Here is a 71,687-nt window from a genome sequence, read left to right on the forward strand (position 1 = left end):
GAGTTGATTTAGCCTTCTGGAGATCAAGGACAGTTCATCTTCTTCTTCAGATTCTGATTCTTCAGGATCTTCTTCTCTAGCCTGAAAAGCGTTAGTGCATTTCTTGATATTGGATTTTAATGCAATAGACTTACCTTTCTTTTGAGGCTCATTTGCGTCCAGCTCTATTTCATGACTTCTCAAGGCACTGATAAGCTCTTCCAGAGAAACTTCATTCAGATTCTTTGCAATCTTGAATGCAGTCACCATAGGACCCCATCTTCTGGGTAAGCTTCTGATGATCTTCTTTACGTGATCAGCCTTGGTGTATCCCTTGTCAAGAACTCTCAATCCAGCAGTAAGAGTTTGAAATCTTGAAAACATCTTTTCAATGTCTTCATCATCCTCCATCTTGAAGGCTTCATATTTCTGGATTAAAGCGAGAGCTTTGGTCTCCTTGACTTGAGCATTTCCTTCATGAGTCATTTTCAAAGACTCATATATGTCATAGGCCGTTTCCCTGTTAGATATCTTCTCATACTCAGCATGAGAGATAGCATTCAGCAAAACAGTTCTGCATTTATGATGATTCCTGAAAAGCTTCTTCTGATCATCGTTCATTTCTTGCCTTGTCAGCTTTACGCCACTGGCATTTACTGGATGTTTGTAACCATCCATCAGAAGATCCCATAGATCACCATCTAGACCAAGAAAGTAACTTTCCAGTTTATCTTTCCAGTATTCAAAGTTTTCACCATCAAATACCGGCGGTCTAGTATAACCATTGTTACTGTTGTGTTGCTCAGCAGAGCCAGATGTAGATGCAGGTGTAGACTTTGCAGTTTCATCAACCATCTTTTACTGAAGCGTTTTTCTCTTCCTGAATCTTTTCTAAACACGGTTAAGTGCTTGCACCTTAGAACCGGCGCTCTGATGCCAATTGAAGGATAGAAAAACACTTAGAAAGGGGGGGGTTTGAATAAGTGTAGCTTTAAAAACTTGACAGATAAAAATAAATTGCACAGTTATTTTTATCCTGGTTCGTTGTTAACTAAACTACTCCAGTCCACCCCCGCAGAGATGATTTACCTCAACTGAGGATTTAATCCACTAATCGCACGGATTACAATGGTTCTCCACTTAGTCAGCAACTAAGTCTTCCAGAGTCTTCTGATCACACACTGATCACTCCAGGAACAACTGCTTAGATACCCTCTAAGACTTTTCTAGAGTATTCTGATCCACACGATCACTCTAGTTACAACCTGCTTAGATAACCTCTAAGACTTCCTAGAGTATTCTGATCCACACGATCACTCTAGTTCCTTACAACTTAATGTAATCAATTCTAAGAGTATTACAATTGCTTCTTAAAAGCTATAATCACAAACTGTGATATTTCTCTTAACGTTTAAGCTTAATCTCACTAATATATTACAACAGCAATGTAGTGAGCTTTGATGAAGATGAAGATTCTGAGCTTTGAGTAGAACAGAGTTTCAGCAAGTTAATGTAAGTTGTTTTTGTGCAGAATCGTTAACCTTGCTTCTCATCAGAACTTCATATTTATAGGCGTTGGAGAAGATGACCGTTGAGTGCATTTAATGCTTTGCGTGTTCCGTACAGCATCGCATTTAATGTTATACGCTTTTGTCAACTACCTCGAGCCTTGTTCACGCTGTGTCTACTGACGTAGCCTATAGTAGCTTTTAACGTTCCTTTTGTCAGTCAGCGTAGCTTGCCACTTGTACTTCCTTCTGATCTGATGTTTGTGAATACAACGTTTGAGTATCATCAGAGTCAAACAGCTTGGTGCAAAGCATCTTCTGATCTTCTGACCTTGAAGTGCTTCTGAGCGTGATACCATCAGAACTTCAGTGCTTCTGATCTCATGTTCTTCTGATGCTTCCATAGACCCATGTTCTGATTCTGCTTCGACCATCTTCTGATGTCTTGCCAGACCATGTTCTGATGTTGCATGCTGAACCCTTTGAGACAAAGCTTCTGAGCGCTGAATTATGCGTACTCTTTATATATTTCCTGAAAAGGAAATTGCATTGGATTAGAGTACCATATTATCTTAAGCAAAATTCATATTATTGTTATCATCAAAACTAAGATAATTGATCAGAACAAATCTTGTTCTAACACTATTATCCTTTGCAAATTGACTGACAAAGATAAGATTCTTAGTAATATTAGGAACTAGCAATAGATTCTTCAATGTGAGTGTAATGTGTGGTTTGTGTGGCGAGTAAAAGGATGTGTTGCCAATGGATGTGATGGACAAACCTTGACCATTGCCAAGGATCACTTGGTCTGAAGCTGAAGTAGAGATATTGTCCAGAAAACTCTCTGCAGAGTGTGTGACATGGTGAGTAGCACCTGAGTCTGGATGCCAAGGAGAAGAGACAGATGGACTTGTACCTGCATTTGAGCCAGTAACATAGGCTTGAGCTTGTTTATCTGGCCTAACAGCAGTAGCAGGTGCACACCATTGAACAAACTGGGGTGGATACCACTAGTTAGGAGCTTGTTGTGAAGGAGCACCTTGATACCAAGGAGAAGCCATAGGCACTATAGGTGAACGCCACTGATTACCAGTAGAAGGATGAACAGTGAGTCTGTAGTAGCAGACTTTAGCATCATGACCTATTTTAGCACTAATTTGGCACTGCACATGATTTCTACCACCATTGCGACCTCCTCCCCTAGACTAAGAGAAACGGCCACCATGACCACCACTGATTCTGACCGGTTTCATTGGGTCAATTCCCTCCTAATGTATGTGATTTCGCACCAAATTGGGTTACCAATTATTGTGTTATTTATTTTTTGATTTTATTGTGTCAGTTACGCATTATATTTTTCATACACATTGTTACAACAATTGTGTTTGACATCTTGTCATCCGAAGAACATAATTTCACATATTCTAATCTATTATAAGTTACTTGATGAATATCATCAACCATTTTTTTACAGCCTGACTCGAAAATGACATTTGCGAAATCCATTATCATAGTCCACTGTAGCATAATATACAAAATTCTAAGCTTCACACTCTACTACTTGAAGATTCATGTGACACCAATATGTTTTAGCCATAACAAAACAACCAATATCATCTCGCACACGGATTCCAATACACGAGCAAGCTTGTTGTTGAAATGTGGCACCATTTACATTACATTTGAAAGAACCGGAGGGGGAGGTTTCTAATTAATACTTGATGGAGTACTTAACCCGGTTTGAGTCATTTGATTTTTTTTAGCATGTCTCCATAAGCTAAGCATATTTGTTACCCAAATAATGACACATTTAACAGAATCATATTTGTCATCTCAAATCTTTAGATTCCTTTTTTTTTACAAATACTCCATGTTATCATAGAAAACATGGAAATTTTATCATCATTAAAATGACTTAAAAACTGCACACAAAAAAACATCTTAAAAGTCATCGGCTAAGAGCATTAGGTTATGTAAAGGAAACCAAAGAGAAACTTTCTTCCAACATCATACACTATCAGGGTAAACAATGAAAATATGCTATGAGTTCTTAGTATCTCGGCCACAATACACGCAAGTTGGAGTACAAACTATGCCTTTTGTTAGAAGATTCTCCTATTGTGGGAGGCATTTCCTTCCTAGTCTCCACAATTTTTTTTTTTACTTTTGGTAAGGTAAATAGTTTCCACAATCGTTCTCAATTACTCGTGGACTTTTAAATCATCTTTATTGACTAAACACTTTGCGCGCACTCTATATCCATTTCTGAAACTACAATCATATGTGCTATCAAATCTCCATATAATTTCATCTGGCTTATTTAATCTCAAAAAGGAGATCTTTAAAATTTTATTCACATATCTATGGATAGGGAGAGTTATAATAATTGGTTCTTTCCAATTACCTATAATGATATCTATAGGTTGATTTACTACTATATAATGAAAACAGGTAGGACGGGGTGTGTGAACCTGATAACTACCCTCACCATGAAACCAAGCATCTAACTAATTGTTAATAGAATAGTTGTCCCAAATCTTCCAATGATGTCCTTCCTTAAACATTATCTGGGAAATCCTTATAGTATGCTAAATATATCTTGGATTATGACTAAAAATCAAACCTAAGAATTACTATCCTTGAGGAAAATATTTTGCTTTAAAGACTCGAGAAACCATAGAATATGGGTTGATAAGAGTTTCCAATCTAGATTACCAAAGGAAAATTTACTGTATATCCTCTCTTTTCATCCTTCATTTTCCTTCAACTAAAACAAGTGTAATAGAATAAATAAATTAATAAAATATAATAAAAGTAAGAGGAGAGAAAATGTAAGAAAGAGATAGAGATAAAATTATGAATGAGATAGTTTGAGAGAAGAAATTGAAGAAGAGAATCCAAGTCTAAAATATATCTTTTTTAACATATAAATTCGTAAACTATAAGACATAAGTTATAAATTTAAAATATGACATTGTTAATCAGAGCTTATATATGGTGTGCACGGGAATGGATTCCCTCGAGTGTGAATTTCAATGGGGGTGGTGTAGTGAACATTTACATCTTTGAAATTGGATTGGTTTATCCCTTAATGTGGCTATTGATAACACTTAGACTTTCCACAATGCTTTCAAGTTTTGATACAAGATTGAATGCTCATTTGTAAACTTTGTCCATGGTAACAATCATTTGTGTTTTTACACAAATTGGATGGATAGGAACGATTTCATTTTTATAGTGCTCAAATAACTCTCCATGTTGCCAAGATAAAGATAAGTATTGCCCTTTCCATGAGTGTCAGTCTAGTAGATGGTTACACGACCCATTCTACACATGATCATCCGATTTTACATAGATTTCAAGTCAAGTCTCACCTTTGACTTTCTAATACATGAATATTCGTCTTTCAAATTTATTTATTGACTAGTAATTTGTCTAAAAATGATTATTAAATAGTTTTGAGTAAATTGAATATCTTTTATGCACAGTAAGAGAGATTAATCTCTTAAGTCATATAGAACCATAATGATTTGCAAAGTTCTCCTTGAATAGTGTAATGGTGTTGAATGTTTTTTATATTTGCGATGTTTAGATCTATTCTTTGTACACCTTGTGATAAGTAGAAATCTACCATTTATATAGGATAAATTATTTTATGTCTAATAAATATTTAGCAAAGATTAATCACTCTTAGAATATAGTAGATACTTTGTAATTATATTTATAACATTGTTACATACACAGGACAAATAATTTTTGCTTTATAAAAACATCAAAGTTTAAAGTAAAGATGAGTATCATCACTTTATGTTAACTCACTCTAAAGTGAGAGATTCACATGTATCTCATCCATTAAAAAAGTAAGTGTTAGAACAAGTGATAACAAAATTAATCCGACAATCCTCTAGAATAAATAGTTGTTGCAATTTTGTATGTGTTTTAAGCGTTAAGAATAACAAATTTGATTTATACTCATAAAAATTATTGTCGCCGCATAAAATATTACATATGTTAACTAAATTATTTATAATTCTAAAAAAATATTAATAAATGAATCACATTTATTTAGTTTGAGATATACAAAGACTAAAGTCTGCATGAATGACATGGGCACATGACACCCAAATATACCATATACATTGAATAAAATCATGTAAATACATTATTATCATACATAAATAACAATGAAAAATGCAGATAAAATCATATACATTCAATAAAAATTAAATGCATTCAATAAAATTTAAGACATTTTTAAAAAATATATCCGGCATAAATCTAGGGGTTTGATTGTGAGTATATCTTATATGAGATTATGGCAACCTAAACCTGAATCACTATATTTTCACCTATCATCAATTTTGAGATGAAAAAAGTGAGGCGAGCATCGCAAAACCAAGAATATTTTAGTAAAGTTTCAACAAAAATTAGTGTTGAATATTAATTAGCTTTTATTTGTTTGAAACTAAAATTAAACTTTTTAATTCTCTTCTCCTCTTTGCAAATTGCAACAAACAACCATCACCACCTTCACAAACCCCAAGCATTGTCACCTTCACAAACCCCAACCATTGTCACCTAACTCCAGTTCTCATTTCTTTGGTTCGGTTTCGTTAACCTTGTCATTTGATTATCTGATTTATTTTTCTGTATAGCAATAAAATTTCATCACCTTATCATAATTTTTTCTTCAGAATAACAAAGAAGAAGATGGGAGAGGGAGAAAAATTTCAGTTGGGGACTATCGGTGCGTTGAGTCTATCGGTGGTTTCATCTGTGTCCATTGTCATTTGTAACAAGGCGTTGATGAGTTCACTACATTTTATTTTCGGTAAGTTTGTTAAGGTTTTGATTGTTTCAAAATGTTGATAAAATACCAAATGATTTTTTGTGGATTCTCATGCTACAGCTACAACTTTGACAAGTTGGCATCTTCTTGTTACATTTTGTTCTCTTCATGTGGCACTAAAAATGAGACTTTTTGAGCACAAGCCGTTTGATCAAAAAGCTGTGATGGGATTTGGAATTCTCAATGGAACTTCAATTGGACTTTTGAATTTGAGCTTGGGTTTCAATTCTGTTGGCTTCTATCAGGTGATTTTTTTTAAGTCTTTATTGTGTTCAAGAATTTTTTTCAAGGTTTTATGAATAAACTTTATTTCATATGCATTTAGATGACAAAGCTAGCAATAATTCCATGTACCATTCTTCTGGAGATCCTTTTCCTTGGCAAGAAATTCAGGTCTTATTTATCCTTGATTCATTTCTATATTGGTTCATCACATTCGTCATTTGTTAATGTTTCAAGGCATCTAATAGTTCTTTATGTTTCTATATCTGCAGTAGAAGAATACAATTTTCCCTTGCAATTCTTCTTTTCGGTGTTGGAATTGCAACCGTTACGGATTTGCAGCTTAATGCACTAGGATCTTTCTTATCTTTTCTAGCAGTGATAACAACTTGTGTTGCTCAAATTGTATCCTTTTAAGTTCATTAGAAAAAATGATTATTTTTAGAATTTTTCATTTGTGTGTTTATTATAATATCTTGTTAAGATCTTAACAAGCACATTTCAGATGACAAATACGATCCAGAAAAAGTTTAAAGTTTCTTCTACTCAACTTTTATATCAAACATGTCCTTATCAAGCAGCAACCTTGTTGATAATCGGGCCATATTTGGATAAAGTTCTCACTGACCTAAATGTTTTTTATTTCAAGTACACTACACAAGTCACGGTGAGATTAAAATAACTCCTCATGTGTTATTTATTGTTGAAATCAAAATCCTCCAATTTACTAATGAATTTTTTGCTTTTTTATTTTATGTATTGCAGTTTGTCATTGTTCTCTCATGCCTTATTTCTATCTCAGTAAACTTTAGTACATTTCTTGTAATTGGAAAGACATCTCCAGTCACTTATCAGGTTCTTGGACATCTTAAGACATGTCTTGTATTAGCTTTTGGCTACATTATTGTTCGTGACCCTTTTAGTTGGAGGAACATATTGGGAATTTTGGTGGCCATGGTTGGGATGCTTTTATATTCGTACTCTAGCATTCTTGAGAATCAACAAAAAGCAGCTGAAACTGCATTACAAGCATCACAGGTTTGTTCGTATTCACTTGCTTTTTTTTATTGGTTATTCAATATGAGAAACTAGTTTCTGATTTCTTTTTATATGAAATTTGTAGGCAAGAGAAGATGAATTGGATCCTCTCATTAATGTGGAAAATGGAAGTGCAATATTAAACAAAAGGCCCCTTGTTTGGAACAAAGAAAAAGACTAGTTGTGTATGAATATTTACAATGGCCTGTGAGAATAGTATATCAAATTATAAAGAAATTTTATCCTTAGTTAGAAAGTTTGTAAAACTCAAATGTTAAGTGGGTGAATTGATTCAATCCGTACTATTAATTTAGCATTATGTGCATTGGTAGCCAACCAATAACATACTAGTAGGGGAAAGAAATCTTAGATATTGTCTAAGTTTGAGCCAACAAAATTGGATATTTTTCACATTATATTACATATATAAAAACATTTCAAAATTTTATTTATTGAATTATTGAATAATCATGTATTGAGATTGTAGCATGAGCATTTCAAAATTACACTCTCTTTATTTTGATATTAGCATGAGTTCACAAACCATTAGACAACTTTTCTATGTATTATATGTAAAAATTAACAATTAGAGTTTGAAGTACTTGTACTTCTTTGAAATTAGTAAATGCATCTCTTTATTTGAAAAGTATAAAATTTCTAGAAATGCCACTTATTAAAGACTTTGAATATAGTGTGCATGTCTTGAGATAATATTTTTCTCATAGTAAGTTCAAGGTGTTTACGAACATGGAACTTATATGAGGAGATTAGTTTTAAATTTTCTATAACTAATTTTTGTTAGGGAGCTTCATTTTCCTTTCAAAATCATATCAAGATAAAGACTATACATCTTCACACGCACTAAGGAAAAAAGTCTTAATTAGTAAGGTGAATAAGAATAATATATATTTTTCGTTACTATTAATATACACATATTTAATTTCCCAACATTTACTTTCCTTTACTGAATATTTATTGTTTTTTCTTATGCATTTTCCGTTATGTTTAAAACACAAAGACCTATACGTTATTCAAACGTTAACAAAAACTAAAACAAGTAGTCATATCAATTAAGAATTTAATATGGTCTAACTTATATCCTAGATTGATCTTTCAAATTCATTTGTTGAAAGTTAAATATTTTTATAATCAACAAATTGCTACGCCCTAAGGGATATAGTTTGAGATAGTTTGTGTCAGTTTTTTGACTAAAAAAATTTATAATGCCCCATTCAAGAAGAAAAAAATGTAAATCAGATTGATATTTAAAATAGTGAATAAGAATAATATATTTCCATAAGTTTTAGGCTAATAATTTTTGTAAACAAGTTTAGCCCAAAATAATTATTAAACATAATTTTCTTATTAATTTGGTAATTTGGTCAAATATTTGTTGGCAATTTGTATATTTTTCTAATGATGTAATAATCTAACTAAAAGCCAAGAAGGTAAAGACCAAGTCCAATGAAGTTAATGATGTGAACATAGTAAAAATAGGGAAATTATGAACTAGAACAAGCAAACTGAAGGCTTGAGATGAAGTCAAGCCTAATCCAGTAAAGGGCATGATAGTAGTGGACGCACAACTATCTAGTATGATGCTCTGCGTTTTTACGAGTCAGGACGCAGTGTGTTTACACTAAACATAATGCTTTTTTTATGCATCTTGAATTACAATTCCAGTCCAAATTACATCTATAGTTGCCCAAAGCAGAACCTCTGGCACTATTATTTGAGCAAAGACCAAAAGTAAAATCAAATTATACATTTTTAAAGAGAATCGATATAAGAGCAGAGAGAAGAGCATTATTGAAATAAAAGAGGAAATGTATTATTTGACTCTGCAGATAAAAAAATCTTATTGTTGGGGATAATGAACTAATTTTGGGAATACACAAAAATTACACTTATGCATTGTTGCAAGTACAAAAATAAGTTTTATAATTATTGTATCCACAGAGACTGGTAGTGTTTAAAGAGAGAAATACTTGCATGGATATGAATATAAATCCATATTTTTAGGAACAATCAATGAGAAGAGAGAGAACTTAAATTTATTTAAATTTTAATTTCTTTTTTAATTAGCATCATGGGGTGGTTGAGACAATAGAGGAGAGAGACAATTTTATTTTTATTTTTTAATTAATAAAAAAATTATGATTGGTCGTGTGTAGATACAGGTGTTATGGTTGTGTCTATGTAAGTATTTTCCGTTTAAAGATTGTTCAATAGTTTTAAGATTTTAAGTAGATAATGGTTAACAACTTTAATGTGTGAAAGTAAATGATAGGAAGTAAAATGGAGATTTCGGTGTTAACAGTAAGAAAACTTGTCAGGGGTAAAATTTGTCATTACATATTTACCATGCATAACCATAGGTAAGTAATAAGCTCTTCTACTTAGCTATTAATATTATCACTTGTTGCTCTCATTCCTGTAACACCATTCTAAAACCCCACGATTTTCACAAATATTTTTAATAAATAAATAAACGTAAAACAACAGTAAGGATGTCACATCTTCGTAAAACGTCATACAACAATTAATCCTGCTCCATAGCACGGGTTACAAAAAAAAAACTTGAAAACATAAATAGCATCTTTGGCATTTCCAACCAAACTATTTCAAACTTTACAGCGAAATAATTGAGTCTCAAAGCTTCTTTATAAAATATTTCAAATATCATGAAAGGTAGTTTGAACTTCAACAAAATCATCATACTTCATGTTATAACTTCATGATTCAAAAATAAGATAAGAGTCGTGAAAGTAATATAAAATCTCGTAATAACAAAGGAACACAAGGTTCATAATCAATCGATCTCAATCTGATGTTACGTATCAGAGTAAGACTCTCTTTATTCTACGAAAAGCAAATAAAAACACGCTGGGCTATCTTCTAAGGTTCCTGCACTAATCTTGATCACCTGCAAGTTACCCATGTTTTGAGGCAATATTTCCAAGCAAAAAGGGTGAGTAAATCATAATCATTATAAAAGAAATAAGGAATAGATATAGTAGTGATATCAAGGAAACAACAACAACATAACATCCTTTACTGCATTCTTTAACATAATAGTAATCACTAACTCTTCACGTCAGAATATCATAATCCAAGCATCAATCAAATACATCATTTAATCCAAGTATTGTGCAATGCCACAAATACTGAAATGCAACTTCATAAGACTCATGCATGTGGTACCAAAACTTCACTGATTACTCAAACATCGTTCTCCAAAGATCCCCACCAATATGATCGGTTCCCGTTTGGAACCAGAGCACTTCACGGTATTGCACCCAATCCACACTATGTGATTGATGCCATCATTGGACCAATCGTTCTGCAAACATCACTGGACACATTGTCCCACAAACATCACTGGACCAACGTCCGATTATACATGCCATGAATGCATGATTGTACCAACAAAAAATAAGTGTGACCACAGCTAGTCAAAATGCACCACCATTCATATGACCATCATAGTAATCATAACTAACTTCACAAGGCATGTATGCACATTCAAAACATTCTGAACATCAACTTCATCTAACACATCACATATTCACCATTACATAATCATCATCATAGAATCATCATCATAGAATCGTCCTTATATAATCATCACCAAACACTTCATAATAAATGCATCATAATCATAATGACATCAATTCATCATAGAAAGCATACATACGATTATTTCGATATATAAACTCATCATGACACAATCACTATAAAACTACATGTTATGATTCATTTTATTCTACTAGGGTATAGATAATTCTGTTAGCTTTCCAACGCTTCAAACGGTGCTCAAAACAATGTTACAGTTCAAAAGTTACGAGTATTTCAAAATTCTATTTTGCTGCTGAACTGTCACGACGAATGCCATTTAGAGACGACGACCGTGGTGCAGACAGAACTGCTGCAGTGCAATTTTTCACCGTTGGAGGCCTTTCGTACCTCCGAATTTGATTCCGTAAAAATTCCCAAGTTCAAAATTTGAAATCCTATGATTATATAACATCTATAACAACCTATAACACTTATTTAGAGGTCCTAACATCATACGTTCTTCAAAGATTCATCCATTCATATAGTCAAACAATGATTCGCACCAATTTCATCAATCAAACAAAACCCCAAATAAAACCTACAATTATCTAAACCTTAAATCAATTATAATAACAATGATAAAACTCCCCTTACCTTAAAATCTTAGTAGCTTTGATCTTAGTGTTCTTCTTCAACCTCCAACCCTAGCCTCTTTGCCCTCTTTTTCACGTTCTCTCCAACTTTCACGTATCAGCAACAAAACCCTTAACCCTCATAATTTTCTCTTTAAAATAGACCCTTTCTATGATATACCCACCTTGCCCCCAACTTATCCTCGCGCAAATACTAATTTGCCCCCAATATCAACACACTTTATATTATTTGATTTATTATTATTATTATTATTATTATTAAATCTAAAAATTGATTCTTATTCTAATCATATTAAATCATATAATTTTCTAATAAATCAAATAAATAATTACAACTAATTATATTGATTTAATTGATTCTACAACTTCTAATCAAAGGCACTACACTCTATTCAAATGATACATACCCTCCAATACCACAATCATCATATAACATCAAAGCAAATTTACCCAATAAATCAATAAAAACATCAAAATAACACTAAATCATTAAATATGAAAATCGGGGTGTTACAATTCCTATCTAGGCATGGCAACGGGGCGGGTCGGGGACAAATTTTACCTCCCCCAAACCCAAACTCGAATCCCCAAAAAATCCTCATTCTCCGCCCCAAACCCAAACGAAGATGAAGAATTAAAACCCAAACCCGTCCCAAACGGGTTCGGGTTGGATTCGGATATCCCCGTCCCGCCACCATCCATTTATGTTATTATTTTTTCAATTTATAAAAAATATATTTTTAATATTTAAAAATATATTTTAAAAAATACTTTTAAATAAAATATCATTTTTAAAAAATAAAACAAACGGATTTAAAACCTCACAAATTTATTTAAGTTACGTAAACTTAGGGTCTGTTTGGTAAAAATAGCGGATGATTGATAAGCTAGCTGATATCTTATAACTTATGACTGATGGCTGATGACTGATGACTTATAACTTGTAGCGGATGATTGAGACAAATAGCTTATAAGGTCATTGAAGTGTTTGTTAAAATTAGCGGTTCAATTAACTTATAAATATAAAATGACATAAAAGATATTTAATATAGAATTATTTTATTTTAAATTAAAATAAATTCTAAGAGTTTAAAATGGATTTTAATTAAAATAATAAGAATAAAAAAGGAAGAAAATATAATAAGCTATAAGACATAAGCTAAAATCCTATTTGAAATATCGTCTGGAAAATAAGTTATAAGCTGGTAAAATAAACTATAAGTTTGTGATGAAAAAACCGTTACTAAACGAGTCTAAATTATCATATGAACTTATAAGACATAAAACGCTCGAAAACATATATTACCCATCAGAACCTTAATATCATAAATCTATTTAACTTACATAAGTCTAATAAGACAATGAAGATAATTTAGTAGTTTAACAAAAGTTAATTTATTAGTACATAGAGTATGAAAAGTTAAAATGGCAAAAAGCATTTGAACATGGGCTGGACCCGTGTCGACGGCTGATGTAACGGAAGTCATTAATTTTGCCGGATTACCAAATTCTTTTTCCATCTCACGTAAACAACTACTACTACGACTATTTATTTATACAAATTATACTCTATTTAATTTTAGAATGTATCAAGGTGAACTCTGGTACCCTTGAATTTGTTTGGGTACTAGTACCTTCTTCAAAGAAAAATAAAACTAAAAATATTCAATGGTACATTATTTTTTAAAAAATTAAAATTTTAAATCAATTAATACTAAGGGTAATGATATTCAACTCAAATTAAAAAGTATCAAAAATTTACTAAATTCATCAATTAAAGAGAATTTCTTATTCTACTCCTGAGCCTTTTTAAATATTATGTGCACTTTCAAAAATATTTTTCTATTTTTGAGATATATTTTTGGAAATACCTTTTTTACTTACCGAAAACAGAAATATAGACGAAATTACTCTAAGTGTCTAAAATTACAAAGGAATACATTAAGATATTCTCTTAATTAATAACATATTTATAATTTTAATATATTCAAATAATGGATCTTGCTAACTAGTACTTTTAGGACACTCTTTAAGTATACTGAATAAATAAAATATTTTTTATAAAAGTTAACTTTTTATTTTCAATATATTTTTAATGCATTAAGTACACATATTTTAATAAAAACTTACTACTTTAATCACTTAAAGAATGTTCCAAGGACACTGACATTTCCCTTAGATAAATATCATAAAATAAAAATTTATCTTTTTAATAACCAAAATAATATAATTTCGTACATCACCGATTTGATGTACAAAGCGCGTATACTGAAAAAAATAAAAACTGCAGTGTTGTGTGAAGTGTTGTAGTAGTTGTGTAGTACTAATTCACAAATCTCTTCTCTTCTTTTTCTCTCTTCTTTCTTCAATGCATCACAAACTCACAGCAACATTCCAAAACCCAAATCATTATAATAAATCACCACTTGCTTACTTTACAGCTCTTGATTCGATCTAAATCTCTCCCAAATCACAAAACCCCTTTTCACTCATTTTCGGTAAAATCTCATTTCATTTTCAGGGTTTTATTTTTCGCTCTAATTTATATCTTGTTTGATTCTTTTTCTGTTTCTTTGTTGAATTTTTATTGTTGCAGTTGGTTAGGTTTTTGAGCAGAGACGAAGATGGGTGAGGGTGAGCGTTTTCAGCTGGGGACTGTTGGCGCTTTGACTCTTTCTGTGGTTTCTTCTGTCTCCATTGTTATTTGCAATAAGGCGCTCATGAGTTCACTGCATTTTATTTTTGGTAATTTTTTTCAATTTTGTGTTTCTGCTGATTTTATGTTTATGCTGGTTTGTTTGGGTTCTAATAGCATCAATTGAGCTTTGTTTTGTGTGATTTGTTGTTAGAATTCGGTTTTTGTTTGAATTTCATACTCTAGATTTTGCAATTTTTGTTGTTTGAATTATTCAGTGATGATGCTACTTGCATCTTAGGGTGTGTGTTTGTGGAAATTTTGGGATGAAAGTTACGTTATACTTGTTTGGATTAGTAGAAATATGAGAAGATGGAAATTGAGATGTACTTCATTTTTGGTTTTGTTCGGCAATCGTTTTCCACCAACTCAAGCTTTTATGCATGTAGTAAGAGTAGAACTTTTGCCCGGGTTTTTCGAATTTTAGAATCTATCATTTGTCTTTATGTTTGGAATTGGAATGTAGTAAAACTAGAACTTCAAATCGGGTTTGTCAAATTTTAGAATTTATCATTTGGCTTTATGTTTGGAAATGGAATGTAGTTTTTCTTGATACGCTTCGTGGGAATGTGGCTCTATTAATCAAGTTGTTGGTATCCTTTCTTTTTCCAAATTAAATATTGGCTCTTTGGAAGTATAGATTATTTGTTGTATTTGTTAACCGTTACGGAATCTAGGATTATGTCATACTTCCTGAAGTTGACACTGCAACTGAGTAATTGGAATAATGTAAAAGTTGCCTCATAAAGAATATCACTATTTGAAAATTTGAGTTTTCACTTTTATATTTTGTGAATTGTCTGAATTCAAGTTGAAATTGTCTTTTTATTGCAGCTACAACTTTGACAAGCTGGCATCTACTTGTCACATTTTGTTCTCTTCACTTGGCACTCAAAATGAGATTCTTTGAGCATAAAGCTTTTGAGCAAAAAGCCGTTGTTGGATTTGGGATTTTAAATGGAATCTCAATTGGACTTTTGAATTTGAGCTTGGGGTTCAATTCTGTCGGCTTCTATCAAGTATGGTTTTTGTTTTGATTCTGTTTGTCTCACACGTTGATTCGTTTGTTGTTGATTTTGAATGTCTTTGATATTTGTATTCAGATGACTAAGCTTGCAATCATTCCTTGTACTGTACTCTTGGAGACCCTATTTCTCGGGAAGAAATTCAGGTTCTATTTAACTTCCTGTCCATACGATGATTTTTGTACGTCTGTTTGTCGTTATATACCTAAATATCTTATCCTTGTTGTCGCTACATACTTAAATATCTTGGCGGTTAAGTATGTACCAGTCAATAATTGTTTATTAACCTACCTATTTTGTCTGTTATCTTTTCTTGTTCTCAAATTTTCCACGCCCTCTCTGGCTCATTCTTTTTACCTGAAATATTATGGTATCCAGTAGTCATGCCCTCATGCCCATTTTTAATGCCCAAGCGTTGCTGTTTTTAATAGTTTTTCCATTAATTTTTAAATTGTAAACTAGCTTTAATTGTTCTCTTTTCATTGTCATTGCAGTAAAAGAATTCAATTTTCCCTATCTATCCTCCTTATGGGTGTTGGGGTTGCAACAGTCACTGATTTGCAATTGAATGCTCTGGGATCTTTCTTATCTCTTCTGGCAGTGATTACAACATGTGTTGCTCAGATTGTATCCTTGAAAATAATTAGTTTCACTTATATTTTGTATCAATATTATGAGATCATTTTGTTATAATTTGAATTGAAATATATATCATGGGACTCAAGTTTCAAACATGTTTCTAAATGCCCCATTTCTTCGCCAATTAGATGGTTTTTGATGATATGGTCTGCTAACTAGGGTTCAAGGTTTAGGGAAAGAAACATCATGCATTTGCCTTTGAGCACTTGAGAGATGATAATTTGTTCTAAGGTACATGAAATGCACAAAGGGTTATTATGCAGAATATCCCTTGCCTTTCGTATTAACCTGCAAGCAGCTCTCTATGCTCATTCTGCTTGTCGTTGAGCAAGTACCGATTTTTTATCTTGAGGCTATCATTTGTGTCATTTGAACACAATTAGGAGAAATATATCTCCATATTGCACTTGAAATGTTTACAAAAAATGGTTGACTGATAAAATTTCATGGTTAATTGGCTCCTTTTCTTTGAGTGTATTGTCCTTAATTAGCTGCTTTCAGATGACAAACACTATCCAGAAGAAGTATAAGGTTTCTTCCACCCAGCTTCTATACCAATCATGTCCATACCAAGCCGCAACCCTGCTAATCTCTGGTCCGTATCTGGATAAACTTTTGACCAGTCAAAATGTATTTGCTTTCAAGTACACAACACAAGTGACGGTAAGCGTTGAAAATTATTCTTTAGCTTCCGTTTTCCCCCACATAGACTATAGTTTTTTTATGCCATTTTCATTGTTTTTATTTTCTGATTTGCAGGTTTTCATAGTTCTTTCCTGCCTCATCTCAATTTCTGTCAATTTTAGCACATTTCTCGTAATTGGAAAGACATCTCCAGTCACCTATCAGGTTCTTGGACACCTAAAGACATGCCTTGTATTAGCATTTGGTTATACTTTGCTCCAGGATCCATTCAGCTGGAGAAACATAATGGGTATTCTGTTGGCCATGGTTGGGATGATTCTATATTCTTACTATTGTACTCTTGAGAATCAGCAAAAAGCCGTTGAAGCTGCCGCACTAGCATCCCAGGTTGGTTTTACTCGACAGACTTCACCCGTGTGTTTGCGCTTTGCATTATCATTTACTAAAACAACATTCTGTGACACTGTATCCACTAAATCTTTGCAGGCAAGAGAAGGTGAATCTGATCCTCTCATTAATTTGGAAAAAGGAAGCAGCACTGTGACTGACAGTGTTGGACATATGTCCCCTGTATGGAGCAAAGACAAAGACTAGTATGCTTATGAGCTCTGTAAAATCATTGTGGAGAAACAGTTAAAGTTTCTATAGAGGGTTAAAACCTGTAAACCATATGGAATTAGGAAATGCTGCCAAATCCGACTTATTTCATAGTCTAGCGTTCTGTGAATTGTTTGCCAACTATCGATATTAGAGAGAGGAACAATTACATGGTCATGTTGCAATTATCTTGACCACAAATATGGCTCGTATTAGTAGCAGATATTTCTTGATGATGTTTTCACATCATGTTACATTCATAATTTTATATACATATATCCAAACCTTTTTCCCTCTCGTTTCTTAGCTTCTTGTCTTTGTTTCATGACTTATTGTGATCCTAACTCTCTTGACCGAAAAATGGTGTGGGGGGAGTACTTTTCAACAACCATAATTTTTAAAATGTTCGCACATGTTTTGGATCTGTATTTTCGGAGACTTTAAATATGATTTTAAAAGATTTTTTTATGATAAATTTTCTGTGGTATCTGATCAAGATTTATATAAATTTCAAAGAAGTCTATAAAACTCAACTATATTTATGGTAATTCTAATCGGACAATTAATTATGTTGTATGAATCAGACAAGATATTACAAAATTAGATTTCATTAGTGATATAGGAGGAAGATCAAAATTAGATTTCATTAGTGATATAGGAGGAAGATTATTTTTAATGATTTATTAAAATTGAAAAATAGAAATTCAATGTTATGATCTGTTTTACTACCCCTAATATCTTTATAGTCGACGACAATGTCGAAGAAGTATTGAGGGTCAAGGTAGAACTCAGACAGGAGTTCGAGATGAAGATTTTGGTATTGCCACCAAAATTCTTATGATTGACATCCGAAGAGATAGAGAGCAGTTGATATTATATTTAACTCAAGAGACATACTTACGGAAGATTCTCGATAAGTTTGGTATGTCGAATTTCAAGTTTGTTGTGACTCTAAAAAATCTTCATTACAAGTCAAGTGTAACTTAATGTCCAAGTAATAAGGTCAAAAAAGCATATATGAATATAGGGATGTCAACTTGCCTCCGTTAGCGGGGATCCCCGTGGGGATTGTCCGTTTGGGGCCCCAAAGACGGAGAATTTTATCCCGTGGGGACGAGGATGGGGAGCAAAGCCTCCCCGAATATCACCCGCCCCGTGGAGTCCCCACCCTGCCTAAAATAGCATAATGTCATTAATCTATATATAATTTTAAATTATTATGTAAGTTTATTTGTCATTTCATATAATTAATCTAATACACAAATTTAAAATATATATGTATTGTTAGTAAAAGAGTGAAAACTAAAAGATTATTTCAATTTTTTTTAGTTTGAAATTTTGGTGATCATGACACTCAATTTTTTAGATTAAATATTATCAAAACAATATATTTATCACAAAGGAATAATTTCTAAATTTCTTGTGGTTAGTTTTTGAAGCTTTTACTATTAATTTGGTTTAAAATAAAAAATAAAAAATCATGTTTATGGATCTCCACATGAACCTTGGGGATCCGTGGGGATCCACGGGGACGGGGATGAGGGACAAAATTCTCCCGTAGCGGAAATCCAAAGCGGGGATGAGGAATAGATTCGAGGGCAGGGATTGTGATGGGAATGTATCCCCCGGCCCCGCCCCGTCCCATTGACATCCCTATATGAATAGCATACTATATGCTAGCATAGTATGTTCTTTGATGTAAGCTACAGTCTGCACTAGGCCAGACATAGCATATGCAGTGAACCTTGTGAGCAGGTATATGGCCAAATTTGGAAAGACGCAGGGGCAAGTCTTGAAGTGGATTCTAAGATAAATAAATACGTCTTTGAGCAGAGTCCTGGTTTATGGTGGAGTCTATGGTGATGATAGCAAAGTCCTTGTGAGCAGGTATATGGCCAATTCTTGAAAGACGCAGTGGCAAGTCTTGAAGAGGATTCTAAGGTAAATAAATACCTCTATGAGCAGAGTCCTAGTTTATGGTGGAGTCTATGGTGATGATAGCAAAGTAGAAATTTAAGGATTTGTTGACTCTGATTATGCAGGTTATATGAATTCTAGAAAATCTATTTATGTATATGTTTTCATTATGTTTGGCACAACAATCAGTTGGAAAGCGACATTTTAGAAGGTTGTTGCCTTATCAACCACTAAAGCGGAATATATTGCGCTTACTGAAATTATGAAAGAAGCGTTGTGGCTTGAAGGTTTTTCTAAGGAGCTGAAACTTCAAGGTCGAGCAATCACTATTAAATATGATATGCATTACACCAATCACAGCGTGGAGAAGTCCAAGTGTAGACTGCATTTCATGAGAGAGATAATCGAGCGTTGAGAAGTCCAAATGCTGAAGGTTTCAACTGAAGACAACGTTACTAATATGATCACCAAGATATTGTCAAGTTGCAAGTTTTTTCACTATATGCAGTTGATAAAGCTGCATGAAAAAAGCTAGTTTGTTCCTTTGTTGTTGTATAGTTTGTTCCAAAGTGGAGATTTGAGGTAATTGGGTCGAGCTCTAGTTCGATAAGAGTTGGTTCGACAGAAGTTGGAGTCTTGCATTTTGTAGTCGAAGTTTGTTCAAGCATGCAGTTATCGAAATATGTTGCATTGTTAGCATGTCGAATTGGGCCAGTCTGTTAGCCCAATTGTGTAAGTTAGCTTGTTGTTTAAATTAGCTTAGTAGTTTATAAATTGATTGGTTCCCTCATGTTGTTGAGAGAGCATTAATTGTTGTTATTCATTAGTAATATTTTAACTCTAATTGAGAAAGTGAATATTGAAACAATTATAATCAATCATGACTTCTTCTTCATCCCTCTTCTCTCTCTTTTGTAAAACTGGAGGATTTCTTGTGTTTGTTCAAGAAACTCAATCTTTCTCATAGTTGTAAATTGTTCTTGACGGTGTTCGTTACCACACACGCAAACACACACACACACACACACACACACACACACATATATATATATATATATATATATATATATATATATATATATATATATATATATATATATATATATATATATATATATATATATATATATATTGTTTCTTTAAATGTCTACGTGGAAAATTAGTTTAGAAGTAACACTTGTTTAGAATCATCTCTTAAGGTTGTTAGTGGAGGAGATAATTTCCTAGGTTCAAGTGTAGTGGTTTGTTCTATTAAAAGAATGTATTAACTAATGTTTGAATTCATATGTACTATTTAAAGAATATGTTGTGTTTTAAATTTGATGAATTCATGTACTATTTGAAGAATATGTACTATTTAAAGAATATGTTGTGTTTTAAACTCCTTCGCTAATTCAAAACAAATTTCACAACTAATTTTCAAAAAAAATCATCGAAAAAATAATTTTTCACAACAATAAACCTACAAAACATGTTACATTCGTGATAAGAAATGGAGAACATCGAATCTTGATAAATGAGAGAAGAAGCATCACACCATCAATCGTTGAGAGAGGAAAGAGATGTGCCTTTGTTCGTTGAGAGAGAAGTCGTGTCGTAGACAAGATACAAAAGAGGTATTAATATACTTGATAGAAATTGAAAGAGAAGCTCTCTTTGAGTTAACCATAACACTCGGTTCAAAATGATTGATTTTGTTTTGGTACAAGTGGAAAAGGAAAATAAAAAAATAAGAAATTATCTAAAAAATAAAGTCCCACTAGCGTTAGCTAGCAGAAGAGTGATGACTCGTATAGGAGGTTTCGTAAAAGACCAGTAGGCCGCATCATTAACAGACACATGTTTTGTTAAAGAATTAGTACAAGTATTCCCCTCCTTAAGAGTATGAACTATTTGAACTCGACATTCTCTAGTGAGAAGCTTTTTAATGTTGTGGAGAATCATGGTATAGTGATATCAAACATTAACCGTCTCTGAGTTAAGCTTGATAACAGAGTTGGAGTCAGAATAATACATCATTTATTTGATGCCAAGTTCCCATACCATATGCAAACCATGATATAGCACCATCATCTCATCGTGAAGGATGTTCGAATAACAAATATTACCCACGAAATTGTGAACATAAGCGAAATAAACATTTTGAATCAATCCACTGAAACCCAAGACGCCGGGATTAATGAGACTACTACCACCAACATTCAAAATCATATTACTATCTTTGTGTGAACTCCACATGACCGTTCTTGTTGGATGAGACAAATTATGCTTGAGAAAACATTTAGCTAACATATTAGCATAACTCATTGTGATGTGTTTCAAAGTATATGAAGGTACCAATTCAATAATAATACACAATTTGTTCCTAGCGCGCCACAACCACCAGCAAGCATCCAAAATGACAGATCCACCATCAATGTCATGTCTAATCCAATCATATAAACTATCCCCTTGAAAGAATAGTGGGTTCAAAAATGCAATAAATTTTTTAAAGCGAGTAGTAAATTCACTTTTTCTCAGTCAATGTAGAATCGTCTCAGCGGCCTGATTTCATCTAGGACATAGATCTGTCTAGAGCATACCACGATGAAATAACATTGATCTCGTAGAAAGGGAAAGGAAGAATTTCACCTTAGGAGCAAAAATATGCCATTCCCACTTCCAAGAATTATTGTCCGTTGTATTCTTAACAAATTCAAGTTTATTGAGCTAGTTATAACCATCTCGAGCAGTATAGATACAATCTAAATTCCCTTTCTAGGTTAATCAATTAGGCACCATAAAGTTCAAACAAGCGGGGAGCGCTTTTAGGCAGTCACAAACACTTAGATAAATATTAATATATAATGAATTAAGTTCCAATTTCCATCCAAGTAAACATCGTTCACTCGCATTTTCAGATCGTGGATATCCACATAAATAGGGGTGTGCATGGATCAATAACCAAACCAAATTGAACCATATATATGGTTTGGTTTGGATCTTAAAACTATTTTATTAAAATCGGTTTATTTTTTTAAAACTGGTTTACATATGGTTAGGTTCGGTTCTAAACCAGTTTTTCACAAAAACTAGTTTTAACAAAAAACCCGGTTTTAAACCGGTTCTCTCATAACCAATTTTTATTTTCTTTTAAAAAACCAGTTTTATAAAAAAAAACAGTTTAAAACTAGTTTTATAAAAAAACCAATTTAAAACCAAGATGGAACATTGTGTTACTGTTTCAATACATCAACAATCACACGATTTCCTTCTTCAACATCAATGCCCCGCGACGAACTCGCAACATTCTGCAACTCTCAGGAAGCCGGTCTATTTCACGATGCAACAACGATTCATAAACGAAATGAACTGAGAGATATGAGTGGATAATTGATAGAGAGGTGAGGCGGAGGATGAGACCGCGTACAGCGGTGTTGATTGGTTGATCAAAGGTGAGCGGCGCCATCGTGAAGGAGAGGAAGAAGAACTTTCAAATCCAATGGTCACATTTTTTAAACCTAATCCCTTTTTGTCCTAATTTTGAGCTTTAATTTAAGTAATTGTGATTAATGAAGAATTAATTGAAAATCAGGAATAATTAGTGATGATTAATTGGAGTTTATTTTGGAGTATACCCATACTTGAACCGGTTTGTAATAACGGGTACCGGTTTTTTCTTAATGAGCCACCAGTTTGTAAACATAAGTTTGGGTTGGACTTTTAAATGTGATTTATTTTGGATAGCAATTTGGTTTTTGGTTATCGGTTATTTTGCACACCCCTACACATAAAGAACCTGCTCCGCTAATTTCCATACCTCTGACCAATTGGGAAACCAGAAAGAGGAGTTGTCGTCCCCTAATATAAATTCAAAGTGATCTTCAAGAGCAGAGAGAGCTTTTATAATTGCATTTCAAGTATGTAGTCCAAATTTCTTTTTCATATTAAGGAACATTTCTTCACTAATGTACTTATGCTTCAAAACTTGGAGCCATAGAAAATCACAATCTTTGTGGAGATCCCAAACCAGCTTACCCACATAGAAGTATTGACCTCTCTTGCTTTCTGGATCCCAAGACCACCCAACTTGTTGAGCTTGGTAATTTTATTTTAATGGTGCTTGGTGCAATGATGACACTATTCTTAGGAAAGAAGCATTGGCTTTCTTTAAAGTTCTTTTTTGTCATATATCTCTTATACTCCCTACTAGTATGAGTGACTCAAGTATGCCTTCGTTCCTTGCTGAAGAAGTCCATCATTCTTTGATTCAACAAGTGGGAAGAAATTACTTATGCGTTGAATCAAATGTACTTCTTCAAAACGTCTGGTCCTGATGGACTCCATGGTATTTTCTTTAAACAGTTTTGACATATAATTAGAGATGATGTTATCCAACTTATATCAGATACTTTTGTGATAGATAACTTTCATTCATCTCTTTTGAAAACTCTTATCGCATTAATTTCTAAGATAGACAGACCAATTTAATAATTTCTTTTAAAAAATAATGATCATTTTAATAATTTACTCTCATGTTAACTATCAAGACTAGTTCTACCATGGACAGGCAGTAGCATAATAATTAATTACTAGCTCAAAATAAAAGTAGCATAATAATTCACAAAAAGTAAATAAGAGTGGCATAATAATTCATCTTTAAAAAAAATAATATTACTACTTGTCATCCATTTATATAGTCCACTCAACTCCATCTGCAAATTACCGAATCCATCACTCTAGACTTCTTCCAGAATCTGCATTCTCATTTCTCTCCATCCATGGCCGCTCGAACCCTACTCTGCAGAAAAACCCTATCCTCCGTCCTCCGCAACGATGCAAAACCAATCGGAGCAGCCATAGCCGCCGCATCAACTCAATCCCGCGGTTTGCATGTCTTCACGCTACCGGATCTCGCTTACGACTACGGCGCTTTGGAGCCTGTCATTAGCGGAGAAATCATGCAAATCCACCATCAGAAACATCACCAGACTTATATTACCAATTACAACAAAGCTCTTGAGCAGCTTCACGATGCCGTTGGTAAAGCTGATCCATCTACCACCGTTAAGCTCCAGAATGCCATCAAATTCAACGGCGGAGGTTTTTTCCCCTTTTTTCAATTTTCTTTTTAATATTTGATTTTCTGGTTAATTAGAAGGAAAATTTTCAAAGGAGTAGCTTTAAAAGATTTTTCGTGATTTTTATATGGATAATTTTTTTCTTATGTTATTAATAATCATTTACTGTAGGTCATATCAACCATTCCATTTTCTGGAAAAATCTGGCTCCTGTTCGTGTAAGTTTATGCTTGATTCCGTTTCATGTAAACAATTTTGTATCTGGTGACTGTTTTACCTAATACTTCACACCTTATGCAGGAAGGAGGTGGTGAACCACCAAAGGAATCTCTGGGCTGGGCCATTGACACAAACTTTGGATCTCTTGAAGCATTGATTCAAAAGATTAATGCTGAAGGTGCAGCTCTTCAGGGCTCTGGATGGGTGGTAAGTTTTGTGGATTTTGAGAGTTTGAGCGTGTATTCTGTTTTTATTTGAATTGTCCGGCTTTGTTTTTTAATCCATCTGTACTGCATTACTTACCAGTGGCTTGGTCTCGACAAAGAGTTGAAGAGGCTTGTGGTTGAAACCACTGCAAACCAGGTAAACTTCATCACGTCCCTTTCCACCTCCAACAATGTTTCCCTTTTCTTTTCCCAAGATGCTAAAACTGGTAGTAAGTTATAGTTGCCTCATTGTTTATGTTTGGCTACAGGTTCTGGTTTTTAGAGAAATTTATCTTCGGTTGTATTTTACTTCCCAACATTCCAGATCCTTTCACCAATCACCATATATAACTATTATAATTTATCAGTAGTTATTTTAGTTACATTAAATCAATGAGTTCATATATTGCTTATCCTTGGATTGCTTGTTATCTTTAGTGATTTCTCAAAAGAATGGAAAAACTTCTGAATGATACTCTATTATTATAATATGACTCCCTAATCCGGGTTTGATTTTTGAGACTTTCATATTTTTATAGTCATAACTACAACAACCAAACCTTATCCCATTAAATGGGATCGGCAACATGGATCAACTTCCGCCATAATGTTCTATCCATGACCATACTTCTATCCAAATCGTTAATCTCTAGATCTTTCTTTATAATATTTATTAGTCATAATTATTATTACATATTCAATCCATGTCGTTTTGCCTTTGTATTGATTTTTCTATATCTTTTTCTTATTTGTTTTCGGGCATGACATACATTTTAAAGATTGTATTGTAGCTTACCACAATTAATTCTTCTATCTTCATCTAAAGAATGTTTTTCCTGGTGGTGAAGATGTATTTTATGAATATCAAACAATTCATAGCTGTGTACACAAACAAAGTTATTGTAGTTGCCACAATTTGTTTTTGCCTCCTTTTTTTCAATTTAACTTCTTTTAGTTTTTTTCGTGAGACTGAGCACATTTTTATACAATCTCTTTGTTCTCTGGATATTTTTTTTCTTTTCAATTTATCTTTTTTATGATTTAACTAATTGCAACACTTTTTTTTATTCTATACCCAATCTCCAAATAATCAACAAGCCCTTCTCTCTAGGTCTATTTAACTGCCACATCTCCAAATCCATCACTGATTTATAGTGGAAGAGTGCTGAAGCTATTTAGCATTTTTTCTTTTTCTTTTTACATATGATAAAAGTAGTTTTGGCCATATCAGTTCAATTTTGATGATGTTATAAAGGCTATTAACTAGTGACTTGATTCAGGTTTCAAAAGAAAAATGATGTATGGACCTATTTTAAATTTCGTGACTTTGTTGGGACTTGAAATTGAATATATATCTAAAACATTTTCTGTATGCATTTTTATTCATATTTGGACTCTGAAATGTGGAAGTTGCAATGTTGATGAAATTTGGGATATTAAAATTTTGCACTTGTCAGTTGTCAACAGTTTTTCCCTTCCCTCATGCTCATTATTTTGAACTTGTGTAAATAATGTTTATCCTCAATGCATACTTGTCATTTCTGGTTTGTTTTTCCTTAATATGTAAGTTTGGTCATTTTATTTGCAGGACCCATTGGTCACTAAAGGAGCAAGTTTGGTTCCATTGCTTGGTATAGATGTTTGGGAACATGCCTACTACTTACAGGTAAAATTTTGGACTTGGTGGTTCATTTTTAACAGCATAATTGCTATGGTAACATAATATCAAAGCTGTTTATTTTCTCAGAGATGACAATAAATGCTGACTGACTAGTCTTTCCCGAGGCTCGTGCTCCTCGGGGGTTATAATCCCTTTTTATCCAATTCCTCTTTTGCCTCTTTCTTTTCATACACCTGCAGCCAAGCATTTCCCTCTTCTTCAGTCTGCTCTTTTTTCTAGCATTATTAACATGTATGATGGATCTATTGAAAACCTAAACAATCATAAACTCATCATGTAATATGAAGATATACAAACATGATGTCTCAAGCAAAGTAAGAACAAGGAACTTATCATTTCTGGAGATGTAGTAAAATCAAGACCTCATGAATTCTGATAAAATCTACAAAAGGGTAGAGAATATTTATTTCTTCTAAGTAGATGCTATGACTATTCATCATGAAATGTGACTGTCAAATATTTTCCACTGCTCATTAGAATTTATTTGCATCTTGATATTTCTGACTTTTTGTACTGCATCAAAATGTGATTATGAAGACATCTTGCTTGAAGAACTTAGCGCAAACCTAAACAATGACTAAAGAGAAACAGAGCGAATGATACCACAATGCCCTCTGCAATTTCAGAGCTTTATAATTAAATTCCGTTAATTTAGAATAATGGAAGTTGAAAATAATTACTAATTTTTCTCATATTTTACTAATAATGGTTACATTTCTTTGACAACTTAATTGATACAAGAATAGGTTAACAGTTTACTTAAGCTTGTTATGTTAAGAGTTCAGGTCAATGATATAAGAATAGGTTAACAGTTTATTTAACCTATTCCTTTCTCTGTTAGTTAGGAGTTAGACTTTTAAGATTCGCTTCTTATACCTCCCTGTGTCTTACCCCACCATCTCTCGTGTGTGAAGTCGTAGATTCGGTTGTGCTTTACCTTTCTTTCAGTGTCCCACGGCTATGTCTGGGTTGTGCTTTACCTTTCTTTCAGCGCCCAACAACCAATTCTTTCCCCGATGGGCAAACTTGGCTATATGAATCAATTGATGCCCACAATGTCCCATCATATATTAGGTTCAAAATAGATTTTTCACCCCTTGAAATTATTAGACTTTATATTCGGCACACTTCAATTCCTTAAGAGTGCAATTTTTTTGAAAGTAAATTTATCTCATTTTGCATTTCTTATCAATGTAGAAGCTCGTATCGTACTACTTTGACAATCGATAGAAAAAGAGAAAACATATAGAGCACTTTCTCTGAGATTCCTAGAGGCACGCTAGTTTTTCTAAGGGTTTTCTTATGTATGCTTTTGTTTATGCTGTTGCAGTACAAGAATGTTAGACCAGACTATTTGAAGAACATTTGGAAAGTTATTAACTGGAAACATGCCAGTGAAGTATATGAGAAAGAGAGCTCTTAATCTGAAGTGCTGCTTGGTGTGAAACTTGGGACAACAGGTTTGCAGCTTGTTTGGAGATGGAATAAAATAATGTGAAGTGATAGATAAGACCTTCCTTTAATGTACTTACACTTTAGAACTTCGAGCAATATATGGCCGCAATAACCTTAACCTTTTTGCTTCTGGGATGTACTCCTTTTGCTTGAATGAGAGTCTTATGTGAAATTATGGCCCTCTTTCCAAGTTTCTTTTGTGAGATGAAGAAGTTGGAGTTATCAATGCATGTTTGGTTGGAGTTGTTTATACGAAAATTATCAATTTTCTAGTTTCTCTTTAAGCTTTAAGAACACTTTTCTTTTACAAAACTAATTAGTTTTTCACATAGACAATAGGGTTAGTACTTTTGTCTCTAACTAAAAGTTTATTTTAAAGAAAAAATTGTCTATAAATGTCAATTTCAAATTGTTAGATAGGAGGGCTTAGAGATAAGGTTGAAGCAAATGGGATGTAGAAAATGGTTCCCAAGTATATTTGCCATATGATTAGCGTGGTATCCATAGCCCTATGGTTAATGATAATAGGGATTCATAGCTCATGATTCCTTGTGGCTTAGCTTTGGATGCAACTTGCCCCGTGTGCAATCTTTGAGGATGAATATATTTTCCATGTTTGTAGAGATTGCCATCTTGCCTATGTTTTTAAGAATAAGTTAAATAAATAGATAGATAACAACAAAAAGGTAGAAAAAAGACGCCGATGCCGAAGAAGAGAGGTTCGCAACATATGAAAAATAAAGAAAGAGGTTCGTAACATAAGTAAAATAAATAATGAAAAATAAAGAAAAAAGAATTAGAAAGATTGTAAACTTAACGGACTTGGATCCTCTCCTTCATTTTTCTCTCCTTTCCTCTCCATCCTCTCTATCTCTCTCTTAATCTCACTCTCACTCATCAATAAAAAACAAAATTTAATCAAGAGAGAGAATGAAATTAAGAGAGAGATAGAGAGGATGGAGAGGGAAGGAGAGAAAAATGAAGGAGAGGATCCAAAGTGAAACTTAATTGATTGGCTTATTTCTATTTTCTTGAGAATTTCATCCGAAACAACTTTGAGTTTTTATTGGATCGAGATAAACAACCTTCAACAATATTTGGAGTTTTTGCATATAATCAATCCACTATTCTTTTAACAACAAAGAGAGCTTAACAAACAAAATTTTTACACAAGATTAACACATGAACCATCTAAGATTTTTTTTCTTAGATTTAACTTGGTTCCTTCAAATTCAAACAAAATTTTTACACAAGTTTAACACATGAACAACCTAAGAATTTTTTTTAGATTTAACTTGGTGCCTTCAAATTCTTTACAGGAATATTTCGAATCACACAAATAAGATAGATTTAAGAACAACATTAATTACAACACAACTCTTAAAAAGTTTTTCAGTCTTTCAGCACTATAATAATTTTAGTGGAAAAAAGAATTTTAGAAAAACGAGAGTAGAAAAATAGTATAGAAATTTTTATAATAAATCTAGTGTAAAATTAAATGAGAAGTCTCTTTTATATAGAAAATGACATGATTCAAAAAATAAAAATAGTCCACAGGTTGTAAAATTAAATGAGAAGTCTCTTTTATATAGAAAATGACATGATTCAAAAAATAAAAATAGTCCACGGGTTAAAAAAAATAATTTCATCGAATAAAAGATGTTTTAATTTATTAATCTGCTTCAAAAAGCGGCAATCCTAATCCTGAAAATGAAGCTTTGGAACACCTATATACTTTAATCGATTAATGACTTTTCTAATTGATTAGAAAGTATTTCTCATTGTTTTAATTTACTAGTAGAGAGATTTCTATATAAAAATCTAGTGTAAAATAAAATGAGGAGAAAACTCTTTTATATAGAAAGAGACCTGATTCAAAAAAGGAAATAATCCATGGGCCAAAAAATAGTTTCATCGATTAAAAGATATTTTAATCGACTAATCTACTTCAAAAAGCGACAACTCTAATCCAATAAAATGAAACTCTAAAATAGCTATGTACTTTAATCGATTAATGACTTTTCTAACCGATTAGAAAGTGTTTCTCAATGTTTTAATCGATTAGTAGAGAGATTTTTGTATAGAAATTTGGTGTAAGGTAAAATGAGTGGAAATCTCTTTTATATAGAAAAAGACCTGATTCAAAAAGGAAATGGTCCATGGGCCAAATAAAAAATTTCATCGATTAAAAGATGTTTTAATCGATTATTCTACTTCAAAAAGCAGCAACTCTAATATAGAAAATGAAACTCTGAAATGACTATATACTTTAATCGATTAATGACTTTTCTATTGGATTAGAAATTGTTTCTCATTGTTTCAATCGACTAGATAAAGTCTGTAATCGACTAGGCAGTGAGTTAGCTTTTCTAATTAATCAAAAACACTTGTTAGTCGATTTCATACATGCTTGTATTGATTTTGAGAAGTTTAACAAAATAAAATAAAATAAATGTTTAACAAGCATTGTGTGTGTGATTTTTCTTAGTACCTTTAGATTTATTCTTCCTTTTACAATTTAAACAAATTAAATTTAGACGCTAAGCGCAAAAGCATACGAGCTTTCACTTTTTCTCATTTTTAGACTTCAAGTTCCTCTACTTGATTATCTGTTGATTAGCACTTCAATTGAATTTTTTAATCATCTAACTAACGAGGTTTGAGATATAATTTCTTGATCAGATGTCATCATCGGGAATAACTAGACAGTTGATATCAACTTCCCCTTTGGCAGTTGTCCAAAGAACTCTTAAAAAAGAGTTATCAACACCAAAATTCGGTTGACTTATTGATTGTTTATTTGGGTTTGGAGCAAAACCCTTTAAAAGTTTTAGTTTCGGGATTTAGTTACTATTCAATTTGAAGGCTCGGCCCATTCAAAAGCTTTCATCGATTTAAGATAAACCTGTGTAAAATATTGGTTTAGCTTGAGGATTAACTAATTCAAGTTGTTATTTGGAAAAAAGACTAACGACTTCTATTTGGCGTTTGTAAGAAAGACTAATTGCTTATCTCCTCTATTTTTTGTTTGGTTGGAAGTTAGCCAGAAACTTCATTTTTCTTGTATAAGGGGGTTCGAGAGTTCAACCTACTAAAAGTTATTAAAGATTTACCGAATACTCTTAAGGAAAAATTTTACGGAGGGGATTAAGTATTTTCTTTTTTGCCGAACCTTTGTAATTCCCGATGTTATTTCTCTATCCCTTAATTATTTATTTTTCGAATTTTATTTTTTATTGCTAATATATAAAATCGTTTCAAAATGATTTTAAACTCTAAAATTCATCCTAAAAGTTTTTCAAACTGTTGTTTTTCTGAAACACACAATTCACCTCCCTCTTGTGTGGGGAGTCATATGTCCAACTGAGTATTATTGGAAAAGGACTTTATTTCCAAAGCAATTAGTGGGGGGAAAATAGAGCTTGAAGAAATTCAAGAATCACAAAGTATTAATACACTTATTGAGGAACTAAAGTAGGAAATTCAAGCAATTATGAAAGAACAATTTGCTCAAGTAGAATAAGACCAATGTAGGTCAAACATGATATGACACCAACCTTAGAGATATTGATATCTCATGATTGATCAAGGCGATGTATTGCTCATAAATCAAGATGAGCTTGTGACCTACCAAAAGGCCGTTATTGGTCCTGAATTTGAGAAGTGGCTAGAAGCCATGAAGTCTAAAATGGATTATATGTACACAAACCAAGTTTGAGCCTCGACAAAGCCTATTGTAGGAGTTAATCTTATAGGATACACTGAGTATTCAAAAAGAAGATTGACATGAATGGTAGAGTACATTTATATAAGGTAAGACTGGTTACTAGTGGTTCTAAGCAAATTCAAGATGTAGACTATGACAAAACCTTTTCACAAGTTGCAATGCTTAAATCTATTCAAATTTTACTTGTTATCGCTGCATATCCTGATTATGAAATACGACACATGGATGTTAAAATTGCTTTCTTTAATGTGAATCTTCTTGAGTTACTTGACACAACCAGAAGGATTTGACATATCATAAGAAGTAAAAAAGATATCCAAAATGTATTGATCAATTTATGGATAAAAGCAATCTTCCAAAAGCTGTAATCTTAGTTTTGATGAAATAATAAAACAATATGGATTCACTAAAAACAAAGACGAGCCTTATGTCTACAAAGAAGGTTAATGAGAGTATTATCGTGTTTGAGATTACATATAGATGACATATTACTCATTGGAAACAATGTCCCTACTTAGTAACAAATAAAAACATGGCTAGGGAAATGCTTTTCAATGAAAGACTGGGTGGAACGGTCTATATATTAGGAATTCAAATCTATAGAGATAGATCACAAAAATTATATGGCCTGTGCGACAACACGCGCATAAATAAAGTGTTGATATGCTTTAATACGCATGATTCGAAGAAATAGTTCATGCATATGCAACATAACTTGCGTTTATCAAAAACATAATCCCCTTAATCCAAGGAAGAAAGGGATCCCATAAATAAGATTCCATATGCATCTGCAGTAGGATCTATCATGTATGTCATGTTATGTACTTGACCAGATGCCTCATATGCTTTATGCTATGTTTGGATACAGTAGAATGGGCAGAGCAAATGGAGTGGAATGGAATGGAGCGAGGCAAAATGGAATAAAGACGTTATTATATTGTTTGGATATTTCATGACGGAATAGACCAATTTTCTCATTTTCCGCCCAAATTGAAGGAATGTATTATATCCGGTTCTGCTCCATTCCATCCATTTTTAACTAATCCAAATAATGAAATATAAGTTTATCATCTCATTTCATCCCGTTCCATTACATTCCATCAATCCAAACATACTCTTAAGTGCAACGAGTAGGTACCAGTTTGATCTCAGTGATACTCATTGGGTTGCTGTCAAGAATATCCATAACTACTTGAGAAGAACTTATAACTCATTATTGACATATGAAGGTCAGGAAGATCTCACTGTAATTGGATACATCGATGCTAACTTCTAGACAAATAAGGGTACCTTTATATCTTAATTGGCTTATGTGTTTTTCTTAAATTGTGGCGATAGACAAATAAGGGTACCTTTATATCTTAATTGGCTTATGTGTTTTTCTTAAATTGTGGCGATATGAGTTGAAAATATTTTAAGTAAGATACAATTGTTGATTCTACAACAGAGGTTGGGTATATTACTGCATCAAATACACCAAAGGAAGTTATTTGGATAAATAAGTTCATTAGTGAACTTGACATAATTCCTAGCATTGTGGATCCCATTGATCTCTATTGTGATAACAATGGTGATATCGGAAAATCTAAGGATGATAGATCTCACCAATGATCCAAACACATACTTAGGCGATATCACCTGATTCGAGAGATAATACATATAGGAGATATGGATATATGCAGAGTACCATCACTTGACAATATTGCTGACCCACTCATTAAGCCTCTTGCGCAACATAAGCATGAAGACCAGACTAGATATATGGGTATTAGGTGTATGTCTGATTGACTCTAATGCTAGTGGAAGATTATTGTGTAAGCCCTAGAGGTCAATAGTTTTGGTACTTGTATCGAATTATTTATTATTAATAAAAGACATTTCTTTGTTATGTTTATTTTTCCAAAATAATTAAGTTTGCTGAATAGCTAGTCTGTTTGATTAAATATTAATTGTGACTTAATAATGAGATCCCATTAAACACAATGACACTATTCTTAAAGTATCCATAGTCAAATTTTATGTGAATTGAGATAACAGTAAAGCATTGAGACTATTATGTGAACAGATTGATGATCACATCTCATGGATCATGGATAAAGAGTTATCAAATCTTCATATAGGCATGAATGTTAGAAGTAATATTTATGCTGGATTAACCCACCATGAGAATACCACATAAAATGTTATGCAAGTGTCATAAGTTATTCTCGATGTGATAGTGATGTGTACTACCTTTCGACCTGAAATCACTATGGACCTTATATGTGGAGTAAAGTACTTTGTTTCCAATCAAACATTGTTTGTAACATGATGACCTTAGAGATGAATTAAAATAAAGTTAGTCAAATATTTAAAAGAATAATATACTAGAAAAATATAGGGTGAAACTAGAAAACCAAAAACTTTGAGGGAAACAAATATAAATAGTTAAAACTAATTCTATCATATATAAATACTCGACAGTCACCACTCACACCAAATCTCATTCCTGCAGAACCCTAATCCCTCCTCCAGAGAAACTGCGGCCGAACAGCTCCAACTATCGCCAACTATGGTTAGATTCAATCGCAATCTAAATCTCGATTCCGCATCTCATATTCTCATTCTAACCTCTCAATTTCTTCGTTTCAGACGTTCAAGCGCAGGAATGGAGGTCGCAACAAGCACGGCCGTGGCCATGTCAAATTCATCCGTTGCTCGAACTGTGGAAAATGCTGCCCTAAGGTTTTTCATTTTTTTCTTCTTTTGCGGCTTGAATTTGGGTTTTTAGGTTTTTAGGTATAGGTCATGATTGAATCGGGTTTTTTTGTTTGATAGGATAAGGCCATCAAGCGTTTTCTTGTGAGGAACATTGTTGAACAGGCTGCAGTCAGAGATGTTCAGGAAGCTTGTGTTTATGATCGTATTGTTCTCGACTCTTTACTATTTGTTTGTTAGATTTAAATCGATTGATTTTGTGTTTGTGTTGTTGATTTGATTGGTTTTGTTTTTGTGATTTTGTAGAATACACTCTTCCTAAGCTATACGTCAAGATGCAATACTGTGTGTCCTGTGCTATCCACTCTCATGTTGTGAGGGTGAGATCTCGCACTGATAGGAGGAAGCGTGACCCTCCTCAGCGTTTCATTAGGCGCAGGGTAAATATCTTTTTTCCGTTCTCTATTGTTTGTGAAGTTTTTTTTAATGTAATACTGTTCTGGCAAAGTTTAAATGCTGGAAGTATGATTTTTTATGATATTAATAATATACTATCAAAGCTACACATTTGCCCCTGAAATCATATGTTGAGATGTTTATAACAATGATAAGAACTTACTTTGATTGGACCCATATTTTTTCTAAATTGTTTGTTTCATTATTGAAACTGGCTGTTATAAAAGTGTTATGAAATAGTGGTGGTGCGGTGTATCTCTAGAAAACGTGGGCTACAATATTATAAATTTTGGTTTGGTTTCGCTTTCTTTTTGTGGACTGTTGTTAATGCCCGTTTATTTAGGCACAGGGGAAAGTAGTGTTGTGTGCTTTTTGTTCGCTTGATTCTCTATTTTGTGTGTAGGTTTTATTAGAATAGTGATGAAAATTTGTTGTCAGTTAACATGCCGGAAGGTTGCTTTTTTATTATATTAGTTATTAATCATCAAAGTCACCATCGCCCATGAAATCTAAGTTGATGCTGTCTATGGATAATAGTGGGCTACAATACTATAAATTTGGATTCATTTAGCATTCTTTTGTACTGTTGTTAATTTGAAGGTTATTGTCATCTGATAATGCAATTGTGTATGCTAGTTATCTAATAGGATGTCTGCCTTCCTCTTATGTTTTTTTCTCCATAATATCCCAATTTAGATTTCTTATTTTGGTCAGCCTCTTTGCCTCTTTGTTTAAAGGTTCAGTATGTTGCTTGAGTGAGTGTAGCTGTATTTGTATGTTTATGTCTATGATACATGGTTTTCTATTGGAGGATGTGGTATACCTTGTACTAAAGACTTTTGAGTCTGGCTATGAAATTATTGGACGTGCTTGATCATAGCTGTATTTCTTCTATAATTCTTACATATGCTATATATCTCAATTGGTGGTGCCTAATTTGTTTATTTGGTTCTTTTTCTAGGATGATGCTCCAAGACCCGGTCAACCCGGTCAAGCTCCCCGCCCTGCTGGACCTGGAGCTCCCCCAGCCCGTACCTAGAAGAACCTGATCTGAAAAATTGTTATCTTGTTGAGTCAGTTTGATATCATGAACCTAATTTTGTTTGCTTATTTTTAGATTCCAGTTGTGTAGCCACAATATATTATCACTAAACTTTCTGCATGCGTTTTTGGGCAATACCTACATTTTGGATTATTCTAATTTGATGCTTTTAAATGATTGAATTATTTTTAATAATTGCTTTGAATGTGAAATTGTAGGCTAGCTAGCATGGAGATTTGTTATATTTGAAGTTTATAGAAGTTAGACGTGCTTACCTAAATAAAAGTGTCTTTGTCCAAATGCTGAAAATAATGAATCTAGTATTATGAAATAATATATTTAGAAGTTCAATCATCTTCGTTGAACTTTTATATCCTGAGAGGTTGCGGTAGGGTGTTCGTCTCTATCCTTTACCGTGCATCCAAACATAACAGAATGCAATATATTTTGTTGGCATGGTTAAACAGTACTGACTAGAAATAGTGTCTAATCATTGGCCAAGAGATGTTTGAATTTTGTTAAGAAAGTCTGACAAAGGAAATGCACAATACAAGTCAATTGAGAGTTTGTGCTAGCAGCCCTTGTGCTTGTTAACATTGCCAAAACTCGTTCAAAACAATCGTCAACAATAGAACTCCAACTCCCTTTGAGCAGTTTCAAAAGCCTGGGTCTTGTCCTCCAACATCCTTGACTAATGCATCAACTAACCATGACAACACCAAGAAAGTTGAATTGAACCAAAGCTTTACATATATCATGTATAGAAGCGTGAACCTTCAACAAATACCTTAAATAAGTTTCTCGTTGGGAGGTTAAATTTTACACACTCTACTCCAGTCCGATTCTTCCCTCACGCGTCCAGTCTATTTGAAGAGCTTTCCAGCAGTCGGATACACTGAGAAATAAAGAGAGATAAGTCCGCTTATCAAAACAGACCATGGTGGGATAAAGAGAGATAAGCCTGCTTATCAAAATATGGTGTTCAACTCCTCTCGTAAGGACTGCCCAAAGAGGTAAGTAAAAAATGGCCAATCATCGTCGAAGAGTCAATCCCGGCAATCGCGATAGGGCTAGGGTGAGAGTCGGGGTCCACATGCGAACCTGGGAGAGCAACATTTCGAGAAAGCTCAAGAGGAGGAAGAATGCCTACACCATGGACAAATGGTTATGTTCCCCACTTTAAAACCATACTCTTACCTCATCCTCTATTGCACCTGCACAAAAATATTATCATTATTCCAAGACGAGCATAACAAAGGGAAATCCACGATGACGAGTTAAAAGAATTCTGAGCTTACCAAAGGCAATCCGACGACCATCACAAGAACGAGACCCCATCAACAGGGAGACATATATCAAATGTGTATGATGCTTCTTATCAGCCCCGTCCAATGAGACTACACCCCAGACATAAACCAAGCGGTTAACAAAATCTAACACCTTCGTCTAAAAAGAATCTTCGACGATAAATTTACTTTCTTCGTAAACATAAGGACCATTCCTCACTCCGGACATTTACCTTCCCCACTCCCGACTCAATCTCAAAAAAGTTATGTGAGCTCGAGGATGAATGGGGTAACAAAAAAGAACCAGTCCACAAAAGATTGTGGCTCAGGAAAAACTTCCAAAACCCATATCGTTGGCAGCAAAAGAACCAACTCCTTCACCATTGGTTAGGCTAAAGTACTTTAGTTATAGTGGAAAAGATGAAAGAACATAACTACAGAAGGTTTTCCCTTACTCACACCAGTACTAATAAGCGTTAACGTATGCCCAACTAGTGGGATGGAGTCAAGATGGGGCCACCATCAAATAGTTGAAAACACCCACTTCAAAAGAGGTAAAGGGCTAACAAATTCCCAAAGTTGAAAAGAGATACCCATATAGAGGGATAGTAAAGTTACCATATTCATTGTGAATTCTGTCTTCGTCATTAGGGATAGTAAGCCCCCAAAGCGAAGGTTCACCCACATCAAAAAAATGCTCCATTTAGGTTCCCCTCTTTGGAAAAGATCGAGACAGTCGAAGAATATACAAAACTTTTCCACAAATAGGACGGGTTCACCAAATCCTTTTTCATAGTTTTCCAAGATCTTTTCTCCATATCGCGATAGCAAATTCAAGAATAAGAAAGAAACACTTTGGAGGAGAAAAGGAAGTAACCGTTCATGAATGGGGAGAAAGATAAATCTAGAAGAGAATTGACTCTATTTCTTCTTACATTTATGAACTAACATTATGAAACAAATGGTGTCCTATCAAACATCACTTCTCTCGCACGTAATACTTGAGTATTTCAGTTCCCTAGAAAAATCGCTATCACTTCTTTAAAAAAACCATCTGGAGCTACAAAATAGTAGAGGAAAAGTAAGTATAACCGGTAACTGATGTCTAGAATCCTTCAAACCCTCGAGCTCATTCCCTAACACGAGGGCTTGGGGGGCAACTGTTCCAGGCCATTCATATTTATCTCGATCCGACCATACACCCACGAATCCAACCGCCATAAGACGAGATTATCCCGACCTCAAATCATGTATCTTCTAAGCTTCTCAAATATTATACTGATCACTAGACCCTCAAAGATATGGAAATAGAAGATCGGTACCTCCAACACATCTAATGTTCCTCTGCATTCCATGTCGGGAAAGTAACTAGGTAATTATTTCACTTCCCTGTAACTACAGGATGACACCATTTCAGGTAACAAGTTTGAAACACAATTTGAATACTCAATCTTCATTCACATCTTGACTTAAGCATCAGAGTGCTAACCTTGCAGGTACATCCCGCGCTCCATTGTATCAGAATCTCTCCTCCGCCTTCGCTTACACAACTCTACACATTTATGGTTCTGAAACAAAATATTTGTCATGTCTCATGAACTTCGTAAACTTTCGGATTAAAAAGCTCATGTCTTCGTTAGTATGTGAATCTTTGGGTTCTTTGACTTTGAGTGCAAAAATTTTATTCTTCATGTCACTTTCTTCATTCTTAAACAACCTTTTTATTTTAGTCTTTTGTACTTGGAATTTTCAAAACAAGGTAGCCAAATCCGTAGAAAACAAGTCTTTAAATTCAAATATCGATGTGACTTTAAATTGCCAACTATAGCTTAGGCATCTAAAAACTTTTATAGCTAAATCCTCATTTTAAAATACTTTATCGAATTATCATATTACTAACCATGTGAATGAATATTTTTTTATATCTTGAATGTTTTCTTCATGTTTCATTCTCAAGAGCTCGTACTCATCATGGGTCAATGTGTTCATTCTAGACCTTTTTACCTTAGGTGTACCTTCATAGGTAACTTGAAGAGCGTCCCACATTTCTTTTGTAGAATTAAATTGAGAAATACAAAAAAAAAACTCATCAATACTGAAAATGATAGTGATAGTTGTTTTAAATTTCAAACTGCACTACACATTTTTGTTATACTCTTTGGTCCAAATTTATCTAGGCTTATTTTCCGCATCACCATCAACTAGATGTGTAGGAACAAAATGATCATTTTTTACAATGACTCAAATATAATAATTCATCCCCTCTATAAAGATATTTATCTTCTCTTTTTCATTAAGCATATTCGTCTCCATTAAAGGATGAAAGTTTGTTTAGTGAATATTTTAAAGTCACCATACCTCTTGAGACAATTAGTCTTATAACTAGAGTTTAACTTTGATACCCCTTGTTGACTAAGTAACTTCAAACACAAGATGAGGGTGAATTATTTTATATAGTTTTTGAAAAAAAATTCGCAAAAGATTAGTTTTCACGCTAGTGATCTTTAAGAAATAAGATGAAGTGGAGAATTAAGCGCAGAAGATAAACTTCAAAAATATAAAAGAGAAGAGTTAGAGAGATCACACCAAGATTTATATAAATCCGACCTTAAAACACATAGCCTAATCCAGACTTGAAGAGTTTCCTCTTGAGGTTTTCACCAACAACTTGAACTTTTACACCTGGATCATTCCACAACCTACTTACACCAATATTTTACTCAAATTCAACTTGAAACTTAAATATCACTTACAATGTTAAAATAAAACTAAGCTTTTGATTCACTATTACAACACAATCTGTTCATAACAAAAAATTACATCTTTTACTTTAAGTATTTTACTCTCCCAGTACTAAGATAATGAGAAGTATATAAAAATAGTTTATATGAAGACAATGAGTGAGAGAGAGGAATATGAAATAAGATTCTAATGCTTAAAATAGTGCACAAGGACTCTTTTATGTAGGAGAAAAATTTGACTAAAAAAAGAAAGATTTTTTCTTTACCCACCTCCCTATAGGGGTCATCCCCAGCGAAAATCCCACTTTACTCCTGCTTCGGAAATCCATTTCCGAAATTTTTTTTTTTAAATTTTTCCAGACTTCGGAAGTGCATTTCCAAAAAAATTCCAAAAATTGAAATTTTGATTAGTTCGGAGATGCATCTCCGAAAAAACAAAAAAAAAATCTAAAAATCCCAAAAATTAATTTTAGGATATTAATTAATTCATATATCATAAATTTGATATAATTTATGAGTAATGAATAATAATAATTATATATTTTGATATAATTTATGAGTTATGAATAATAATTATTATATATTTCTATTCTGATTCATATTTTAAAATTTAAAATAATTTTAATTAAAAAAACTAAAATAATTTAACTTACAAAATGAGTTATAATTTTTATTTATATATTTATATATTTATAATAATTATTATGTATTTATAAAAAAAAATTAAAAAAATGAGTGTTTTAATTTATATATTTACATAATAATTATAATAATTATTATATATTTATAAAAATTATTATATATTTATATATTTATATATTTATATATTTATATATTTATATATTTATATATTTATATAATAATTATTATATATTAATTATAAATATATTTATATATTTATATAATAATTATAAAAATTAAAAAAATGAGTGTTTTAATTTATAATAATTATTATATATTTATATATTTATATATTAATTATTATATATTTATATATTATATATTTATATATTTCACTTACAAAATTAATAATTATTATATATTTATATATTTCTATTCTTATTCATAATTAAAAATGAGTTATAATTTTTTATTTAGTTTAAAAAAATTACTTATGAAATTAAAATGTTTTTGATTTATATAAGTTAAAAATAATTTACTTATGGAATTAAAATGTTTTTGATTCATATAAGTTAAAAATAATTTTGAACTTTAAAATTATTTAGAAATTTTTAATTCACATTGATTTTATTGATTCACCTTCATTTTATTGATTCACCTTGATCTTATACCTATTAATTGTATTGATTCACCTTGATTTTAATTTTTTTAATAATTATTGAATTCTTTCGGAAGTGTATATCTGAAACATTCCAAGACCAATTTGGTCTTGGAATATTTCGGATATGCATCTCCGAAGACACCCCCTCCCAAAAAAAATCCCAAAAAAAAGGTGTTTTCGAAAATGCATATCCGAAAACCCAAAAAAGGGTGTTTTCGGAAATGTATCTCCGAAAACACTTTTTTTGTGTTTTCGGAAGTGCATTTCCGAAATAAGACAAATTTTGGAAGAAAAAAAAAGCGTTTCGGAAATACATTTCCGAAGTGAGGGTATTTTGAGTTTTTCACCAGAGGTGGCCAAGAAAAGAGGGAGGTAGAGAAAAAAATTTCCAAAAAGAAATAATCCATGGACTAAAAATTTGACTAAAAATATGGAAACATGTTCGCCAGTTTGAAGCCTAATTGATTAAAAGAGTTCCTAACATTAGGTGGTGAGTTCGCTCCTTAATCAATTAGATATAAGTTCTAATTAATTAGAGAGAAAGATTCTTTTTTCCTAATTGATTATGACGCTTTCTAGTTGATTAGACAGTGACCATAAACAATTTTTAAAAAGGTTTTGAAATTGTAAAATCATTTAGTATGTATGTGCATTGTCTTAGTACCTTGACAACTACTATTGCTTAATTTACATACTATTGATCCAAAACAGATAAATATAAACTAAAACACATGATCAAACATGTTTTCTCAACTTTAATTCCTTTTAATGTTGTTCTTGCTTAATTTACAAACTATTGATCCAAAACAGATAAATATAAACTAAAACACATGATCAACCATGTTTTCTCAACTTTAATTCCTTTTAATGTTGTTCTTTGTATTTGACTATCGTTGATCAAACATCAGAGCATTATTTAACTTCACTTTGAATAACTTTAATCTTTTTCTACATTGGTGATGTTCGTGATTCATTTAGCTTTGCTCTTTAATCATCATCAAAATCACAGATATTATCATAACCTGCACACACATGGAACTGTTTTTTCTAATTGTACCTCCACAATTGGAGCTATCTCGGCCAATTTTCTAGGCTAGCACAAATTAAGACTAAATATAATTCAATTAACGCACGAGAAGTATTACCATTCAGCTAAGAATACAAAGTCATGTTCTTGAATTTATGCTATAATATTGATATACTTTGAACTAAGAGTGTATGTATCTCATTGTGCTGCAGTACAATCGCAATGTTCATTTACTCCCCAGCCTAGCAAAAGTCACATTTGCAGTCTAATTTTTTTTAATCTACCATGAGCGGATTCAACTCTATTTATGGTGATATTTTCAAAGTGTCTAACCCGATTAGTTCAAGCACACACTATTTTCTCCTTTATTTGGTCTAATATTGTAGTTTCAACACATTTTTTAAAAAACTGAATATTTTGTACGCACACATCTGAACCGTATGCCATAATCAATATAAGACTCCTCTATAGAATAATTTGTTGTAGTATTCCATGCTTCCATAATGGGTTCAAATATTTGTTAAAATTTTTGAAGACCTGATTGATCTACTAGTCTACTTAAATTTTTTGAACATTTGTATAGAAGCAATTCAACTAATGTTTAAATGGACTAACAAATTAAAAGATCAATTAGACTAAATGCTTATTTGCATTGACTTATTCGAATTTACCTTATCGCATAAGTTTTGTGATAATATTTGTTTAAAAAAACTTATAAAAACAATTAATGAGATTGTTCATAAGTTTTTTTAACTTATTTTTATAAGTTCTTCAAGATAACTTAGCTTTACTTTTTTTATTTTAAATCAAAGTACAAAATACAATATAATAATAACAATAATAAAGTTATTCATATTTATGGGAAATTTTTATTCCACCCGATGGTCCAAAGAAGAACCTTATGCAAATCTTAAAATGCCCCTATAAAACCGGAAATATATTTCCAGTGCAGACCATTTGTTGATAAAATTGATTGAAAATCGAAAGCATATTTGCGGTTTCAAACCGACAATATATTTCCGGTTTCTTCTGTTTCCTAAACCAGAACAAAACCATTTAATCATTTTTATATATTTACAATTCATTCGCACATATTACGAATACCTGTACAATTGGAAAAAAGCCACAAATTATTGAATAACAAAACGCTAATGAACCATAACTACTGAATATATATAAAGTGTAGTAATACGAGATACAAAAAATGTAATCCAAAATGTAATACAAAAAAATTACAACCAAATAAATAAAAAAAAGTAACAAAAGCTACTGGGTGTTGCGGATGATGAGTCGTCCTGTCACCCTAGTTTCACTGATGCTTGATGCTTTAGAACGACTTCGGTTGCAAATATGGTGTATTTGGTGAAAATGAAATTGAGAGAGTATTGAGAGTTGTTGTGTTATGTTTTTCTTTTTGAAACTGTAATGGGAGTGAAAGAGGTAGTGCGTCGTTTAGGTGCCCCACGAACCAAAAATATACTTCTGGTTGCATACCGTAGTTATATTTCCAGTTAGTTTCAACGTTAATGTCAATATTGGTACGTACAAGAAATATACTTCTGATTTTGAGGGGCATTTAAGGAATTTTGTGTGGTGTGCTAGAAAAGCATGGGGTGGAATAAGAATTTCTTTTTTTATGGCTCGTGGGTTAGTCTTTTAACTAAATAAGTTTATAAAAAAGCCCAAACATTTTCTATTTAAAAAAATTGGTCTAGCCTAGGGCTATATAGGTTAGGCCGTAGGCCCCTGTTAGTTGGTCTAGCCTATTTCCACTTCTAAGTATAAGTAGGAAATATTTTTGCAACCAGAATTCATTAGTGAAGTATCATGACATATTTTCTAGGTCCTTCAACAAATTGTGGTACATTTATAGAGTCCAAGTAACAATATTCTCCTTTTCATATTCCATAAAATAAAAACCAAATCAACATGTCATATTTATAGAAGTAACACCAATCATTTCAATAAAGGATAACATATATTTATTTATCCTGTGTCATGCACATTTTCACACATCCTTGATCGGAATGTCATCAAATTTCAACTTTACGAAAGATTCTTTATACTCGCCACTTTTTTCATGATTCATCACAATAAATGATATTCTTTTATCATAATCGAACTCAGACATAAAATCAAACCTCTTGATAAGTATCTCAAAATCTAACTTAGCAGCTACCGAGCAGACTCACATAAGCATATGATCACATAACATAAACGTCTGTTTAGGGTAAAATATTTCTCAACATCAATGTATGCAATATTAGATTTGACTCGACTGACCAACCTGATACATTAGATGTGTTTACAACATCAAGGTGTATCATTCATACAACTATTAAAGTGAGAAAAAACATAGTCAACCAAATATTACACTAGCTCAAAAGGTTATTTTCATACAAAGTTTTATAGATTCATAAAGTTTTCTTCCTCCTTATTTCAATAACAAATTCTAACTTATCAATTACCGGTTCTTAAGGAGATTTCCTCAAGACACGGCCGTGTAAGACCTACTGCACAAAAGACTTGACTTCATCATAATTTGCTAAGGAATTAAGATTTAAGATGAATGTTCAAAGGTTTGCCCACTAAGGAATTAGGAACAAACATCCTTAAGAGCCGATAATTGATAAGTTAGAACTTGTTATTGAAATAAGGATCCAGAGTTATTACATGTTAATGCACACACCTATCCTGGTATGTTACTCATATTTGGCCAAGTTAACCTTTTATGTTTGTTTGCTATTTAATTCAGAATTTTCCAAATCAAAATCCCAAGACTTTTGTTTAATTGAATTGAAATATAACTCTATAACCTCACGCAGTCATTGAAATTGATAGTTGAGATTTCTCATTATTATTACATTGGCAAAATAGTACAGTTGCTATTTTACCGATCAAACAAGAAAGACTAATATATAAATAAGTGGAAAAAAATATAGATATACATTATACTTAATTTAGGACGATTATGATGTTTAAAGTACATAGTAATTATTATGTGACCAAACACAATAATTAAATAAGAAATTTTTTTTGTGAAGATTTTAGAAAATATGAAAGAGTCTTTAATGAGGTTTGAACATCCCTACAATAAGTGCTATTGCACAACATGCTAGATCATATATTAGAGGTCTCATGTTGGACACATCAAGCACTTTTTGTGCGCATATGTCTAACAATTAAGAACTTCAAATCATTCTCATTATATATATATATATATATATATATATATATATATATATATATATATATATATATATGTGTGTGTGTGTGTGTGATCTAGCATCTTCTGCAAATAACAATTTCATTTACCGATTTAAGGAGATGATTGAATCCACTTTGAAGCCAATATAATCAAACGATTGCTCCCTTCATAGGGGATGCAGGTAGAATACATGATCCGCTAGTAACAATGTCTCAATGAACACATCAAGTAGGAGCACACAGCTTATCAAAAAAAAAAAAGTAGGAGCACACATCTTTTAGTGCAACAATTGCTTCTCCAAGCTGAGAAGTGAAAATTGTTTGTTGCTAGTCTCCAATATTTTATGAAGCCTGACCAAACCCAATATTTTTCATAAAGCTAACTACCTTTCATTTGGAAGACCACCTTTGACAACATTCTGTCTTGGGTGGATCACTTTTTCAACAACATTCCATATTGATGTTGAAACCGTTACAATGAACCATTAATCGAGCCTGGTCCAACTTGTTTCATATCTCTCATTGAAGACAGACATTTGATTTTCAAAGAGAAATATTCATAGAGGTATGATTTGGTTTTCAAAAATATTCATATAGAGGCATGGAGGTGAAGTGTCCACATAATTGTAGCATATACATTATAAGTTATTGTACTGTAAAACACAAATCATGTACAACATCACTGGATTTTAGAAGGAGAAAAGATATGCTACTGTTCCAACAAAAATGGTAAGCTCTTCCAATGGAAAGAGGAGAGCAATGGGTATAAAACCAAAAGGCAGAAAGAAATTTGTGAACATCCTTACCAAAGACTTATTTTTATGAAGTCTATATCTTATCACTAGCAACCAATTCTAGTTTCTCCCAAAATTTAAATCTAAAAATGAGAATGGATTGACACCACCATTACTATTAAACTTGGTATTTCCCAGAGAAGAACCTGCAGTAAAAAGCATCACACTAGATGTTATCCTCGATATCCTACAAAATTGCTATAGGTTAGACACTGTCAACCCGTCTTCTCTTCAATCCGAGCATATTTTCCTTTTGTCTCCACTGCCAGACTTGAAACAACTGGTATAGTAGCGCTAGAATCCCCTTTTTGACTCTTTCTTCCCAAACTCAGGCCTGTCGCTGGTTGCGAGATACTGTGAGTTCCAAACTCGAGAAGCATTTGAGGCAATGAGGAATTATGGTACAGCTCGGATTGTTGGGATGCTGACGAAGTCCTGTTGCCAATGCATGAAAGAAGAGGAAAATCTTCATTTGAGAGATCAAATGACTTGGAGCTATTTTCATTCATGTCAGTCTCAGAAGGAACCCCTTCTATTTCCTTTCTCTCCGATTGTTGGGATGCTGACGAAGTGCTGTTGCCAATGCTTGAAAGAAGAGGAAAATCTTCATTTAAGAACTCAAAGGACTTGGAGCTATTATCATTCATATCAGTCTCAGAAGGAACCTCTTCTATTTCCTTTCTCTCCAATGGTTTGGGCAATGCATTAGCATTACTATTATTGTTATTACTCCCAGTACCGAATCTCCGTGGTCTGGAGCCTTTCGCACGGGCATTCCAGTATGTAGTAAGAGTCTGAGTCAGAAAAATGCAAGCATTTAGAGACTGATAAAAATGAGTTATCATAAAATAAATAAAGTTTGAAAACAAAAGCAATTTACCATGTCAGGTATATATGTGCCTGTTCCTCGTGATTTCCCTGTTTCTTCAAGGCTATAAGTTGGTTGTGGAGGAGCATTTGGATGAAAGAATGTCTGCCTAGGGATAGTACCTCTATGATAATACCGAAGCCAGTTTTGTTGTACCTTAAGCATATCAGCATCAAATGGTATCAGTGGGGAACTTGAAGGTGCAACAAGTGGCACCGCATAGTTACGATACATCTGAACATGTTGTAAGCCACCATAGAAACTGTCACAATCTCCAACAAGGACAGGCTCTTCAGATCTTCCAGTACCAAATGCAGGAACAGGAACATCGATATCTGGCCTTTGCCCTTTCCCATTTCTATTCAAGGTGTTCATGAAAAACACCTCCAGTGCTCCACCTATGCTTTCTCCTGGAAGGTTAAGAATCTCCTTAAGCTTTTCAGCACCGAAGGCAAAAGCATAACCAATTCGATGTAAAGTACCTGGAGGAAGAAAGTTAACAGTTGACGAGTGTGTTGGAATCAAAGAATCAACTCTAAATATTTATTATTAGGATTTGAGTTTATTATTAGGACTAAGATTATCAAGTAATATCAATTAGTATTTATTGCATTAGTCACTAGTATGCAACATTGTTGGGAGCTTAACGATGTTTTCATAGTAAAGTATGAAGTTGGCTTACAAGCAACTAAAGTACAAATAAAAATATTCACCGCAACCAAGAAAAATTACTTTTGTTGACACTGCGGCCTAGGTTGTTGTCGCTTTTTAGAGGATCCAAAATGTTCATGCACTTGATGGGAAATTCACGGGGTGAAGTCTCGCATGCCTTTGGAACAGAGCACATATCCCTGTAATTTTTCAGAAGCTCTTTACTGAGCAGCAATCCACCTCGATCAGATTCTGGTTTCTCTGCAACAAGTTGGTATCAAGGACCAAAGATTTGAAAATAAATAATCCCACTGAATAAACTACACCCAATAGCTTATGCAGCCCCCATAACACTTACCGACAATTTCTGGAAGGGAGGATAATGGTTGTGGACCATCTATGGTGATATAATTTTTCTCCCAATCAAATGTGCTGTAGTAGTCCAAAAATTTGTACAGCACCTGCTAGTAGCAGCAGTTCAGTGGTTTTATTCTTTATGCAGAGGTGATTACAAATGCTAAAAGGGTTGAAAGAATATTAATAAAAGACTTCACTCACCTCTAAAGGACCGCACAATGATGAATGAAAACAATTGATAATATATAGAACTAATATTTCAAGTGCATATGTTGAGAGCAGGCCATGGTGTGCACCAAGAAGCCGGCTCTCATAATAGCACCAAGCTTTGACTAAGATTATACTGCGTTTCAAGACATGGTTTTTCCCGACAAGTTGGTCAACCTGAGTTTTTTTTTTAAAATGAAAAAAGAATTAGCAAAGCCTGAATATGAGAAAAATGCACAGGAAAAGAGAATAATAGGAGGCTAAATAAACAATGAACTCAAATGTTGAGTTGAGACCACTACAAATCAACCAGACTGAATAGAGGCACACAAATATGAACCCCAAATTTATGGACCTCAAAAATAGAGATCAGTCAAGTAGTAGAAACTGTAGGAAGGAAAGGGGAAGCAAAATCAAATATGTATAATAACATTTAAAGAAAATGAGTAAAATTGACAAGAAAGCTAAATGCTATGTTATCAATTTGGATAGGGGTGCTGCCATCCCCAAAAAGGGAACGGAACAGAAGAGGTAAGCAGAACAGACGATATTTTAGTGACTTGGACACTAATACAGTTAATACTAATGAACACGTAATTGTTAAAAACTAAAATAAATTAATTAAATTCATGAAGTATTCATCTTTAGAAATAAAAACCATAAGTCTTAAGCAAAACATACTTCCAAATGCCAATAAAACAACTTTGCTATCCTTAAAAATTTAAGGATAATATCATATATGGCTGACGCGGCCGGAGCAGCCACGTCAGGAAGGCGTAGTTCCGAATCCAATCCTATTATCGTGGTCGTTCCAGCCGAGTCATCCATCTGTGACGGAACGGCGCAGCCTGACGCGGTTTTTTTAGGTTTTGCTGTTCCATGCCGAGTTTAATAACATAGGCTAAATGGAGAAAAATCTATACTTAAATTAGATGAAATGGCAATCCTAACATGGCATATGATTTCATATATTTACTACTTAGACAAACTAACTAACCACATATTAGTTCTCCAGTAATCAGATTTCAGATTTATATAAACTAACAGTAACACAAGGGAAATTAAAGCTTATAGATTTTAAGCTCATGGTATATTGAACTCAGAATATGAACTAGTTGTAAATATTAATTAGCAAAAATAAGATTTACCTCCTCCAGAAAGCGCAGAGCATAGAGTCCAGCCATCTGGTTGAAAGAGATGTCAACTGCTATACTTTTCACTGTGCATTTTACAACCTTTACCTGCATCCAATATCCAGGCATAAAAAAGGAAGTCGTATAAAGTTGAGAGATACTAATTTTACCAAAACATTAAACACTATTTTCTTAAGAGAAAAATCTCAAAAAGAAATAATTTTAAATATAAAAAGTAAAAAAGCAATGACAGCAGTGGAGATGCTAAGAAATCGAAATTCAATAACTATCTATGAAGCACGGACACCTCGAAGACGACCTCGACACTGACACTGCGGCACTGATAATAATTTGAAAAAAATGAATAAATTAAATGTAATCACAAGGGTCGGTGCAGGTGTTTGACTCCGACACGGGCATGGACACCCCTTTTTTCAGAGGTGTCGGTGCTACATAGATAACTATAACATGCAGCTTAAATAGAAATTTTGTTTCTAAACCTGCGCACGTATATGTTGTATGTCTTTCACTTCGTATTCAAGATCTTCTCCACTTCCAAGTAGATTGCATACTGCTTGTGCTAAATCCTCCTCTACACTTTCTTGACTGAGAACTGTCAAGTCAATATCTCCATCTGGAAGGTAAGTTTTTAGTGGGACTGATCCGAACACGAATACCTGTAGTTGGCACACAAAACATAAAATGTTTATTTATGGACAACACTATAACGAAATGCGCATAATGAAACCAATTTGTTTTTGGCACCTTAAAGCTTTTGAAATGGAGGAAATTGCGTTTTCAGACTAGGGTCAAATTCTTCAAATCAATAAACGTTCACCAGAGTAAACAAATAATGGTGAACTCACCTCAACATTATTCAATTCAAGCATTTCTAACTTGATTACCAGGAGAAAAATTAAATTGTTGCAAGGCCGGATACCAAGATTTAAAAAAAAAAACCATATATGCTAAAAACTAAGAAAATATTAGCCGTTATTTAACGACACCGGATCTTGGATAATCTCAGATACCGTTTTAGGTTTTATATTGAGCCTAACGCATCCTTACAAAGATGACTTGTAAGGTGCAGAGTTTCTCCCACTTATAAACACTTTTTCAAGTCACAACTCATCCAATATGACACTCTTAACAAAGACAAAAACATTTTGTCAAAAAAAAAAAAAAACAGACAAAAACACATTGAATGGAAAGTTGAAGCCATCCTGCATAAATAAGGTTATGCGGATCTTCTGGGCTTGCAAACGGTAAGATTGGTCTTCAAGAACGTTTTAAGTTAAATTTAAATACGTACATATATAAAAGAAAAGAGTAGTAAAACCGTGCTTGTATCAACCAATCAATTTTAAACAGCAAACAAAGCAGAAAACATCAAAAAGCACCCAACAAGAGAAAATCAAAGACATAACCAACTCCAACAATCGAAGGTTACAAGTATGATAAACTGAATCAAAATATTCAAACCTCTCCCCCATAGTAACCTCCAATCAGCCTCTGAACGAAATCAATAATCTGCTTTCTGTTCACCTCAGAAACAACATTAGGTTGAATTGTACATAGTATTTCCTGGGCCCTCTCTTCAGCCATCAACCAAAGCTCCTCATCAATTGGTAAGTGCGGTTGGTTAGGCGAGGAGGACAATAACAAATTTTCTTGTATAGTATCCATGGCTGCCAATATCAGAACTCAGATGTTCTGCATATAAAACCAAGATTAGATAACACTCAAATGCAACAGTGGGTGGGAAAGTTGGAAATATTGAAAAGTAACTAAGCACGCATACGACTAACATGTCAGCTTCATCAGTAAAGAGAAAATGGAAGTGATTAAATGTAAATACAGGCCATTAAAAGTAAATACATCCACATGTATCAATTTTGTGTCAGTGTTGGTACATGTGAGATACCAAACGGACACGTGTTGGACACCAGATACACCTTCAATCTATAGTGTCAGTCTTGAATAATTAAAAAGACAAAAAGAAAATAGATCGAAAATTGGTTTGTGAGAGATTTGTGAGAGGCAAGCTCTTTACGTTTGACCTCGGTTTGTTGCTGATGGGAAAATTCATTGGTGACAGATGTTAGAAACAAATTGTAATGAAAACACAACTGAACATGATAAAAACCCTACCCCAGAAAAAGGGAAAATGTTAGGGCTGATTTCACCTTTACTCCAAAATTCATTCAATCAGTTTGATCCATTCTACAACCGAGCTAAACAAATTAACAATCAAATCATGGTTACTGATCAAGAGGCACTTATTGTTACAAACTATTAACCCCAAACCGATCCAATTGAAGAGCTTCACAGCTAGCCATGCAAATCTATAAAACCAAGCAGTCCATAAACCCTAAATTCAACTTAACAAGGCTTGTATGCTACAAAAGCTATAGATCAAACTACAAAACAAGTATATATAGGCTAAGGAGAACAGTTGCAGAATGGATTCAACAGTAGATTACAGTATATAACACAATTTCATATTCAACAGCAGATTGGATATTCATATTCAAATTCAATCAAGGATAGAGCACAATGACATTAGAGTATTTAGGTCACTGAGAATTCTAGGTCTAATCATGATCAAACACAAGTTCATAAAATGACTGAGAAGAGATTGAATTTACCTCAACAAAACCTTGAGAAGAGATTGAATTTATCTAAAAAACCTGAAAAGATTTCAGCTATATAAACTGATACAGAACTGCTTAACCTAAAACAAGTCATTAATGGCAACGGAGAAGGAAGAAGAAGAAATCAAAACCATAATTTCCTATTGATTTAGTGGACCCCACATTTCCTATCAGAAACGAGGTTTATAGCTGCTCATTCTGCTTCTAATCGGACACAGAATCACTCCTTTATATAACTCCAAAAAAGGAAGAAAATAAAACAAGATAAGAACAAACGGAAAAGAAAAAAAAAAATCTTTTTTCTCCCAAATTTCGTAAATTCATTTAATTCCGATTCTATACACGTGTAACCGTTCCCGGCGTTTTTTTTCCTTCGCCAGAAGACAAATTTTCAGTTATTTCTTTTCCGTCATCGTTTTCCGACGCCATGTTGTTAACTATCACTTCTTCTTCGCATTTTCCTCCGCAATACCGCTTTCGGTGTCAATGCGGTAATTCTGTTCCCGGAAATGATTTTCAAACGGAACGTGGTTTGGAGTTTGATACCGGGGGCGCATTTTAACGGCGAGAGAGTGCTACTGGGAGAGACTTCGGTGTGCTCGCTGCTTCATTGCAGAAGAATGTGAAAATAATAAGAGAAAGTGGGATTAATAGGTTGCTGCTTCAGTTAATATATTATTATTGTTCTTATTATTTAATTAATTGAAGATAAGTTATGAAAAAATACGTGGATTAATTATTATGTTTGATTTTTATTTTAATTATATATAAAATAATTATAAATGGTTGTGATGAACTAAAACTTTTTACAGTGATAGTGTAACCATTAATCTCTATATTTATATATCCCTATATTTATATGTGCATAGGATTTTTTTTTGTAAAAAAATGTAAATCAAATTAAAATTAAATTGAGAGTTAATTAGAATGTAACAGTTTTTCCATGGTCAAATATTAGTAGCGTCAGCCATTTCTTTTTTATTTGACAAATATAGCTGATGATTATTTTTATTTTATTATAATTATTTTTAATGTACTGTTGTTTAGTGCAATTGTACAATAAAATATTGATACAAAATACTCTCAATTTTTCATGTATCTACTTTCAAATCAATTTTTTTTTATAATTTGACAAAACATTTACCAAAAGTATGAGAAGTAAATATTAGAGTTATGTGAGCTTCAATGGCAATTGTGCAGTTATTTATAAAGGAAATGATGAATAATAAATGGCAGAGGGGATTAGTTATGGATTAGAAACGGAAGTTACTGTAAGAAAATTAAATGTCAATAGTTAAGTTTGCATAGCTAATGGGGTTAGTGGACATTTACGTGGCTATAACCTTTTTCTAATATTTATTTATTATTATAAAACTAACTAAAACTATATAGAGATCAAAAGATAGGAAGAGAAGAGAACAAGCAACATTGTATTATATTCTTCTCAAGGGTGAACTTTACATTGTAACATGAGTCTTATTTATAGGACCCAAGGGAGGTAGAAAATTAAGTACATTAAAGTGGAATAGGAAGATGAAGAATAAGAAGAGGGATGGACATCCAGTAGTATAAATGTTTATAACACTCTTCTTTGGATGTCCATTGAGGATATGCCTCGTTAAAACCTTACTAGAAAAAACCCAGTGGGAAAAAAATCTAGTGAGGGAAAAAGAGTACAATATCCTTTCATTTCTCCCCCTCAGTTGAACAGTCATTTCTTCGATGAAGACCAATCTTGTGTACTAGTTGATTAAAAATTCTGTCTGGGAGTGACTTTGTGAAAAGGTCTGCAAGGTTATCACATGAACAGATTTGTTGGATGCTTATATCACCATTCTTTTGGAGATCATGAGTAAAGAAGAACTTTGGGGAAATGTGTTTTGTCCGGTCTCCTTTAATGTAACCATCTTTCAATTGAGCGATGCATGCGGTATTATCTTCATATATGATCGTTGTATTTAATTTTTCAAAAGATAAACCACAAGTATTCTGGACGTGCTAAATTAAGGATCTCAACCAAACGCATTCTCGACTTGCCTCATGTAATGCTAAAAGTTCTGCATGATTAGATGATGTTGCTGCTATGGTTTGTTTCACCGATCTCCATGAAATAGCTGTACCTCCACATGTAAACAAATAACCAGTTTGTGATCTACCATTATGAGGATCTGACAAGTAACCTGCATCTGCATAACCTGTTAATTCGAATTGGGATACTTTTGTATAAAACAAACCCATGTCTATTGTACCTCTAAGGTAACGAAGTATATGTTTGACTCCGTTCCAATGTCTTCGTGTAGGTGAAGAACTGTATCTTGCTAATAGATTTACAGCAAATGATATATCAGGACATGTATAATTAGCAAGGTACATTAGTGCTCCAATTGCACTGAGATATGGTACTTCAGGACCAAGCAATTCTTCATCCTTTTCTCGAGGTCTGAAAGGATCTTTCTCCACATCTAATGATCTACCAACCATTGGAGTAGACAACGGATGACTTTTGTCCATATAGAAGCGTTTTAACACTTTTTCTATATAGCCTTCTTGATGTACAAATATTCCTTTGTCCAAATGTTCAATTTGCAAACCTAGACATAATTTTGTCTTTCCTAGGTCCTTCATCTCAAACTCTTTCTTTAAACAACTCATAGCTTTTGGGAGCTCTTCAGGAGTTCCAATAATATTTATGTCATCCACATAGACAGCTATTATTGCGAATTCCTTTCCTGATCTTTTTATAAAAATACAAGGACAAATGGAGTTATTTGTATATCCTTCTCTAAGCAAATATTCACTGAGACGATTATACCACATTCGTCCAGACTGTTTCAGCCCATAAAGAGACTTTTTCAATCTTATGGAGTAGCGTTCTCGAGATTCGGAGTTGTGTGCATCTGGTACATTGAACCCTTCAGGGAGTTTCATGTAAATTTCACTATCAAGTGAACCATACAGATAAGCTGTTACAACATCCATCATGTGCAAATTAAGCCCTTCATGTGCTACTAGGCTTATTAGATATCAAAAAGTGCTTGCATCCATTACAGGTGAATATGTTTCATCAAAATCAATTCCAGGTCTTTGGGAAAATCCTTGAGCGACAAGTCGAGCTTTGTATCTCACAATTTCACCTTTTTCATTTCGTTTTCGTACGAAAACCCATCTGTATCCAACTGGCTTCACACCTTCAGGTGTTCGGACTACAGGTCCAAAAACTTGTCTTTTGTAGAGTGAGTTTAATTCTGCTTCAATTGCATCCTTCCATTTTGGCCAGTCCTCACTTTGTCTACAAATTTTGATAGACGTTGGTTCCTCATCCTCTTTGCCATTTATCTCATTTAGCGCTATATTGTATGCAAAAACATCATTAATGTCGACTTCATTTCGGTTCCATTGTATTCCATTTTGGACATAATTTATCGAGATCTCTTTATTTTCACGAGTTTCAGGTACCTGATCAATCTCTTCTAGAGATGAAATGTCTATTATGTCTGACGATTCTTTTAGATTTCCTATATCCTCACTTGGGCCATCTTTATTCTTAGCTCCCTTTCTTGTTCGAGGATTTTTATCTTTGGAACCGATTGGTCTACCACGCTTCAGGCGTGGTTGAGACTCATTAGATTGTCCAACAGGGATATCAATTTTTATTAGAGCATTTGCAGCTGGTATATATGATTTAGTCACACCTTTTGGATCAGTGAACGCATTTGGCAATTGATTTGCTAAGTTTTGCAGGTGAATTATCGTTTGAACTTCTAGTTCACATTGTTTTGTTTGAGGATCAAGATGAGATAATGATAATTCATTCCAACTGATATCTTTTTCCAGCTTCTTATTCTCTCCCCCTAATGCTAGAAAATTTGATTCATCAAAATGACAATCAGCAAAACGAGCAGTGAATAAATCTCCTGTTGTTGGTTCAAGGTACTTTATAATAGACGGAGATTCATATCCAACATATATTCCCATCCTCCTTTGAGGACCCATCTTATTGCGATGTGGTAGAGAAATTGGAACATACACTGCACATCCAAAAATTCTTAGATGGGAAATATTAGGTTCTTTACCAAAAACTAATTGTAAAGGGGAATAGGTGTGGTAACTCGTTGGCCTGATGCGAATTAATGTTGCAGCATGCAAAATTGCATGTCCCCAAGCAGAAACAGGGAGCTTGCATCTCATAATCAGTGGTCTTGCAATTAATTTTATTCGTTTAATAAATGATTCTGCAAGTCCATTTTGTGTATGAACATGTGCTACTGGGTGTTCAATGTCAATCCCAATAGACATACAATACTCATTAAATGCTTGAGATGAAAATTCTGCAGCATTATCAAGACGAATTTTCTTGACAGGATAATCGGGAAAATGAGCTCTTATTCGAATCAGTTGAGCTAGCAATCTCGCAAACGCCTGGTTACGAGTTGACAACAAACAAACATGTGACCATCTAGTTGATGCATCAATTAAAACCATAAAATATCTAAATGGTCCACATGATGGGTGTATTGGCCCACAAATATCACCATGTATACGCTCTAAAAAACTGATAGATTCATTTCTAATTTTTGTTGGTGATGGCCGAATTATCAACTTCCCCTGTGAGCAAGAGCTGCATGAGAACTTATTCGATTGAATAATTTCCCTACTCATTAATTGATGACCGCATGAATTTTCAATTATTTTTCGCATCATTATATAACCGGGATGGCCCAACCGGTCATGCCAAATTAGAAATTTATCATTATTTGTAAACTTCTGGTTTACAGTTGCATGTGCTTCAGTTGTACTAATATAAGTGTAGTACAGGCCAGAGGATAAAGCCGATAGCTTTTCCATTACACATTTTGTGTCTGAATTGTGTTTTGTAATATACAGATGTTCAATCCCTCCATCATCTCTTGTTTCAATATGGTATCCATTTAGGCGGATATCTTTGAAACTTAATAAATTTCTATGGGACTTGGGGGAATATAATGCATTATCAACGTGCAATATTGTTCCACCACGTAACAACATATGGGCTCTTCCAGAGCCTTCAATTATTTTTGAGGTGCCAGAAATAGTACTGACATCAGTTTTTCGATTCACTAAATTAGAGAAATATCTTTTATGCTTGAGAATGGTGTGGGTTGTTGCACTGTCAGCAAGGCACATATCTTCATTACTGGAGCTAGCGTCCATATTCATTCTAAGAACAATATTAATTTTTTTAACAATAAGTTATAAGCACACATTAAAAACACAAATTATTTAAATAGTAAATTATGTAAACAAACAAGTAGAAAACACACTTTATTATTATTAGAAAATAAAATTCAAAACATCCATAAAACATAAAAAGAAAATTTCCACAAATTTTATTTCTTGACGCTTCCATCTCCAATAAGGTGATCAATTTTTCCATCTGGATCAGCAAAGAAGTCACCAATATCTAAATGGGTAACATCCATATTACCATAATCTGGATCATCATCTTCATTAGCAAAGTGAGTCTCGATCTTTTCCTTTTTATTTTTCAGTGATTTTTGATAAAGATCAACAAGGTGTTTTGGAGTACGACAAGTGCGACTCCAATGACCTTTTCCTCCACAACGATAGCAAATATTTTCATTTGTTTTGCTACTCTGACCCTCTTTTTCATTCTTTTCAACATTTTTCCACTTCGGGTGGAAATATGTGTTTTTATGATTCCCATTGCGACCACGATCAAAACCAAGACCATGAGCATAATTACGACCACGACCACGACCACGTGCGTATGCACGACCGCGACCACGATTTTTCCTATAGTGGTCGTGCCTTGCCACATCCACTTCTGGGAATGGAGTTGTACCAGTGGGACGGGCCTCGTGATTTTTCATCAATAGTTCATTATTTTGCTCAGCCACAAGAAGACAAGATATTAGGTCAGAATATTTAATAAACCCCTTTTCTCGATACTGCTGCTGCAGGAGCACATTGGATGCATGAAAAGTGGAAAATATTTTTTCTAGCATATCCTCATCAGTTACTTTTTCTCCACATAATAATAACTTAGAAGTTATTCTAAACATTGCAGAATTATAATCACTTACACTTTTAAAATCTTGCAAACGTAAATGCATCCATTCATATCGAGCTTTTGGTAGGATAACTGTTTTTTGATGATCATATCTATCTTTCAAATTTTTCCACAAGACATGTGGGTCAGTTACGGTAAGATACTCATTTTTAAGATCCTCGTGAAGGTGACGACGAAGGAATATCATGGCTTTTGCCTTTTGTTGATCAGATGATTTATTTCCTTCTTTAATAGTGTCACCGTGACCTTCTGCGCTTAAATGAATTTGGGCGTCTAGGGCCCATGTCAAATAAATCTTTCCCGAAATATCAAGAGCCCCAAAATCCAATTTTGTAAGATTTGACATACTTAGTAGTTCTATCATAAAAAAATAAAAGAAATAAAAATATTATAATGAGATAATTATCATAAAGGAAATATTAAATATCAATATTTAAAATAATACTTTTGTAAATTCTAATATTTAGAAATAACACAATAGTAAACTAGATTGTCACATTAGTCATTAAATTATCTGTTTTTTTTTTTATAAAAAAAAAAATCAATTTAGTGACAAAATACATCTTACATATACAATAAAATAAAATAAATAAATAAAGCATTATGAGTTCTTCATGAACTATACAATGTTATTTCACTATCCTTCAGGGATGCCTTGCTTTTGTTACAAACAATGATCTAAAAATTATAACCATCCTTCTGGGATGCGTTAAAATTAAAACCATCCTTCTGGGATGCAAAAAGTTATTTCTTCTTTCTCTAATTCAATTCCACCGAATAAACAAAAATAATTCTTTCATGCTTTAAGCCAAATCCATCTTTTAATCCTTTGACACAATTAAATTTAGGGTTAATACTACTTTACCCCCTGCCATATAAGCGAGATTCGGTTTACCCCCCTTTAAAAAAAAAACTTATTGGACAAACCTTGCAAAATAAAGATTCCATCAAATTTGACCCTGATAAGTTTATTTGGCCAAGATTCTTAGAATCTTGCCTACGTGGCATTTTTGGTAGTGCTGACTGTACAGCACATAAGCAATGTGGCACAGTCAGCACTGCCACGTGGAATTTATTTATTTTTTAATTTTTTTTTTGAAAAATTTTTTTATTAATTTTTTTTAATAAAAATTTAATATTTTTTTAAATTTTTTTTATTAATTTTGTTGATTTTTTTAAATTTTTTTTTTAGAAAAAAATTAATATTTTTTTTACGTTTTTATTTTATATAAATTATAAAAAAATTGAAAAAGAATTATAAAAAATTGGAAAAATTAAAAAAAATTTACGTTTTTACGTTTTTTTAAAAATTTTTTTCCAAAATTGTTTTACTGTTTTTTTTTAATTTTTAAAATTTATTTTTATTATATATAAATTCGCAGGTATTTTCAAATCCGTAGGTAAATCCACAGGTATTGTCAAATTCGCAGGTAAATCCGCATGTATTTTTACAGGTAAATCCGCAGGTAATTTTAAATTCGTAGTTAAATCCACAGGTATTGTCAAATCCGCAGGTATTTTTAAATCCGCAGGTATTGTCAAATTCGTAGGTAAATCCGCAGGTATTGTCAAATTCGTAGGTAAATCCGCAGGTAAATTCGCAGGTATTTTTAAAGGTAAATCCCCAGGTATTGTCAAATTCGTAGGTAAATCCGCAGGTATTGTCAAATCCGTTGGTGAATCCGCAGGTATTTTTAAAGGCGTACGTAAATCCGCAGGTACTATCAAATATTTTTTAAAAACGTAAAAAAATATTAAATTTTTTTTAAAAAAAATATTATTTTTTTTTTAAAAAAAATATTAATTTAAAAAAAAAAAATTTTAAAAAAAAAATTCAAAAAAAAAATTCAAAAAATAAATAAATTCCACGTGGCAGTGCTGACTGTGCCACATTGCTTATGTGTTGTACAGTCAGCACTACCAAAAATGCCACGTAGGCAAGATTCTAAGAATCTTGGCCAAAAAAACTGATCAGGGTCAATATTGATGGAATCTTTATTTTGCAAGGTTTGTTCAATAAGTTTTTTTTTAAGAGGGGGGTAAACCGAATCTCGCTTATATGGCAGGGGGTAAAGTAGTATTAACCCTTAAATTTATTTGTGCACTATCCATCAAAATTGGAATCATTGTAAAGCCACATGTGTTATCCACAACCTCAACAACATCAACCCATCTTACTTAAAGTTGAGTTGCTACCTGAGATTTTTTTTTTATATAATATTCTTAAACATACATCAATTCTATGACAAATAAATTTACAATAAAATTACATAATCTTAACCATAAAATTACAATAAAATCATTGAACAATAAAATTATAAAATTTTAAATGTCCTAATATGATTATATTTACTGAATATCATAAATAAATAAAAACAATGATCTCCTCCAAATCATACCTGAGGGCGTCGTGCTGATAACGTATTATAAAACTAACTAAAACTATATAGAGATCAAAAGATAGGAAGAGAAGAGAACAAGCAACATTGTATTATATTCTTCTCAAGGGTGAACTTTACATTGTAACATGAGTCTTATTTATAGGACCCAAGCGAGGTAGAAAATTAAGTACATTAAAGTGGAATAGGAAGATGAAGAATAAGAAGAGAGATGGACATCCACTAGTATAAATGTTTATAACATTTATAATAATATGATGAAAGTATTTTTATTTAATGAATGAATAAAAAATAAAAAATTATAGATTATAATAATATTTTAATAACTTTTGAAAATCACTCCTATTTTAAGTGCAAAAAACAAAAAAAAAAACAAAATAAATAAAATAAAAGTTAACTATAAAAATCAAATCAAATTTTATTTTTTTTTGACAAATCAAATCAAATTTTATTAAATAAAAGAATAAAAGGTAAGTTAGTGGAATGAATAATAATAATTAAATAAATAAATCTAGAAAATGAATAATATTTATTAATTAAAATAAAAATTAGGTAGTTAGTGGTATAATTATAAAATTAAATTTTAATAATTAAATAAATAAATATAAAAATATGAAATTGCAATGAAATCCTCAATTTTGACATCAAAGTTGTTAAGTGACATAACAATTTTATATATAAGACACTAAGATGAAAGTATTTTTATTTAATGAATGAATAAAAAATAAATATTATATATTATATTTTTATAATATTTTAATAATTTTTGAAAAATACTCCTCCATAAAACATAAAAAACTAAATAAGTAAAAAAAAGTTAATTATAAAATACAATAAAATTTTATTAATTACAAGAATAAAAGGTAAGTTAGTGGAATGAATAATAATAAATAATTAAACAATTAAATATAGAAATTAAATAATATTTCATTAATTAAAATAAAAATTAGGTAGTTAGTGGTATAATTATAAAATCAAATTTTATTAATAAAAAATTAAATTAAATAAATAAATATAAAAAATATGAAATTACAATAATATCTTCAATTTTGGCGTCAAAGTTGTTAAGTGAAAATAAAATATAAGATTAATTTGTTTATGTTACAACATGTTTCACAATTTTCATAATTAATTAATTTGTTTATATGGCAACATATTAATTTATCAAAAACTTATATAAATAAATGAAAATAAAATATTATAATAAAAACATTAATTTAAATATTTTTTATAAAATATAGTTTTAAATAATAGTTTGAAAATCAAACCAATCATCAATCTAATAGAGGTATTGGATCACTGGTCGAACCGCATGACTAAACTAGATAACTTGGTTGAATAAAGCAAACCGATCATCAAACAAAAAAAGGGTATTGAGACATTAGTTCATTGGTCGAACCATTGGGTTAGTAACAAAAGTAAACCAGATTAAATCGACCAACTCTGTTGAATAACTCATATGAGTATTCTAAGAAGAGAGTCTAAGATAAGGAACTCCTATGGATATTCTGAGATCACAATCTAAGATGAGGAACTCATATGAGAGTATTTTGAGACAACATAATATTGTAAGATGAGGAACTCTTATGAGTATTTTGAGACGACAGTCTACGATGAAAAACTCCTATGAGCATTTTGAGACCATAACATAAGATGAGAATTTTCTATGAGTATCTTGAGATGAAAGTCTTTATAAATGATCTCCTTTGAGTATTTTAAGATAAAGGTCTAAAATGAGGATCTCCTATGAGTATTCTAAGATGAGAGTCTAAGATGAAAATCTCTTATGAGTATTCTAAGATGAGAGTCTATGGAAAGGATCTTCTATGAGTATTCTAAGATGAGAGTATCTGGAAATGATCTCCTATGAGTATTATGAAATGGGAGTCTAAGATGAGGATCACCTTTCCAATGACTTTGATCTAAGAATTTGATCCATAGGAGATTATTTCCATTTGATTCATAGAAGATCCTTTCCTTTTGACTTTGATCTTAAAATTTGATTCAAAGGAGATCCTTTCCATTTGACTTTGAACTTAAACTTTCATTAATAGGAGATATTTTCCACTTGATTTATAGGAGATAATTTCCAATGACTTTGATTTTAAAATTTGATTTATAGAAGATCCTTTCCATTTGACTTTGATCTTTCCAATTGATTCATATGAGATTAGTTCCATTTGATTCATATGAGATCCTTTTCAAATATATCTGAAGGATATATGTTTCGTACTTCTTGTTTATGGACCACCATTAATACATTTATTATGCACACAATAAAAATTATAGTAACCATTGGTTTAACCAATCTGGAAGATGGTGGAAGGTTAAGCAAAAAATGGTAAAGCTGTGAAGTTTCTTTTGGAAGTTTAGATGAAATGCTTATTCGTATTTTGAAGTTTATCTTAGGTGGTAATGTTTTATGATGTTGTGCTATGTAATGTTGGTATTTTGGCAAAATGATAAATGTATTTTGATCCTTGTATTATGTTGCAACAACGTAAAATATAACTGTGTGTTTAAATGGATGTTAATGAAGTTTCTTTTGTATTTAAAAATCCAACTGTTACAATGGTATATATATATATGGTGTAGTCTTAATGGTTATTTACTAATATTAAGTAATGATACTTTAATATCATTTGTATGTCAATAATACATTCCAACTCTAAATACAAGCCAAATCTTAATTCCCAGTGGCCAAGGAAACCTATCATAGGACATCATGTTCCAAGACTAGCAAGTAAATACTTGTCATCCTAGAAATACAAATGCAACAAAACTAGTTAAAGACAATACACTCGAACTCTAAATACAAGCCCAATCTTAATTTTCACTGGCCAAAGAAACCTATCTTAGTAAATCATGTTCCAAGACTAGCAAGCTCCCTTAACAACTAGAAACATCATGCTCACATCAAACAACAAAAACAGGCAAACACAATTGGATCCCAACACTACTGAGCTTCACTCCAAGGACTAAGCTCCAATTTTAAAGACCTTACAAATGAACAATTTAACAGAACCAAAATGATGTCCTTATAAAAACATGTAACTTGCAACATGCAAGCACCAGAATTTATTGCTTCCAAAAATCTTAACATTGATTATCACCTTCATGTTGACGTGGCCTATACATTTATCATTGATTATAAAAACTATAAATCAAACTACAAAACTAGTTTAGGCAAAAGATAAAACCTGCAGATATAATTTAACAATATATCACAGTATATATCATAAACATTACATTAGATATCCATATTCAAATTCAATCAGGGATAAAACACAATGAGACTGGGAATCCTAACCCTAAACCAAATAAACAAAAATACTCCTTTCTTCTAGCAAGAGATTAAACAACTATATACTCAATCAATCATCTAAAGAATGAAAAGGACAATAGATACCAATCCACATTAAACAACAATCAATAGTTTTTTCAAATTTAAAAAAACTGATCAAACCAATTTGAATCCAGTCACAAGAATTCTAAGTTTAATCAAACACAAATTCATAAAATCATTAAGAAGAAAGTAGATTTACCTCAAGAAAACCTGAAAAGAATTCAACTACATAAACTGTTACTGAAGCTCTTAACCTAAAACAAGTCATTAAGAACAAAAGAGAAGGAAGAAAAAGAAACCAAAACCCTAATCAGAGAAACTCTCCACCTTCATCAAACCCATTGATTCAATAGACCCCACATTTCCTATAAAAACGAGGTTTATAGGGGCTCATTCCCCCTTCTTTAATTTTTTTTGCTTTCACACACTGACTCTTACAAGAATATGACCCTAATAATTTAAAGTTCGTGCCGAGAGATAATGAGAGTGGTTAAACATTATTCCCACAAGAAATCCATTAGAATCAACCCTTTCATTCCTTAACATAACTCAACAAAAAAAAAAAAAACTAAAAAAAGAGAGAAAATAAAAACATGATAACAACAAAGGAAAAAAAAAACTCTTTTTTCTTAATCTAAACCCTTAATTTTCTAAATTTCCTAAATATATATTTAATTCCAATTCCAATACACGTGTAAACCGTTCACGGCGTTAAGAAAGACAAAATTTCGTTACTTCTTTTCCGTCATCGTTTTCCGCCGCAATGCTGTTAACTACCGCTTTTTCTTCGCATTTTTCTCCTCAAATTCCGCAATACCGCTTTCGGTGTCAATGCTGTAATCCTCTTCCCGGAAATGGTTTTCAAACTGAACGTGGTTTGGTTTTTGATACCGGGGGCGCATTTTACCGGCAAGAGAGTGCTACTGGAAGAGACCTCGGCGTACTTGCTGCTTCATTGCAGAAGAAGGCTACTGGAAGCTTGCGTGTTCTTGATGCTCTTTGTGGTTGCGGGATTCGGTCGCTTCGGTACTTGAAGGAAGCTGAAGCGGATTTTGTGGCTGCTAACGATGGAAATGATTGCTATGGGAGTACCATTGTGGAGAATTTGTCTAGGGTTTGTGTGGAAGAGGAGAAGAGATGGGTGGTTACTCATTTGGAAGCTAATAGAGTTATGACTGATTATTATCTTCAGAAGAGTTTCTTTGATTTTATTGATGTTGATTCTTTTGGAAGTGATTCTTCTTTCTTGAGGTCTGCTATCAATTGTATGAAATTTGGTGGTTTGCTTTATGTAACTTCAACTGATGGTTTCTCTTCTGGTGGCCACCGTCCACATCAGTAAGAATGAGTTTCTTTCTCAGTTTATTGCTATGAAGTACTGACACTGACACGTCGACATTGGAAACTCTGACACTCACACATTTTTTCAGAGGTGTCGGTGCTATTGGTTTGTGTAATGTAATATGTGATGGATATGTGCATGTTGTGTTGTAAATTGTAGTGGATTTGAGATCCTTGCTTGGCCTGTGGTTAGTGACTGATTTTTATTTTTTTTTGGTTTAGTTCTTTAGCTGCTTATGGAGCGTATGTGCGTCCTATGCCGTATTCGAACGAGATTGGTTTGCGAATGCTTATAGGTGGGGTTGTTAGGGAGGCTGCTGTGTTGGGGTACCATATAACTCCGTTGTTTTCATACTATGCTTATCATGGACCTGTTTTCCGAGTCTTGCTCAGGTTGAATCGTGGGAAGGTTCATGATAGTAGGTGATGAATCCTTGTGTTTGTGTCAGCTTTTTGTTGTTTCGGTTTCATTGTTATGTAGTTGTTACTCTCTTGTTTATTACTTCTATTGTGATTGCTGCAGGCATTATGGTTTTATTGGGCATTGCCACCAGTGTGGAAATTCCAATGAATTTTCTTGGGACCAACTTGGTCAGTTCAGTTGCTCCTGCAGTGTGTCAAAGGTATGGTATGGTTTGTTTGAGACTAACTCGTTGTGGTTTTTTAATGTCTATTTATTGGCAAACTATCTTTCTGAATTGTAGCTAGTGTTAATAAGGAATATTGCTAGATGATAACTTCTCGGATCATATGTGATAACTTGTGTGTGTGTTTTTTAATCCAAAATTCCTATGGAACATATGTAATAATTTCAGTCGGTTTTTTGAATGAATGATTTATGGAACATGAATTAGGAACACTGTTGATGCTTGTATAATCTATTTGTGCAAATTAGTTTTCCAAAGTTCAAATTACACAAAAAATGTTACTTCATACAAATGTATAAAGTACCCTATTTCTTTTCATTTTTTAGGTTTCAAACTCCCTTAAGGTATCAGGACCTCTTTGGACAGGGCCTCTTCATGATGCGGCGTATCTTACAGACATGTTAGATCTGGCCAAGCAGTGGGGATGGATTGGCTGTGATGGTAAAGACAGTCTTGAAAAGCTTATAAACTTGATGGTGGATGAAAGTGACCCCAGGTTGCCATCTGGGTATATAAAGTTGGATGAGGTGGTTCTTTTAGCTTTGTTGCATTGTAAATAATGTTAGCTGCTTTGGTGAGAATAATGAGTTATGTTAGTTTTATGTGTATTTATCCAGATGGCAAGCCGTGCAAAAATAAATACTCCGCCTCTGAGGACCTTGATGAGCGCCTTGCACGAGGTACTCTAAAAAATCTTTAATATGGTACAGTAATCATGTCATAATTGTGATTATCATTGAATATATGTTTCATGAGAATAAATTTAACTTAATTCTTCTTCAAATTTGTGTTAAAGGATTGTCGATAATTGCATTTATATTATCTAATTGCATAAATATTTGACATTATAGAATAATGTCAAGCTCATATTTTCAATAGTATATTCTATTATATTAATTCAAATGCAACCAACTTTGTACCTGATTGGAACTGCGTCCCGCTAGGAGAAATTGCATCAAAACACCGCATTAACGTAGAAGCTTCAACTCATAGCTTTTAAATTTTCATATCAAAAGCTTATTGGAACGTGAGAATAGAGCACCAGACTCTGTTCCAAATATACGCTTCATATGTTTTGTTGGGTATAATTTTTCTTTTGCTGCATGGTATGTGGGGCGTTTAGGTGGTTAGTGCTTATGGTTGTCATGCCGGGTAAATAGTTCCGTCTTTTCTCAGTATTTCTCTCTTTGGAGGTTTGAGGTTGTGGGTGTAAGAGTTTAGCATTGATTTGATATTTGATTTCATCCGGCTGTTCATGAACTGATAAATCAATGTATATGGTGCCTGATATCTCATCGATAACGGAGCACATTAATGTTCTATTTTGAAAATGGTTCTTTACTAAGGCCAGGGGAGACAACTGTTTTGTGTATATGGTGGGTTTGGTTTTTTAGCTTTATAGTTTGTTTTGAGCTGTCTCAAAAGGCACCGAATGTATGTTTACTCCAAAGCTTGAATTCTTAGCTTTACAAAATTCCAGACAATAACACATTGGAACGCGAGAAGCGAGAAATAGAAGCGAACATGCATCCAAACAAATAATTAGTAGTTTTTCCCAACTGCTAGTTTTCTTGAAGTATATGAGCTGTATCCTTTTACTCCTTTATCCATATATCCTTCTTTGCCTTTAAATAAAAAGTTAAGCCATGAAACCAGTTATGGTATAAAATTTAGCTATCCACATTACGTCGGCCGGTAGGTGTATAAAGTAAAAATGAATGGAGTTGCCTTTTATTATTTATCGGTTATCGTCGTCTATTTGTTTACCATGTTTGGTTTGATGAGATATTGAATCATAGATTGTTCAGGTATGTTGATTCTAGATGAAGCTTTAGAAACCAGACATTCACTGATCTTGTACTTGGTTTATTGCAGAAAGGTTATGCTGCCAGTAGGTCTCACATAATCACAAATGCAATTAAAACAAATTGCCCCATGACAGAATTCATTAGTATAGCGAAAGAACTACTTCCGGTATCCGTCTCTTAATGGATTGGTGTCTGAAGATTCATCTGAGAATTGATTAATGTTCAAGATTTTGGCTATATCAAATTTTTGTTGTTGCACATTAGTCTGTTTATAATTTAATTGATAATTGTAATTTGTAAGTGCCAATGATGTCACTCTAAGTCTAACCACTAAAGATTTTGGATAAAAATACTTTACATCTTGTTACATAAAACAACTCATCTCTTCTATTAACTCAAAAGTATTAAAAATTAATAGAGAAATACTGCAACAAAACAATTGTAAAAAAAATAACCAAAGAAAAATATGACAATCAATGTCCTTTTTTAATAAGTCAAAAGATTTTATTAATGATCTATTCTAACACAAGGAGTTCTGAAAATAAAAACAAAGGAATACAAACAAAAGAGATACATTCACTAAAGAGAGTTAAGACAGAAAGAAATTTAAGTAGTTTAAAGAATTAGACCACCAATAGATATATATCAAAAGAGAAGATTTTGAACTTTGCTTTAATCCACTAAGATGCTTGATTTTCACATGATCTAAAATTTGAGTAGATGATAGGAATATTTTAGTGAATAAACCTCATCCTTATCCTTATCAACTGACTAAATCCGCATGTTTGAAACATATCTTCAATGGGGTGGAGGTTGCTTAGTGCACACTTGAATTTATAAGTTTTAGAATTTAACATTTTTATCATTGAAGCTGATACACGTGGCGTTCCTATTGCTTAAATATATGTGTAAATTGTTTCATGAAACAATTTAAAAAGTGTGTTGTTCATTATTAAATAATATTAATCTTGATACTTTATGGGACAAAATATAAATTGATTTGACCACATATAGATTGTTTATTGAAATCACCATTGAAGTAAAATTAGTTTAGATTGCTTAGATGTTGCTTAAATGCAATGTGACAATTTGATCTCACACAAATAATTCAAACAATTGAAATAAATTTCCCCTATATAACTTCTCCCTGTTGGAGATGCTTTTAGTATGAAAAAAATTACATTTAATAATTAACTTTTTATTCCAAGAGAACATATGGGATCTCCGGATCTACTAACCTTCTTCTTTGACACCTACTCTAATTTAAAATTTATTTGACATTTACATTTTTTTAGGAACTACTTCCAGACAGAGATGTCGCAACCCTTGCTCTTTTGACATTGTACTTGAGCCGCACGTGTTGCTCATGGGCAACAACCTAACATTCACATTATTTCGTAGTTAATCCATGTTATAGAGATTCGACAAGTTTTGCGTTGGTTGTCGACTACCTAACATAGCACTTTCCTTTTATCCTAGCTTGAGACCGACTATGTATAACAAATCTAACCTATTCATGATCCACACTAACTTCAAAATTCTGCTCCATTAACATCTATACAAGATCATCTATGCCTTAGTATCATCCACTGACTCAATCATCTGCTCCTGAGTCATTTGCAACGCTTGTTTCGGTCGGTGAATTGCCAATATTAATTTACAAACAAGTTCTATAATCAACAATGTATCTCATGCATTTGGTCAAGTTCGAAATTCTAAATAAATTAGACCTGCATTGCATGATCATATTGTTACAAGGTCTCACACACCAAAGGAAATATTTTTTTCCACTAAACATGATTTGCATTCCACGAGAAACACATACCAATTTAGTCTACCGCAAGTGGTTGTTCTGAATTAAAAGAAATCCATATGAAAGTGTGACGAGATATAAGGTCAAGTTAGTTGCAAACTGATTAACTCAGACACCCGTCTTGATTTCAAAGAAACTTTTGCTCCTATTGAAAAAATTAAATTAATTAAAGTAGTTCTCACTGTAGCACTCAGATAAGGGTGGATTTTACATCAAATGAATGTTAACAAATGCATTTTTCAAAGAAAATTATCTGAATATGTATAAATGAAGCGGCGTCCTGGTTTAATTCATTCAAAATATCCGAATCATTCGAAATATCCAAATCATGTTTGCAAACTAAAAATAGCAATATATGGTTTCAGACAAGCTCGTCGTCGTGCATGGCATGATTCACTGAAAACATTTGTCATTTATGTTGGTTTATTTACAAGCTTAAGCGATCCATCTTTGTTCATTTACAATAAAGATGATGTTCATGCTTTGTTACTCAATTACATTGATGATTTATTACTGACAGATAACAACACTTGATTCTTAAATCAATTCATGACAGAGCTTTCAACAAAGTTTTCTCTCAACAACTTGGATTTTCACATTATTTTCTAGGCATATAACTTATTCCAATAAAAAATGGTATGTTCTTGTCGCAACATGGTTACATGAGAGAACTATTGGATAAGTTTAATATGTCAGGAGCTAAATCAACAACTCCATTATGTATGACTATACCACTCAAGTAAGATGATGGTTCAACTCCTATTGATTCTAAAATGTTTTGTAGCATAATTAGAGCTCTTCAATACATCACATTAACTAGGACAGATCTATCATTTTCCATAATCAAATTGTCATAATTCATGCATCAACTAACTCAAGTGCATTTTCAGCAACTTAAAAGAGTGTCAAGATGTCTCAAGTTCACTATCAACCATGGTTTGAAATTTACAAAGTCGAATCATCTGAAATTACAAACATAATCGTGTCTCATGGTTATAAAATGACAAAGAATAATCGATAGATCATTGACAGAAGCAGAATACAGATCTGCTGCCAATTCTACGACAAAATTATGTGACTCTCAAATCTTTTGAGTGAACTTGGAATTTCATCTCAAATCCTTTTTTTTTGTTGATAATATTGGTACAACTTATCTAAGTTCTAATCTAGTTTTTCATTCAAGAATGAAGCACATTTCATTTGACTATCATTTTGTGGGACAACAAATTCAAAATGGAAAACTTATAGTCCCTCACATCTCTACAAAGAACCAACTTGCAAATATTTTCACGAATTCTCACATCTTAAAGGCAAATTGGTGTTGCGGACTGCTACCCAATTTTGAGAGGACAAAAAATAGCTACAAGTAGTTGCTACTTGCTACAATTAATATGTATTTACTTATATTATAAGCTTCCTTCCCTAATAGGAATAGATAGTTTCCTTTCTAATAGGAATAGATAGTTTCCTTTCTAATAGGAATTGATAGTTTCCTAATCTTAGGAGATCAACTCCCTTAATATTTGAAGATTCTCTTTCTAATAAGAATTGATAATTATTGTGCATTCCTAATCTTAGGAGGTCAGCTCCTTTAATATTCGAAGTAGACAGTTCCCTTTCTAATAGGAAATGATAGTTGTTATACATTCATAATCTTAGGAGATCACTGCCATCACTTTGGCAATCATAATTAATGATCAACCATCCCTTTTAATATGTACCAATGCATAACATCGAATGACATAAGTAAACATAAGCTTAAAAATAAACAAGTTTAGCAAACTCTAAATTATCATGTTCTATTTTTCCCATAAGCTTCATAGCATACCTTTACAAACATCATAAATCCATCAAGGGGCACATTTTTGATATAAATCATGTGATCATGATTCATGAATAGGCACACCAACGTATACATAGTGCATAACTTATTCGAGATGAAGGATTTTCATTTCTCCATTATACAAAACAAACAAGCAGAGGTACATTCATTTGGTGAATGTGCTGCCATGCCCATTTTGGACTTAGAGATGAACCAAAACCCATATAGGGAGGTGAAGTGTGGTTTACTGTGCAGAGTAAGATGCCGTAGATGGAGTGAAAATGTACAAATGAGCATCATGAGAATCAACTTGAGCACTGAATGATGAAACTACATCTCCTTTTAATACCTTGTGCTGCAAGT

At 32.7% G+C, this 71,687-nt stretch overlaps 8 protein-coding genes across 10 annotated transcripts in view; 5 read left to right on the forward strand and 3 right to left on the reverse strand.

Annotated features, from left to right (window-relative positions):
* The first annotated feature begins 5,968 nt into the window (after positions 1–5,968).
* On the forward strand, positions 5,969–8,056 carry LOC131655555 (UDP-xylose transporter 3-like). Its single transcript, XM_058925401.1, has 8 exons — positions 5,969–6,092; positions 6,185–6,321; positions 6,400–6,584; positions 6,665–6,732; positions 6,834–6,966; positions 7,067–7,228; positions 7,327–7,599; positions 7,685–8,056. Exons 2-8 carry the CDS (start codon positions 6,201–6,203, stop codon positions 7,778–7,780), a joined length of 1,038 nt encoding a protein of 345 aa, XP_058781384.1. The 5' UTR covers positions 5,969–6,092; positions 6,185–6,200; the 3' UTR covers positions 7,781–8,056.
* A 6,021-nt stretch (positions 8,057–14,077) lies between these two features.
* On the forward strand, positions 14,078–17,708 carry LOC131661183 (UDP-xylose transporter 3-like). Its single transcript, XM_058930623.1, has 8 exons — positions 14,078–14,308; positions 14,407–14,555; positions 15,340–15,524; positions 15,609–15,676; positions 16,025–16,157; positions 16,671–16,832; positions 16,929–17,201; positions 17,301–17,708. The coding sequence occupies exons 2-8, from the start codon at positions 14,435–14,437 to the stop codon at positions 17,406–17,408; spliced, it is 1,050 nt and encodes a 349-aa protein (XP_058786606.1). The 5' UTR covers positions 14,078–14,308; positions 14,407–14,434; the 3' UTR covers positions 17,409–17,708.
* A 6,289-nt stretch (positions 17,709–23,997) lies between these two features.
* LOC131661184 (superoxide dismutase [Mn], mitochondrial) lies at positions 23,998–28,121 on the forward strand. Its single transcript, XM_058930624.1, has 6 exons — positions 23,998–24,410; positions 24,560–24,606; positions 24,689–24,814; positions 24,914–24,970; positions 26,402–26,479; positions 27,825–28,121. Exons 1-6 carry the CDS (start codon positions 24,089–24,091, stop codon positions 27,915–27,917), a joined length of 723 nt encoding a protein of 240 aa, XP_058786607.1. The 5' UTR covers positions 23,998–24,088; the 3' UTR covers positions 27,918–28,121.
* A 5,981-nt stretch (positions 28,122–34,102) lies between these two features.
* On the forward strand, positions 34,103–36,030 carry LOC131655556 (small ribosomal subunit protein eS26y-like). Its single transcript, XM_058925402.1, has 5 exons — positions 34,103–34,230; positions 34,308–34,400; positions 34,494–34,578; positions 34,680–34,813; positions 35,791–36,030. The coding sequence occupies exons 1-5, from the start codon at positions 34,228–34,230 to the stop codon at positions 35,866–35,868; spliced, it is 393 nt and encodes a 130-aa protein (XP_058781385.1). The 5' UTR covers positions 34,103–34,227; the 3' UTR covers positions 35,869–36,030.
* A 9,919-nt stretch (positions 36,031–45,949) lies between these two features.
* On the reverse strand, positions 45,950–52,706 carry LOC131661185 (uncharacterized). Of its 3 annotated transcripts, XM_058930625.1 has the most exons (10): positions 52,210–52,705; positions 52,073–52,114; positions 50,907–51,137; positions 49,925–50,101; positions 49,440–49,532; positions 48,286–48,468; positions 48,086–48,188; positions 47,809–47,988; positions 47,089–47,558; positions 45,950–47,002 (listed from the first exon to the last, which is right to left on the reverse strand). In XM_058930625.1, exons 3-10 carry the CDS (start codon positions 51,108–51,110, stop codon positions 46,424–46,426), a joined length of 1,989 nt encoding a protein of 662 aa, XP_058786608.1. In that variant the 5' UTR covers positions 51,111–51,137; positions 52,073–52,114; positions 52,210–52,705; the 3' UTR covers positions 45,950–46,423. The 3 variants fall into 3 exon arrangements, with proteins under 3 accessions (XP_058786608.1, XP_058786609.1, XP_058786610.1); XM_058930626.1 differs by having other exon boundaries at positions 47,809–47,979; positions 52,073–52,706; XM_058930627.1 differs by lacking the exon at positions 48,286–48,468 and having other exon boundaries at positions 52,073–52,706.
* Positions 52,707–57,444: 4,738 nt separating this feature from the next.
* Positions 57,445–58,494, reverse strand: LOC131657955 (uncharacterized). Its single transcript, XM_058927296.1, has one exon. The coding sequence runs from the start codon at positions 58,492–58,494 to the stop codon at positions 57,445–57,447; it is 1,050 nt and encodes a 349-aa protein (XP_058783279.1).
* A 6,092-nt stretch (positions 58,495–64,586) lies between these two features.
* Positions 64,587–68,054, forward strand: LOC131655557 (uncharacterized). Its single transcript, XM_058925403.1, has 6 exons — positions 64,587–65,231; positions 65,457–65,657; positions 65,758–65,857; positions 66,208–66,408; positions 66,499–66,561; positions 67,757–68,054. The coding sequence occupies exons 1-6, from the start codon at positions 64,657–64,659 to the stop codon at positions 67,868–67,870; spliced, it is 1,254 nt and encodes a 417-aa protein (XP_058781386.1). The 5' UTR covers positions 64,587–64,656; the 3' UTR covers positions 67,871–68,054.
* A 3,213-nt stretch (positions 68,055–71,267) lies between these two features.
* LOC131661186 (alpha-galactosidase 3-like) overlaps positions 71,268–71,687 on the reverse strand; it is a 4,846-nt gene continuing 4,426 nt past the window's right edge. The window contains exon 15 of the mRNA XM_058930628.1: positions 71,268–71,679. Coding sequence (XP_058786611.1) covers positions 71,569–71,679 — 111 coding nt within the window. The 3' untranslated portion in view covers positions 71,268–71,568. The remainder of the gene's footprint in view (positions 71,680–71,687) is intronic.

The sequence above is a fragment of the Vicia villosa genome, linkage group LG3 (genome assembly GCF_029867415.1).
Source record: "Vicia villosa cultivar HV-30 ecotype Madison, WI linkage group LG3, Vvil1.0, whole genome shotgun sequence".
Lineage (NCBI taxonomy): Eukaryota > Viridiplantae > Streptophyta > Magnoliopsida > Fabales > Fabaceae > Vicia > Vicia villosa.

Coding starts and splice junctions, on each gene's coding strand:
- LOC131655557 (XM_058925403.1), top strand. CDS start 64,657: ATGCTGTTAACTACCGCTTTTTCTTCGCATTTTTCTCCTCAAATTCCG. Junction 65,858..66,207: donor GCTCCTGCAGTGTGTCAAAG/GTATGGTATGGT, acceptor TTCATTTTTTAG/GTTTCAAACTCCCTTAAGGT. Junction 66,409..66,498: donor GGTATATAAAGTTGGATGAG/GTGGTTCTTTTA, acceptor GTATTTATCCAG/ATGGCAAGCCGTGCAAAAAT.
- LOC131661185 (XM_058930625.1), bottom strand. CDS start 51,110: ATGGATACTATACAAGAAAATTTGTTATTGTCCTCCTCGCCTAACCAA. Junction 50,102..50,906: donor GAGGTTACTATGGGGGAGAG/GTTTGAATATTT, acceptor TGCCAACTACAG/GTATTCGTGTTCGGATCAGT. Junction 48,469..49,439: donor CTCTGCGCTTTCTGGAGGAG/GTAAATCTTATT, acceptor AAAAAAACTCAG/GTTGACCAACTTGTCGGGAA.
- LOC131661184 (XM_058930624.1), top strand. CDS start 24,089: ATGGCCGCTCGAACCCTACTCTGCAGAAAAACCCTATCCTCCGTCCTC. Junction 24,607..24,688: donor AAAATCTGGCTCCTGTTCGT/GTAAGTTTATGC, acceptor CACCTTATGCAG/GAAGGAGGTGGTGAACCACC. Junction 24,815..24,913: donor TTCAGGGCTCTGGATGGGTG/GTAAGTTTTGTG, acceptor ATTACTTACCAG/TGGCTTGGTCTCGACAAAGA.
- LOC131661183 (XM_058930623.1), top strand. CDS start 14,435: ATGGGTGAGGGTGAGCGTTTTCAGCTGGGGACTGTTGGCGCTTTGACT. Junction 14,556..15,339: donor TTCACTGCATTTTATTTTTG/GTAATTTTTTTC, acceptor TTTTTATTGCAG/CTACAACTTTGACAAGCTGG. Junction 16,833..16,928: donor AGTACACAACACAAGTGACG/GTAAGCGTTGAA, acceptor TCTGATTTGCAG/GTTTTCATAGTTCTTTCCTG.
- LOC131655556 (XM_058925402.1), top strand. Junction 34,579..34,679: donor GGAAGCTTGTGTTTATGATC/GTATTGTTCTCG, acceptor GTGATTTTGTAG/AATACACTCTTCCTAAGCTA. Junction 34,814..35,790: donor AGCGTTTCATTAGGCGCAGG/GTAAATATCTTT, acceptor TTCTTTTTCTAG/GATGATGCTCCAAGACCCGG.
- LOC131657955 (XM_058927296.1), bottom strand. CDS start 58,494: ATGTCAAATCTTACAAAATTGGATTTTGGGGCTCTTGATATTTCGGGA.
- LOC131655555 (XM_058925401.1), top strand. CDS start 6,201: ATGGGAGAGGGAGAAAAATTTCAGTTGGGGACTATCGGTGCGTTGAGT. Junction 6,733..6,833: donor TTCCTTGGCAAGAAATTCAG/GTCTTATTTATC, acceptor CTATATCTGCAG/TAGAAGAATACAATTTTCCC. Junction 7,229..7,326: donor AGTACACTACACAAGTCACG/GTGAGATTAAAA, acceptor TATGTATTGCAG/TTTGTCATTGTTCTCTCATG.